The following is a 72,089-nucleotide window of genomic DNA, read 5'->3' on the forward strand; positions in this document are numbered from 1 at the left end:
TGTGGCGACATTTGTGAGAAATCCGGGATGCTAAGTGACCGCCACAGGGTGTGTCGCAAATGCTGCACCACTACCTGCTCGGCCACTACCTGCTGCCGCTTGGTGTGACTGAGGGCTCGGCTTGTGCCGGGCCGGGCAGCTGCCGAGGGACACTCACACTTCTCCAGTGCAGCCAAGTTACATTATTTCAGAATTTTTATGGGCAATGAAGAGTAGTCTTAGTCAAATTAGAAATCGGAGCTGGTTTTGCCCCCACAATATGTCAACCATTAGTTGCAGCACAGTTATGCGTAAGACCTGTTTCATTGGAATTTTTGTTCTGATTAATCTTACATAGCGCATAATTTTCGCTCAACCTCATACTTAACGATGTATTTTACAGAAACTATAGAAGCCGAAAATGTTTTCCATCTTTCAACCCCTCACCCAAAATTTGATATGATAGGAGTGGCAACCTTTTGCCATATATTAAGAGGAGCCAACTAAAGAATTTGGTGCCCAGTAGAAACTTTTTCTTTAATACTTTCAAAATAAACCTCAATTTTTCCGTACCACGCAGGGAAGTGTACTGAGGTCTAATGTGAGTCCTGCTAGCAGCTAGCGTTAAGGAATGCAATTTATGTATTGAAACAAGATGTATTCATCGTCCACTCAAACAGACATTGTTTCTAAAATTCTCTACACAAAAATACTGATTGTGATTGTTAGAAAAGTTATGACTTTTCAGACTTCATTAGTGATTCTTTTACAATTTGCAAGAGACATTTAGCCGACTTTGTGTCGTTTCCAGGGAACACCACGAGGAGGTAGTCTCTCTTCCTCCCGCATTATATTTATTTACAATATTTACAGGATGATTATTTATTTACAATTTTTACAATAGGGCTATCGGCGTGAACTGAACCCATTTCCAATATTTACAAGTGTTGCTGTAGCTTCAGCTTTTCATTGTAATTTCTGTACATAAGCCACGCAAGTCAGAAATGATTTTATGTTGCCGTCATCTTGGGGTCTTGTAAGGGTCTTAGAAACTATCTCATCTTCCTCTTTTCCCACCTAGTCGGTGCCCATGATATTCTGCGTCTTATCTGAGAATTTTTACTAAGGAGTAAAAGTTTGGATGAATCTTCGAAATTAATGTATTTATCCTCAGATTCCATCCTTCTGAAACATCGTTGGTGCGGTGACGCCTTCCTGCGCAGTTCCATATATCTCTTGGCATGTCTTCATTATCCAGCCATTGTTCAACAAAATAGTCGTAAAAATCCTGCAGTTTTTCATTATCTGGCTTGCTTTCCTGGATGCATAGCCACCTATCATCTAATATGCCCAGGGCAATGTGAGCCAAAGCGGAACACAATCTTATGTGAAAACGAATTTTTCGTTCTCCTTGTAGGCGGCAACAAGGGCGCAATTCTGCACTTGCCTCCACAAGCACTGATTGAAATGGTAGTTGCAGCCATTAATCTTTGCATCAGGAAACAAATGTGTTACTGACTGGATGATTGCAGCTTCAAAATCCATCATGATAGCTGTAGGATTCCATCCAGGTACGTTGCTCTCAACAGCTGTGAAAAAGCGATCGTACGTTTCTCGCTTTTTGTTGGGTAGCAAGGCGTATGCGGTTGGAACTGTGTTTGTCTTCTCCTCAGAACTAGAAATGTCGGCATGAACAATAAATAACTGTCCAAACTGCTTGCTGGAGCTTTTGAACGTTCCATCGACAAAGAACGAATTGCAGTCTGTTAAACAGGATTTTCCCCTCTCGCTGGCGAACACCAATATCCTATCATTTGGTCCTCTGTCGTTATCTGCAAGTAAAAATTTGACCCCATCATTCATTAGCAAATGATGTTCTTGTAGAAATATTCCTGCAGCGTCAGTAGGATCTTGTGTAGATCCCATGCCTTTTACCTGATGGGTTGCAGCGATCGTTTTGCACTCCTGTGTGACGGCAGTGATGTGACGATGCAGTACTGAACTGCGGTGTGCTACCTGTTTGGTGCCACTGTAGGCCGCCCGCTACCTGTTCGGCCGGGTCTCCTCACAAATGTCGCTCCTCACAAGTGTCGCAACCCCTTGCAGTCAACATTCTGGAGGTTAAATCGATTATTATAGTATCAGCATTTCACACTTGCAGTGGCGTATCTCGCGCTTACTTTAACCTGCGATCTTCCACTGTTAATCACTTAAGTATGCTGCCGAGACAAACGCATTCGCGAAATATCATGATTTCATTAATTACCTTTTGGTATTGCGATTTTCTCCGTCAGTCTATTTACAAAACAAACGTGGAAGAATCAGTAACCGTAACTGGCTAGCGTTGAGACACTGACAGCCCTTCACTCAAAGGCCACCACTAGCAACAGTCACCACCATGAGCCGCCCGGCCTCGACCAGTCCCAGGAACCGAGTGAAATTTTTTTATCTCAGGTGACACGATTTCTCCTCTGCAAGCTTTCCTAAAGAAAGCCACATAGGTACCAACCCTTCGATTAATGCTGCTTGCCCCTCTCGTCAGCGCCTCAACTTATATTCAAAAACCAAATATACAAAGCTTACATTCTTTGCAATTTGATGGTATTTTGAAACGTTGATAGCTAAGTGCAATAGCTCCCATTACATTAATAGAAAAGAAAGACCAACGAAAAAAATACCTTCGACGTACAAATGTTAGGCACTTCCTCTTTTTGAAGTGTAGGGAGGTTTAATACACGCCGACCTCTGAAATGAGGTGTCCCAATATTCGACCGACCCGTTTCATAATTAAAAACGTGCGTTTCCGCAATATAAACCTTATTTAAGCTTTCCCTTTGAGTACAAAGACTGGCGACAACGTTATTCCGAATCATCCTCATGTGACTGGAGTGAAATTTTAATAAACACCGTCTCTCAGATGCAGGAACACGCCTGCCAACTTCCGTTAATGTGGCACAACTCTTTCTTGGTGTTGCTTTTTTCCGTCAGTGTACATTTCAATAGCGCCTTGAGATAATTTTCAGTGTCTCCCCATTTTAATGTACCTATGTCCGCCCCTGGTAGGTGAGTCGTCATCGCGTGGGAATGTCATACCTAACGGCCCGGGTTCGATTCCCGGCTTGGTCGGAGATTTTCTCCGCTCAGAGATTGCGTGCTGTGTTTTCCTTATCATCATCATCATCATTTATACCCATCGACACGCAAGTCGCCGAAGTGGCGTCAAATCGTAAGACTTGCACCAGGCGAACGGTCTACCCGACGGGAGGCCCTAGCCACACGACATTTCCTTTTCCAATGGACCTATCCAATTTAACCGAGACTTTGTGAACTCCTAAATGTGGCACCAGGCAATTTTCGAATGTTCTGTACCTTTAAGTAGCTTGCCACAATGTTTCCTCCGTCCTAGACGGATCCATCAAATTAGAGGAGAAGTAGCCAGGGCGTGATAAAATAAGGAAGTTACCTTAGAGAAGGCAAATCTCAGTCAGATTGATTGGAATATCCTAAAATAATTTAAGTCATTTACAGTGGGATGGCCTTGAGTGAAGTATTCTCACACACAGTAATGCTTTGACAATAGGGGTACTTACAAAATTCGTTTTAACAATTTTCGGGTAAAATGTATAACGCTATAACCCGTCCAGGTAGGATTAATAGAGGAGAAAATAAAGGGAGAAGAGCTGCGTGTTTTCGTCGAACTCCATGCACAAAACCTAAAAGAGAAACGTTATACACCATGGAGAGACGTCAAAATTCGAAGAGAGTGCAATCTGGAAAGGAATCAACGAATGTATCGTCACGTGCTTACGCGTAAGTCCCATTAATTTACCATGTCACGAAAATTAGAGAAAGCAATGCGTTACATAGACTTGTTCTCACACATGCCATATGCTTATGGGACATGAGAGAGCAAAATTCTTATTAGATCCAATGCATCCCCGCCGTAAGTCGTCAGGTAGCTAACAATATAGACGCAGAAGTGAGGTAATAGCACGGCTGTCCTATGGCAGGCTTTGAAAATTTTATCGTTAAATGAATAACTGAAATGGCACTAAGGTGGCGATGATGTATTAGCAAATTAACATTTTTCAGAGTTTCAAAATGATGGAGAACAGCAGTCAGTCGTTCAATGCCTTCAGGCTTTTTTACAGAAAATCTGGATATCGTCTAATAACTAGACATTTTCAATGCTAAAAATACAAGAAGTCCACAGTCAGGCGAAAGTATAAAAAGTTACAACTCGTTTCATAATTTTTATACAGGGTTACCCGGAAAGTTATGGGCCGCATTTTTTTTTTCTCAGCCGAAAACAATGCTAAAATTCGAAAAGTTAGGTACCTATTATTTTAAGTCTCCTGAGTGAGCGAGCCAAGTTTCCGTCACTTCCGACTGATAGTGTAGCTGCAGGACAATTTGAAAATGGCGTCTGTAAGTGATGCACGTCACAAGCAACGTGCCGTTATTGAATTTCTGACTGCAAAGAGAGAATATATGGGGAATATTGACAAACGCTTGTGCAAAGTGTATGGAGCATCTGCTGTCGACAGGAGTACAGTTAGTCGCTGAGCGGTTCGGCGGAGAGCCACGATTTGCAGCGGTTGGGGAGACCACCCAAGGTTGTCACACCTGACATGACCACCTGTTAGGGTGGAGGACATTTTGAGCACGATGAGGATTCACACTATGAAGCACTGGCTCAGACATCGGGACAAGGATTGGCAGCGATAGGTTACATACGCTGGAGGAAGGCCATATAACAGGATGGAGATTACGTGGAAAAATAGGGTGTGTAGATAAAACACCATTATTTCATGTGTGTAATTCTCATTATGTTCAATAAAGAATTGTTGAAGAAAAAAAAATATGGTGCGTTACTTTCTGGGCAACCCTTCTATATTAGATCACATACCAGTATTTCAGAATTTTATTACATGCCCTAGTGCGTCAATCCCCTGTTGTTCGGGCTCCTGTCGCAGTTCATTCAAAACTATTGTATAAGGAAGACAGGCTCTGCTCGGGGCCAACGAGATACACGGGCCCTGCAACGAACTTGTGACGTCACACTAGTAGGCTTGTCCGCCACAATTCGAGAAAGCTCGGCTCCGTGCAGTGCCCACGAAAAGTCAATATTTAATTGAAAAGGTATCCACTAAAGCTCTTAATTTTGTCGAGATCTTGCAGAGATTTAAACACGCAGTCAATAACTATTAAACTCGTCTGAAAACAGTTACTCGCTCCCCACCGGAGATGGCTGCTGGCATTCGTAAGACCTGCAGTGTCACGTGCTGTGACGTACACGCGACGGCCTGTATTTCTCGTGGGCCTCGGCTTTGCTGAAAATACATCGGTTGACTGTATGGCGCTCTCCATATGAAATACTTAATACATATCATTCTTAGTAAAGCAGCTATGATCTGTATTAAAAACTTAAAATCTGAATCATAATAAGACAAAATAAAATACAAGTAAAATTATGTACGTTGATGTCTCCCTTACTGTCGCATTTAACAGTAGATATTAGCCAATTGTTTTGTTGTTCTTTAAAAACACGTACGTAACGTTAGATAAAAAAAATTAAAAATATTTACAAAACACTTGGAAGAACATGACCTATGCTGCGACTATCACAATTGATTTGACTTAATACTTTAACTTACGTGCTATTTTTTTTTTTTTTTTAATCATCGCGACAAGGTAAGTGGTTTCTCTTACTTACTGAATAGTTCGTACGTGGAGCGAAATATCAGCAAGATAGATAACTGAAGTGATTTGCCATTCCGTAACGGATGTAGAGTGTACTGATCTCTGTGGCACTTCAAACAGATACAATGAAATTAACACAATGAACTGCTCTTATTAACAGTTTAGATGCATGTAAATCAATGTAACACGGAATAAGTTCTGTAAGTTCAGCATTGTAACCATCGTACTCGTACCGTATTACGTTAATCGCTGCTACGTATTGGCAAGACGGCAGGCCCTATTTCGTTTCCCCTAAGTCGCATCCTTCACAGCATTCCAGCAAGCAGTCCTCACAACAAGATGATCACCAATCAGGCTGCAGCCAATACTTTTCCGATGGCAAAAGTTTTCCAGCTCCTCGAGTAGGTCAAGCGACCCGCCCTTCTCACACCAACGCAGCAGCCTCACTCCAGACGTCAAAGTCGGCAACCCGCGCCCTGCTGTAAGCAAGGAAAGCTGATTGCTGTTCTCCAATATTTAAAAGTCATGTCAAAGACTGTGAGTGGATTCCACATTTATAGTGGAAGGTAACTTGATTTTTCAGTGTTCCTAAGCAACAGGAAGTAAAGAAGGAAGAACGTGGTTTAACATAACGTTAACAACGTCATTAGAGAAATACATCAGTACAGTGCACTAAAATACTACTGAGATTCAGGTGAGCAATTTTTGTCGATTTTTTTCAAGAATACTGCACATGTCTGAATGTTGCACAAGGCTGAGTTACGGCATACGTGATAGTACTAGCAGTATGGTCTGTTGTAATATTTCTTAGTTTATTTGTCTCATCTGGAAACATTGAAACACAATGTTTTTAAAGTAACAACATACTTTGTAAAATATTCTAACGTCAAAAAACGCATGAAAATAAGGATTTTTGTGGCATTTAATCCACGCCTGTGGAGAATTTTGTTTTTGTCCCATAATGTTGTAGACACCATCAAAGGCTCTGAGGACTTAAGTAGCGGTTTCAAAGGTAAACAAGATGAATAAGCAGAACTGTTCATACGTAACAGTGTAACGGTCGCGTAGTGACGTCATCACACCGTCGCATGCGTCGACGTATGTCATCGAGGGAACAGTTGGTGCTCTTTGCTTTATTTAGCACTGAGACCCAAACCCTGTCTAGTTTAATACCTTCTTCTGTACTGTTTATGTTGTTTTTGTGATTTAGAATTTTTCTCTATACATCTTACCTTAAGAAGGGTTGGATCTGGACAGAACTTTAGTATCAGTACCCGACTGTTGCACTGATAGGTATAGAAGAGTGCCCGGTGCTGAGTACCACTCGGACACCCTCTGAAAACTTTAGTTTCACACAGTGGGATGTGCGGCTCATGGTCACAGGCCGCTGGAAACACTGTTGACAGTAAAGAACACCTGTATTTAATTAAAGTACATGACGTGTCACGCTAATTCAATTCTTCACCGTGGCTTTCCCACATCTTCTTACCAATTTTTTCTAAAATCTGGGTATGGGCAACACAGCATAAACAGTTCGGCTTGCTGAGTTTGTTTATGTCTGAAACAGCTGAGCTTTTGTAGTTTCTGATGATGCCCCTATCTTTAGGAGAGGAAACGTTAGGAATAGAAAAATACCTTAGACCACGGCTTCGTGGCCATAAAACCAAATTCAACAAGCACCCAAAGAACGGCCGTGAAATCCTGCACTGTGTAACCAGTCCACACCTGTGTCGTGGCGCTTGACTCGCAGGTAGCCAGTTCGAATTCTGGTGCGGAAATAAATTTTCATTGCTTGTATTTTGACCACACAGGGAGTAGATGGGGTGGAGTCCAATTCTGATCACCAGATTGCGCACCACAATCCTCTGCATTGTCTCATGAAGTGAGGGCACATGACGCTGTTGATGGTGACTCATTCTTTGCATGGTGCTATACGAAAGCAGAAAGCTCTGAGCCAGCACCTGTTTCAACACTTACACTCTTTCATCATCACACAACAGATATGCACCACCTCACGATACACAAAACCACTACAGTTGCCTACACTCAATAGATTCATATACGACATACAATTCGCGAACGAAACATACTCGAAGGAAAAAAAATCCTCTCCAATTTGCCGGCTGTACCTACCATCTCGAAGTATCCCAGCAAACCATACCAGACGCTCCAAGAAGAGTCATGTCTTCTATCTTTAGAGTGGAACACTACGTATTAACGTATTTAGAATATCAACAAGCTTTTATCCATGAAAACTGGAATTAGATTCAGATAAAAACAATTTCATTGTAACACTGTCAACGCTAACAGTCATAACAAAGAAGACAACTACAGAACAAGGAGGTATTAGATTGTTCAATACTGGGATGGAGAAGCGGTCATGAACGTTGTCGTTTAGCGAACAAAGAATATTTTTATATTAGAAAGTTCGAATACCATGCTGTAGTTGCAGTGGGATGTTATTCGTGATACCATGTAGTAGTGGGACAAAGTTCGTTTCAGCACATTATCGTAAATAATGCAGTACACTGATGTGCAGAGACGCAAATAAATCTGGGTCAGACATGCTGCATAACGCAATGTTCAGTACTGTAGTCTGGGTGTCTTAACCTAACGTTCAGCCATTTGACGGAACTTAACCTATCGTTTTGTTAAGTGGTTTTCCATGTGACCCCCATTTCCTTAAACTATTGTAACTCTTTTGATACCAAATTAAGTAATTAGTTATGTCCTCTCACAATATTCTGGTACACTTTTCGAATTTCACATTCTTTTGAAACCCATTTCTTTGTCACCCACCCCCTTAAACTATTGCACTGCGTTTTACATAAAAATTATTCAAATTGACCTAGTGTTCTGCACTTAACCTGCTGTTCTGCTCCATGTCATCCACTCACGCACACCCTCCCCTTAACTACTGTGCTGCTAACACCACGTTGATTTAAAAAATTTATGCAAATTTATTAAATCGATATTCTTCACATATAATGGGTAGTTTTTTTTTATTTGCAGCATGCTATTAGTTGGTGAAATAGATGGAATATAGTTCAGACAAAAGATTGCTAGTAAAAAACACATTCCACCATCCCCTGTCCACTGGACCGCACAGGACGCTACCGCACACGCTCCCAAGAGTCAGGATTCACTGGCGGCCCCCACAAAATGACGACTCGGCAAACAGCTGCCGAACCAAGCACAGGCGTTGGTTCAGGCCCCGCAAGGATGAGGCAGTGGCATGCTTTTCATACTTGACACCCAAGCAATTCCTGTCGAAATTCGTGTTCACCTAGGCATCGTTGCTGGCGCGAAGACACAGAGCTGTGAGTCCAACGCTATAGAAATCTATTCCAATGCTTCCCAGAATAGCACAAGGTGCATTGTTCCTAGCGATCCTTATGGGACATGCGAGCTGCATCTAGTCATGCATGCGTGTTTACCTGCCAAGTCTCAGAAACATTAAACGTTCTCACCCGTAAAAGCCTTCATCATGTCTGTGCACACTCGCAAAAACACCATTAATCATAAAAGCATTCTTGTTGTTTGGAAAGAGAGCACTGTCTAAGCACAGACAGGGGGAAATCAGAACAATTATGCAAACAGAATTCGAAGCACTACCAGAAGAGAAAAATGGGGGGAATTTTTTGTATCTTACAACTATTGGTCTGGAGATGTCCTAATGCCACATTGGCAGATGGGTGATGGCATCCCCTCCAGAGATGGATGGTCTGCTTCAACTTGTCTTTCAACACTTGCTTTCTCATAACGTTCCGTATATACCTTGCCTCCATCTTGTTCGAATCAGTTTGTAGACACTCCTATGCCCCAGCACAAAGGACATCTTTTGAACGAATGGAGCATTCTGATTGACCCTTATAGAATTTACCCTCCAGATTACTGATGCTGCCGGTGTGGAAGCACTGTCTGCCTTTTTTTTTCTTTCTGCAGATGAGACTTTCAGTGGCAAAAACTATTTTGTGCAGATTACCACATTGCACCAACAACTAAACCCTGGAAAGTGGCCTAAGGATCGTCAAATATGGAAAGACGTTTACTCAATTACACCGCTCTGCCACTAAGGGTGGAAGATTGAATATTAGAGCGTGAAACCGATCCCCAATCTGGCAATATATATCACTGCATACTGTGTCGATGTAGTAAACATACAATTTCTGTTCTGCGCCATACATAACGACCCCTTTTACATCATTTGTATAGCTATCAACCATCAGACACTCATACATGTATGGCAAAGACAGACCGCACCATATATACTCCTCGCAACACTAGACATCTTCCCACAGCCAATGGTCATAAGTCATCCACTCCCGATGCATGACCAGAGTGCACTCAGTGGGCTGAAGTCACTCTCAGAACTGTTCTAAAAATTCGGGGTCAGCTCCCTTGGCACAAAAGCGTTACTGTTTCTGAACTCGACCTGCTTGCTTGCTTGCTTTTTTACACACCTGTCCAGACAAAAAAATGGTTCAAATGGCTCTGAGCACTATGCAACTTAACTTCTGAGGTCATCAGTCGCCTAGAACTTAGAACTAATTAAACCTAACTAACATAAGGACATCACACACATCCATGCCCGAGGCAGGATTCGAATTTGCAACCGGAGCAGTCACTCGGCTCCAGACTGTAGCGCCTAGAACCGCACGGCCACTCCGGCCGGCACATGTCCACACACTGGGATTACAAGAACACATGTATTTTCACACAGTTTGCAATAATATTACACCATTTACGCGATACTTCTCGATATCAAGCACATAGCAGTACCCTACCGATCGCTCACACAACATAGTTCCGTAGACTTAGACTAGAAATTATTTCTCTACAAACCCGAAACTTCAGAAAGGTGGAGCGTGCTATAAACCACTGTGCAACTAGAAACTTATCCCCTCTTGCGAAGGCCTTTACGTGAGAACTCGAAAAAAATAGAGGAAGCTGATTTTTCCACTCACAAATACCGACGTGGGGACGTAACAGATTCCAAATCATTCCTATAATTTACAAAGTCAACTAAGTTCTTTCTCATTTCTAGAGAACCAGAAAACGTGTCTTACACCCGTCTTTCACCTGCTAGTTGCACACACCACAATCGATGTTCCCTCAATTAAATAAAGGCACGAAATGTGCAAAAGCATTCAACCAAACAATTTTCATGGGAGGGAATAACGGTCTAGCGCAAACACACGCCCATATTGAACCTTCGCAATTTTCCACATGATGACGAAAGTTATCCAAGACATACTAAGTATTAGTTCTTCAGAAGCGACCGTCAGCGAACGGCGTCCGATAAGCAATACTCTGGCAACAAGCGGCAGCATCAGTCGATACGCTTGGGTGTCCAGAGTGCGAGCAACGATCTCTCCTTAGACGGTGGCGACTGGAACCGACCGCTTTTTCTATAAAATGGTGCCCCTAAACCGTAGAATATTGTAGCTCGAGAGTAAGGCAGCAAAATTTTCTTTAGGAAAATAAGGCGTTAAAGGAGCGCTGTGCATGAAAATTACGGAAGAAGGAATCTTCACAGAGAATTTCATAACTGATATCGTCAGCTACGAAGCTCACCAGACAAATTCTTCGAATATACGTGGATGAGCAGAGAGACGTTCAACTGTACCATCAGTAAATGAAAGACGAATGTTTCTCATATGACCAAGAGCCTTCAAAAGCCGATAAGTGCGGAAGAATGGCTGACTACCATAAATACGGAAGAATTAGAGGTGCTCCATAGCACGTAACGTAGTGGTGTAACGGTAGCGTCTTAGGCTAATATTGAAGATCGCTGTTTGGTCCTGTGTTGGTCCCTGATTACTTTTTCTATTTTAGCTGACTTGGCTACAATACTGTCACCAACTCCGTATACTAAGGTTTATCTACACTGCTGACACTGCCTCTCAAAGTATATTTTCAAGATCTTGCCCAAAAACTCGTTCTTTAAGCGTATACACACCTATACCAACATACCACGCGCATCAAATTCCTAATAAAACACAAAGAATAGCCATGAAATTTTACAGATATTTGATACTTGGGAACGTAATTCGTCAGCAATCGATGTTAAGGCCAAGAGTTTTAGTTAATCTAAATAGTCTGCATAAATAAAGGATACAAAAATTTTTAAAAGTAAGTCAAACGTTTTGTGAAATGATTCGTCTGAAAGCAATAAATAATAGCTAGCCCCTAAGGAGTTGATCTATCTGACACGTCATTTGTTTTTGAAATATTCAATTTTTCCCCTAATCACGAATTAAGTTTTCCTTCATTACCCTGATTACTTTCAAGCAATTAAATATTTTCTTGCAGACCTCACGCTAGTCAATTTTGATACCCCATTTGCTCAATTCTCACTCTTTGTTTGGCTATGAAAATTCGGACAAAAATCATTGTGTAATTTATAGGGAGTCATGTCTTCGCTCCGCTCAGACATTTGACACAAACATAATGAGTGTCAACCAAACAACATAATACGTCCTTTTTGCTTGCTGTCATTCCCAAAAACTCTCGATTCGGTATCTTGAGCTGTTTATGAAATAACGACGATTTCTTCTACCACCTGATTAGAGAACCGCATTTGGAGCTGAATGACGAACGATTTTACAGCCGCCAACAAACATTGCGCGTAATGTTCAAATGGTTCAAATTGCTCTGAGCACTATGGGACTTAACGTCTAAGGTCATCAGTCCTCTAGAACTTAGGACTACCTAAACCTAACTAACCTAAGGACATCACACACATCCATGCCTGAGGTAGGATTCGAATCTGCGACCGAAGCGGTCGTGCGGTTCCAGACTGTAGCACCCAGAACCGCTCGGCCACTTCGGCCGGCCTGCTCGTAAGGGCCACGAAGATAAGACAAGAGAAATTAGAGCTCATACAGAGGCTTATTGATAGTTTTTCCCTCGCTTTATTTGTGAGTGAAAAAGGAAGGGAAATTACAAGTAGTGGTACAGGGAAGCCACAACCACACAGCGTACTGTGGTTTGCGGAGTATCTACGTAGACCCATCCACGGATATAACAACCAATACCTCGAGACCGAAAAGAGATATCACTCCGCTCTCCAGTTTCGATACAACTTCGATATATTGGCTACATTTTGTACTCAGTAATGTATAGCCTTAAAATAACTACACGCGAAGTCTACGCAATGCGATTTTACCTCTGAAAACTCTAACAATTTCGTGCAATCATTTACTTACTTTCGTGCAGCACACTAACTGTGCCGAATAATAAAAATAAAGTAACTGATAGGCCGAAAATATTACGCTGTAGGATGCAGAAGAATGAAATTTTTCCACCGAATAGTTTTCTTAAAACTGGATGATAAGTATTTCATAGCACCCGGCGCGTCCGCTAAAATGCTTTGGCGAGAAGACTCGTAGCTCTCTCTCTCACTGCCGCGGGTGCCACAGCGACGAGATTCAAACACTTCTGAATTCAAACGTCGCAAGTTGGGTAGCAGAGGACAGGCACCGTCGCGGACTTCACTCACACGAGACAATTCCGTAACTCTACCTGCGGCTGTGTTTTGCCTTCTGAAGCTGTATTACACTGTCGGTCGCTTCTGTCGTTTAGGTAGCACTCGGCGCCTGTGTGTTCAGTTATCCCCTTCCGGAGCCCGAGAGGACGCCACACACTACGTGGACTGAGTACCTCGGCTTAGCCGCCTGCGTAACGATATAGCCGCCTGAGATAGTGATCGTTACAAGAGAATGCCTGGCTGAGAGGTAGTCAGTCTGAAATGGACCACGTCAGGAGAACAGGCAGCAATCCAGAATATAAACGGCTCACCAAGGCGACCGGGACAACGATAAGTGGACATCTTACTTAACCTAGCTGCTCTTGCAATCGCCACTGCATGTTTGAATCAACCTTTATAAAGGCACATTTGCATGCCGTGCGTGAGTTTCCTCGGAAACGCGAAATCTTAATTAAATAATTAATCTCTGACAAATAAATAAAGCCTATGGCACAGAACTGCAGCGCTATGTCGCTGATAAAACAAAAAACACAATTACGATACTCTTATGTTTCATTAAGAAGGAGAGGTCTTGGACAAGTGGTGCGGGAAGCACGTATATTTCATTGACTGGCACACCGCCATATTTGATGTTATATAAGAACACTGCGAGTTGCAATCTTACTAGGCACTCGATTCTGCAAAGAATTTATATTTATGAAAGTAAGTAGAATTATTTAACTGTAGGCTTATTGGTTGAATATATCTGATTTAACTAACTGTGTAAACTTTTTATGTTTAGTAGACAGTCACCTCTGTACGACGTATTGACATGGCTGGCAAAATTACTCTAATATTGAGAATTTAGATTTGAGTCCGCACCTACCGCAGCAGTCTTTGGAACGATTTAAATACGAAGTCCGATTATTTGAGTCTTATTTCACGGTCAACTACGAATAACATTGCATTTACGAAAAAGCCATTGTCAAGCGTCTGATACCAAATAATTAAACGTCCACGTTCCAGATAAGCAAATATTAATTACAACCAATCACTATCATACAGATAGAAAAATTAATATTTTATTTTATTTTATTTATTTTATATTGGCGACTGCGTGTCGGACTTGTTATTTTGTCATTTGTTACATTGTTCTCTTTGTTTCATGTGAAAAATCAACTTTCTGGACCTGGACTTGACTATATGAGAAATAACGAAAATCTGAAGAGATTTGCCAACTATAAAATTTTGCGGGAAGACGCAATGAAGCTTCCAGCAAAATAAGGTAAGACGCAGCATCTTTGCATTGGCAGGCTTGACCAGACGCATAATTCAGTGTATTAGCTCTTCAGTAGATTCTGTAGTATTTCTTTCGCGCGTAGCAGTTTACAGTGATAAATTTCATTCTCAGTACTTTTCCTTAAACAATAACTTCTGCAACAATACCAATACACGAGTGTACAATATGGCCGACTTCTGTACGATACGTTGTGACACGGACAGCAGCCATTAACAATAATCCCATATTCAGTTTACATTTCTAAATTAACAAACAGCCATTCTTGCTACGAGCGATTCATGCTCAACTGCATTTTATTTTAAAACCAGTGTCAAACATTATTTTCTTGAAACATATATCACGTGTGGCATGGTCATAACTAGAAAACAATACGCAAAGATGGAACACCAAAGACATACTATTCAGACGCAATCCGACTCGGACGAGAGACAAGTGTTAGAAAATGACTTTACGACAAAGGAACACCAAAGACATACTATTCAGACGCAATCCGACTCGGACGAGAGACAAGTGTTAGAAAATGACTTTACGACAGCAACCGGTAGTGACGATTCATCAGATATTGACGCAAGTGTTAACGGAAATTTTGACAATAGGCCGTCCACCACAAAAATTTCAAAGTCTCAGTCAGAGCCCATGTTAATACATGACGTCACGTCTAATGACGCGGCGGGGGCAGAGACCTGGCAAACAGTAAACATTGCCAACATGTTACAAATGCTAATGAAACAGAACGCGGAAAACATGGCAACCTTAAAGACACAGTTAAAGACACAAAATGACGAAATTAAATCTGATCTCATAACAATCAAGACAGGTAATGACACTTTATGTAAACGTGCAGAACTTATAGACGCCACACTGACCAAACAGATGACTGAGCTCAGTACGAAATTTTCCAAGCTTAATACGATACAAGAAAAGACTACAAATGACGTAGCACTTTTACAGACACAATTAAAAAACCTTAATGTCACGTGTGAAGCTCTTACTGAACAAATTCAAACATATCCTTCAGTACACGACAACCTTGAAAAACGAATTACTGACGTGCAGAATAAATTTGACGATGTTGAACAACACCTGACAAACATCTTACAATCTGATGCCACAGCTCATTTTCAAAATATTAATAAAGAATTTCATGATTGGGTAGAGAACAAAGACAAACATTTTGATAGATGCATACGTGAAAATTTACCAACAATTGTGCACGACTCCGTAGCGGAATACATCACTAATAACAAACAGCTGATTAGTGACGCAGTACAATCCGTCACTGCACCCATGAGACAATTCACCGATCAACCACAGTCTGAATGTAACGAAGATATCAGTCAAAATGTACAGTTCAGAAACCAATATACATTCGAGTATGACGCACACATACCGCACACGACAAACACACAAGAACAAAACACACCACGACTACAACACATACCACGACGTGCAACCACAAACACGAGCTATTATCATGGTAAGCCACAGCAACATTATCGTAATTACTCGCCAGCTGAACATTGCAGTAATTACAGTGGAAGAAATCCATATCATAATGCAAAGGAAGAAGAAAGCTTAATAAAACACAGGCAATTTCAGGCTTTTATCCCAGAAAAACGAACCATTCATCCGGTGATTTTTCTTAAATCTTTTAGTAACGCATTTCCACGCACTTGGAGTGACCGGAGAAAGATTTCATATATTATCGGTTACATCCAAGGCGATGCAGCTGTCTGGGCATACAGTCAAGCTGACGTATGTACCACGTACAGTGAGTTTGAGGGTGCCTTTTTGAACAAATTCTGGTCGCAATCCGTCCAGGAGTGACTCAGGAGACAAATTTTAGAACCTGAAACTTTTAACAGTAAAAATGGTAACTTACGCAGATATTTTGAAAAATACTTGAACATGGGACATTTTTTAGACGAACCAGTCGCAACACGTGATATACTCCGTGCGTTGAAGGCCAAATTGCCTTTCAACATTAAAGAAAAACTCTTACATATTCCGGATGACGATCCAGATTATTTTTTAACAGCTTTAGATTCGGTCGACATGTTACTAGAAGATCAGCGCTTCGCGCGGCAAAACAGCAGCCACAATGTTTATACTAGCGGTATGCAAAACATGCAGGCTTGCCAACTCAATTCTGGCGCGCCCACAGTTGGATACGTGGTACAGCAAAAACAGCAAACTCACATGCCGTCTCAATACGGAAATCAAAATCAACACGCGTATTCCAGTACGAACAACAGTTACAACAGTAATAACACTCCATGCGGCAATCCATACAAAAGGCACCGCGGTAATAACAACAACGGTAACAACGGATACAAATGTAACAACAAAAACACAAACAGAAATAGAAATAATAATAACTACGAGTCAAGACAGCATCAAGGCTGGACTCGTAGCGATCAATACTTTCATTCAAACACTGCTTTACCACAGCAGCCACCAGGACAAAATTGGAGCAAACCTTACGACCGACAGGTAAGTTATAATGCGCAACAGCAACAACAACCGCAAAAGTTTGGAGATCACAACAGGCAATATCCGAATGTGAATATAATAAAAATGACACCTGATACACAACCTCAATCTGTGTCAGTACCTAATACAAATGCTAATCCAACAAACTAGAAACAGTCGCTTCTATGCCCCGGGTCGTGGCTGAAGAATTCTTGGGGGGGCGACTTCAATGTTAATCAGTTATTTGACACCACAATTGAACAACAAAATATTGATATGCCTAATAATTCTAAACAAAAACTACCTGTTTTATTTATAAGATACAACCACAATGACAATATATCAGATGAACTTTTGCAAGACAGTACACAATGTCGTTCAAACACAAATGAAATTGTTTTAGCATCTACTACTGGTGTAGTAGGTGGGATTCCAACTACTATTATCTTATATACAGGTGCAGCTGTGAGTGTTTTGTCTTTTAATTTCTATAAAAAGATGTGTGAATTGGAGCCTGTGCCTGAGTTTCCTGCCCAAAACTGTAAAATAACTACTCCTCTAGGTAATAAGTCATGTAGGGTTACGAAGCAAGTTTTTGTAAACATTAAAATAGGGAATGGAACCGTACAATAGCCATTCCTGGTTGTACAAAACCTTGTGACAAATTGCATATTAGGAATAGATATTGTGAGCGAGAAGGACTGCATTATAGACTTCTCCAAAGGTAAATACATTTTAAATGATAAAGGCAGTGTAATTATTATTGATTTGGACAGGAGAACTCTAAAGCATGACAAACACTGTACAGGGTACAAGGTTCAGTTAGTACTTGACAATGACATTCAAGACACGCACACACACTCATCTGACACAGAGCTAATGGACTTGAAAACATTGCTTGATCATAAGATAAATGAAGCTACAGCTCTCAGTGTACATGAACGTATAAAACTACAGGAAGTGTTATCCAAATATTTACAAGTTTTTACCAAACGATTAGGTGTTATCAACACGTATGTGTACAAGATTGAAGTTATGCCTCACAAGATCTTCTACCACAAGACATATAACGTACCGTTATCTCAACGACCTGCTGTGTGGCAAGAATTAAAACAAATGTTAGACTGGAAGGTCATTGAACCATCCACCTCACCCTACTGTAGTCCTCTACTTGATGTCAAAAAATCAAATGGTAGCATTAGGCTAGTGTTAGACGTACGAGCAATTAATGAAATAATTTTACCGGTTCACACAAAACCCGAAAATTTAGAAGTGCAATTACACAAATTTCTAGATGCAAAATATTTTCCCACAATAGATCTCGCTAATTCATTTTGGCAAGTAGGTATCACTCCTGATTCTCGGAAATATACTGCATTTATGTTCGGGGGGCGAACCTATCAGTTTTGTGTTCTACCCTTCGGATTGAATGTCAGTTCTGGGGTATTCATTACAGCCCTGGATACCGTGCTTGGCGATGATTTAGTTGAGACAGTCACACACTATGTAGATGATATACTGATAGCTACACAGTCTTGGAATGAACACGTTGACACACTTCAAAAAATTTTAGGAAAATTTGCACAAGCTGGAGTCACAGCCAATCTTAGAAAATCAAAATCTGGTTGCAGTGAGATAAAATATTTAGGACATATCATTAATTCACAGGGCATACGTCCTGATCCCAGTAAATTAGATGCTATCCGAAACTTTCCTAGCCCTCGAACTAAAAAGCAGTTAAAATCATTCCTTGGGCTATGTTCATTTTTCAGACGTTTTTTACCACAACCACTTTTGAACAGTAAACATCTGCTAAATCTACTCAGAAAGAATCAAGTTTGTATCTGGTCGGAACAGTGCCAGAATGACTTTAATACAATTAAACATGCATTTAGTGAATGCAAACATATTGAGCCATCCAGATTTCAATTTAGATTTTTGTATGACTTGTGACGCTTCACGTACTGGCTTGGGCTGTTGCTTATTTCAAGTTGTAAAGAATAAAGAAAAGGAACAGATAAGAATTACTGGGTTTGCAAGTCGTACTCTAACTGAATGTGAGCGTACATACTCCACTACTGAGTTAGAAACACTTTCCATAGTCTGGGCATTGTAACGTTCCCTGGCAAACTCACATTATTAAAGAACAAGAGTTTATTTGTACCATATACGCCGCTCTGGGCAAGTTGTATATATCGTAATTATTGAACAAAAATATTACTGAATGTGGTGTAAAAGACATTTGTTATTCTCCTTATATTTTTTGGTTGTAATATTTCTCTGTATTTAGGATAGGAATTTTTCTGTATTTATTATGTGATTGTAAAAGGTGTCAGTATTTGCGATAGCAGAGATATATAAAATGTTGTCAGAAGAGAATAATATCGTCAATTTGCAAAGAAATGTTAATAGTCTGCAATACTATTTAAGCACAATGCATTACGTATTCTTTGGTCTTCTCTGTTCAGAAGTCATTGCGGTAGGACACTGTGAAAGAGTTTTTTTACGAATGGGTAGACTTCTTTTGTCTCTGTCTGGACTTAGCCGCCATTAGACGATGCGTTACGAATTAATGTGAGTTGTATTGTTGTTTGATCTAAATATATTAGAGTTTATCAAAAGTGTGAATTATTTATGTAAATTAGCTTGCCCACGTCATCTATAAAATTTCTTTAAGAATTTTTCGGCATTTTTTAGCGGTGTTGCTGGGCTGTGCCGCGACCAACAATAGGCGGCACATTTAAAAAATTATCAAACCCGTAAATCGGGAACAGAAGCATAAAAATCAATAGTGAACTAAGAAATTGTTCTTCTTTTTCAGTGATCCTGTGGCTGATAAAATTTGAATTAATTATACGTTTGTGCATTCGTAGGCAGATAGCTAATGTTAGTTAACATTGAATTTAAACAGTTTGGTTCTTCCAAAATATCTTAAATGTGTAATGAAGTAGGTTTGATCAGTGATAAATGTCGGCTTGGCAATAATTAAAACATTTTCTGCTAATAGAGGTAATCTTGTGTTCTATGGCTAGTGCCGGGATAAAATTCAGTAAAAATATTTAACAAAAAAACCCACTGCATCTGGAAAGTGTATGAGAAGGCCGAATGATTTAAATGACTCAATTCTCAACCTAATATTCTTAACCAGTTCATATGAGTTCACGTAAATATTATTTTTTCTTTAAATGTACGTAATTCTTAAGAAAGTAAAAATTTTTATTACCACACGAAAATAAGAGAGTGGTTCTACAACAAAGTTCGCACGAAAGAAAATTAACTTAAAAGCAAAAGATAAAATTTATTATTCTTCTTTAACGAAATTTCAAATCAATTCCATTCATTTCGACGATTTCGTTAAATTGGCGCCCAACGTGGGGCACGAATATGCAGTGGCCACTAAATACCCGTGAGATAACTAGGGAATTAATATAGTCGAACTTTGTTGCAGAACATTTAATTATTTTTCTATGTATTGTATGAATTGCATAACCAATATTGTGTGGTAATACCTGTGTATGATTTTTTGCATATGAACACTATGTACCCAGAGGCAAGCTAAAGAAGAGAGCTCAATATTTCGAAAAATTAATTACCTACCACAATATCAGGGGGCAGCTGCACCCAAGATAGATCACCAAAAGGTAAAGCTACAGTGTAGTTGTCCTGTGGGTAGTAAAGTAGCCTCAGTGCAGTGTTCTCGGATCATTAGTGGTGTGCTTGTTGTTAGTACTTTGTTTTAAAATAACAGGACATTTAGGTAGTTAGTCATTGTAGTATATAGTAAGTGTGTATTAGTTAATGTCCATTTCTTGTGTGATTATGTCAGTGAAACCTGAGTGTTAGGATATTTAGTTCAGATTTTAATTCTTTTGTTTACTATGGTTAGATTGCGTAGTCAGAAAGATATCAACATGGATAATGAGCAACAGTCAGTAAGTAGTGATACCGAGTTGGAAAGTGGGACACAAAGTAATGTTAGTGACGTAGTTCAGGAAGTACAATGTGAAAATCTGGGGGCGGAAGGGCAAGAAATGTTGCCATTGCCACCCAGTGATTCAGTTGATAGCGGAAATACTGTGCCATCCGCAAGCACTGGACACGGACCAGAGAGTGGTGAGGTGTCAGAAGTGCAATCATTAAGAGTTATGTTCGAGCGCATGCTCAATTTCCAAGCTGAATTTGTACGCGTGCAAGCAGAGCGTGATAGAGAACGTGATGCTGAACAAGCAGAGCGTGACCAGAGATTGGTAGCTGAATTTGCATGTATGCAAGCAGAACGCGATAAAGAACGTGATGCTAAACAAGCAGAGCGCGATAAAGAACGTGATGCCAAACAAGCAGAGCGCGATAGAGAACGTGATGCTAAACAAGCAGAGCGTGACCGACGCCTGCATGAGAGGGACTTGCAGTTGATGCAAACTTTAGAAGTTATGCAAAGTGAGATTGTTAGTTTGAAACAAAAACATGAAACCATACCCAAAACGGTGCAAGAATTAAGCGAAAGAGTAGATAGTGTTCAAGTGGCTAACGCCAATATCGTAGAGGAAATCAGTGTCCTGACTAATAGGGTCGAACAACTAGAAATTGACACAACTCAAGTAATTGAGAACAAAGTGATCGAACAAGTGCACAAAGTAGAAAATGAAGTCATAAAAGAAATAGATCAGAAAGTGCACGCCGCAATTGAGGCCAGAGATGTGGGCTCAAGTGCGGATGTGCAGGATCTAAAAAAGATAGTGCACAAGGACATTTCGCTGTGGCAGCGGAGTGTGGACCGTCGTCTTGCCGAGATGGAGCTTAGCTTGCGGCATGACGAGGCACGGGCGTATGTCACGCCAGCCAGGTCCAACAATGATAGGCATATAAATACTGCAGTAAAAAATTGCGACTGCGAGACAGAACAGGCAACCAATGTAAGCGAAACAAATAAATGTCATTCCAAAGTAGTGATTGAAGAAAGCTTGATTAGGAACCGACAGTTTCAGATCTTTACAACGGAGAAGAAATCTGTTCACCCTGTAGTGTTTATCAAGGGATTTAGAAACATTTTGCCTAGCGTTTGGAGTCATACCCAGAAAATACAGTTCGTTATGTCCTACATACAAGGAGATGCTGCATTATGGGCAACCGAAGCAGCTGACAGTTGTGATACGTATGAGCAATTTGAAAAAGCATTCTTGGCCAAATATTGGTCAACATGTATCCAGGAGAGATTACGGAAGGAGGTATATAATCCAGAGCCGTATTCTCCACGACTAGGCAATTTGCGAAAATATTTCGAGAAGTACATTAATAAGACCCGTTACTGGGACGAACAGATTTCATCCCGGGATTTGATCAGACTTTTGAAATCACACTTGCCGATACATGTAAAGGAAAAACTTATACACGTGCCTGAAAATGATAAGGAACATTTCTTGTCTGTTCTGGACTCAATTGACCTGATTCAGGAGGATGTTAAGGCAGCCTCTGAACAGGCTAGAAGTAACGGAAACGGTTATAGAAATGGTCGAAATAACACGCCTCCACCAAGTAATGGAAACGGCGGAGGTAATAATAGGAGACAAGAGTATGCACAAAACGGAAATAGAGGTAGAGACCGGAACGGCAATAGTCCGCCGGTGAATAATGACCGGAAAAGGAGGTTCGATGACCGGTATGAGACAGGCCCACCAAGCAATAATAGATGGAAAAATGCCAGGGGGCCGAGCAACACTAATACTTATAATGATGCAAACCGAACTTTGCCGCAGAACCAGAGGCCCAGTCCGGACCGGCAAAACAGTGATAGATATGACAATAACCGACCGCCACCACAAAATGCGCCAATTGCGCAACCGTGGCGGCCGACGCAACACAACGTGCACATAGTGGAGGTCAGTGACACAGAGCAGCCACGCCCATCCACTAGCAATAATTCAACAAACTAGATGCAGCCGAGATACGCTCTCCATCGTCGGCTGAGGTTTGGAGTGAGAGCAGCCCGACACAGAACAAAACACCGAACAACATCTGTATCCTTAGGTATAATGACGGGGTACAGATGGGAGATGAATTAATAACTGAACCATCCACGTGCATAAAGGAGCACAAAGACAAAGTACAAGCGATAATAGGGGTCAAAATTAACAATATTGATGTGCAAGCGGTCGTAGATACAGGTGCTACTGTCAGTGTTATGAGTATGGACTTATTCAAAGTACTGGGGAAGGAAAGGCGTATGCTGACTTTTCCCGTGAATAATTGTACAGTCACTGGAGCCATAAGTGCACAGCGACAAATAATTAAACTCCAAGTGCGGGTAGAGATGTATTTAGGGGATGAAGCCATAGCGTGCTCATTCCTGGTAGTAAAGGGTTTAAAAGTAGCCTGCATTTTGGGGGTAGATTTTTTAAGAGAAAGGGACGCAATAATCGACCTTTCTCGGGGAAAATTAAGTTTGATGAATGCTGGTAGGAGAATAGAATTGTCCATGCTCAGATCTGAAGAGGTACCTGTACCTAATTGTAATGCTATTAACATAAAGTGTAGGAATCAGTCGATACTACATTTAGACAATCATTGTCTAGGACAGAATCTCTATTATCCTGACGTACAAGGTGATCAATTAAAAGCAAATGTGGACGCACTTGTGAACAAAGTATCACAGTCCGAAAATTTGAACTCTATGCAACAGCAGGATTTGCTACAGTTATTATCTAATTATGCAGATGTATTTTCAGAACGACCAGGAATTGTTAAGGGATATCAGTACAATATCGAGGTGAAGCCTCACAAAACTTACTGTCGAGCCTCGTACTCCATTCCTTGGCCCAAGAAAGAAAAAGTTTTTTTACGAACATTTGGAGAGTTAAATAAATTGTTCAGGTTATACATTGTATATAAGCACAGAAGATAAGAATAGCAGGGTGCAACCTTACCAGGTGCGCTCAGAAAAGGAAAGAAAAATATAATCGACATGTGACGAATAACCAAAAAATTTAGTGTTGGGGACTTGGTACTCTTACGCAATCATCTTAAGTCCTCGGCATCTTTGAAACAGAATAGCAAGTGGCAATTGGTGTACAATGGACCTTTTAGAGTAGTAAGTGTGCCACATGAGTGTAGCTATCTCTTAGCAGATCCCCACTCAGGGAGAGTACGGGGACTGTATCCGCGTAAGGATGTAAAAGCATTCCTACAGTAAAAGACTAATAGTCCTATGTGGACACCATTCTTTTGTAAATAATGAACATTAATGATGTGTGATCTTTAGAGATAATGTACTAGTGTAGAAGTGTTTAGTTATAAGAATATGATTGACTTTCCCATGTGTATGGATATTTGCGTAATGTGCTCTTTTAATTTGTGTTATCTAGAACATGCTCTAAATGTTTGCACAGATAATCTGATTAGTGCAATTATTTGTAGTGTTAAGCTGTGACAGAGTTAAATCAAAAAGAACATTTTAGTAATGATTAGTTAGTGTACTACATAATTTTCTATGTGCCCAAATTTGAAATATTTCTTGGCACAATCTTTTCTATTATGTGTATGTATGTAGATATGTGTAGCTGTCAGATTGACAGATTCGAACCCAGAATAATTTCAATAATATGAGGCCCTGAGAACTTTATTATCTCACCAATGTTATTAGAGAAAATAATGCACCCAGTAGTGACCGAGGGCACCACGGGAGGCAAACTTGTAGCAAATTTAAATAGTGCAAAGTTATGCACAAAGAAGCTTCAATTGAAGCATGTGCAGATTCAAACAGTAAAAAAGAGCTAGCCAGATACAGTCCAAGTCAATTTTTGCCTACAGAGACTACACTGTAGTTACGTAGGACGTTGATAGTAAAGTGTGACATGAGTTCAAAGGAGTTATTGAACAATATGACTGAATCCGGCTGGAATGCACAAATAAAATCTACTCGAACACGAATATAGATGGCTTTTGGGCAAACTAATACCAAATTTTAATATTTTGTTACCATGTACGCAAATATCACACCTTGGTAAAGAGTTACGAATGTGCTATTACAAAAAAAAAAAAAAAAAAAAAAAAAAAAAAATTTGCACAGCGGACATTGTAAATAAAAATAAAGGAACTTAAACAAAAGTGCAGTATTGTGCGGCAGAGACAGACAGTTACTGTTAAACCTGCAGCAATACGTCACGGAGTAGTTGAGTATAAGTAATAAAAAACTGTATCATCGCCGTGTGTGCAAGTGGACAAGGAACTAGCACGACACGAACAGTGAACCGATAACGGGCGGTGGATCAAGCTAGTGTCAAACTTTAACTCTTTGTGTGTCAAGGGACGCTAGGAAAGCGCATTGACTACAGAGATACATTTTGTCCAAAGGTGAAAACTTGCGTCTGACTAATGACAAGTCATGACATGGTGAAAAATATTGTATGCCCATAAAACGTGTTACCTTGACAACGAAACATTGTGCAGACCAGACTAGTGAAGGCTTACTGAGTAATAACTGCCACTAACTGTGTGCGTTCTTTCCCACAGCAGGAAAAATGCCTATAAGGATAGTATACTGTTTCTGAACTTGTTGCATGTTTCCTGGAGCACTGCAAGAAGACGTCGCACGGGCGAGCGGATATCCAACGCGCATCCGGCTACATCAGCTATGCAGCGGCCGCAGCAGCCCGTAGCAGACCAGACAGACAGCCACATCCCTCCGCGCCGTAGCTGTCAACGCCGGGGGCGGTGACCTATACGGAGTCAGCGCGCCGCGCCGAGCGCCGCTTAACAATCACTCCGCACCGCTCACCAAATACAGCATTATTGATTTTTTTTTATGTTCACATAAACTGAATAACATGTCAATGACTTCATTTCGATAAACAGTGAACATTTACTACGTAGGACAAGTGACCTTGTAGTGTATCACAAGAATAATAGTATCACACACAAAAAACTTCAGTCGAACTGTATGTGACTGTGATATTGTGTAATTGTGTAACCGTTTGTGATGAACTGCTAATTTAATTCAAATGAATAACTGTTAAAGAGACAATATTGACCATGAACCAACTGGGATGGCTGGGCTCCGGCACAGTTTTGCCCAGGTTTTCTGTTTGCCTACGCCCAAATGGGGGAGCCATGAACTTATATAACCCTGGGACTAAATAAAAGACCCATTCCGTAAAATATACAAGTGTAAAGAACGTTACTGGCACCATTGTGTCAAAGTGTAAAAACTCATTGCCAAATGCTGCCAGGGGGCAATGTAACGTTCCCTGGCAAACTCACATTATTAAAGAACAAGAGTTTATTTGTACCATATACGCCGCTCTGGGCAAGTTGTATATATCGTAATTACTGAACAAAAATATTACTGAATGTGGTGTAAAAGACATTTGATATTCTCCTTATATTTTATGGTTGTAATATTTCTCTGTATTTAGGATAGGAATTTTTCTGTATTTATTATGTGATTGTAAAAGGTGTCAGTATTTGCGATAGCAGAGATATATATAAAATATTGTCAGAAGAGAATAATATCGTCAATCTGCATAAAAATGTTAATAGTCAGCAATACTATTTAAGCACAATGCATTATGTATTCTTTGGTCTTCTCTGTTCAGAAGTCATTGCGGTAGGACACTGTGAAAGAGTTTTTTACGAATGGGTAGACTTCTTTTGTCTCTGTCTGGACTTAGCCGCCATTAGACGATGCGTTACGAATTAATGTGAGTTGTATTGTTGTTTGACCTAAATATATTAGAGTTTATCAAAAGTGTGAATTATTTATGTAAATTAGCTTGCCCACGTCATGTATAAAATTTCTTTAAGAATTTTTCAGCATTTTTCAGCGGTGTTGCTGGGCTGTGCCGCGACCAACAATAGGCGGCACATTTAAAAAATTATCAAACCCGTAAATCGGGAACAGAAGCATAAAAATCAATAGTGAACTAAGAAATTGTTCTTCTTTTTCAGTGATCCTGTGGCTGATAAAATTTGAATTAATTATACGTTTGTGGTTTCGTAGGCGGATAGCTAATGTTAGTTAACATTGAAATTTAAACAGTTTGGTTCTTTCAAAATATCTTAAATGTGTAATGAAGTAGGTTTGATCAGTGATAAATGTCGGCTTGGCAATAATTAAAACATTTTCTGCTAATAGAGGTAATCTTGTGTTCTATGGCTAGTGCCGGGATAAAATTCAGTAAAAATATTTAACAAAAAAACCCACTGCATCTGGAAAGTGTATGCCAAGGCCGAATGATTTAAAGGACTCAATTCTCAACCTAATATTCTTAACCAGTTCATATGAGTTCACGTAAATATTATTTTTTCTTTAAATGTACGTAATTCTTAAGAAAGTAAAAATTTTTATTACCACACGAAAATAAGAGAGTGGTTCTACAACAAAGTTCGCACGAAAGAAAATTAACTTAAAAGCAAAAGACAAAATTTATTATTCTTCTTTAACGAAATTTCAAATCAATTCCATTCATTTCGACGATTTCGTTAAATGGCCCCACGTTGGGCGCCAATTTAACGAATAACTCCTTTGAACTCATGTCACACTTTACTATCAACGTCCTACGTAACTACAGTGTAGTCTCTATAGGCAAAAATTGACTTGGACTGTATCTGGCTAGCACTTTTTTACTGTTTGAATCTGCACATGCTTCAATTGAAGCTTCTTTGTGCATAACTTTGCACTATTTAAATTTGCTACAAGTTTGCCTCCCGTGGTGCCCTCGGTCACTACTGGGAGCATTATTTTCTCTAATAACATTGGTGAGATAATAAAGTTCTCAGGGCCTCATATTATTGAAATTATTCTGGGTTCGAATCTGTCAATCTGACAGCTACACATATCTACATACATACACATAATAGAAAAGATTGTGCCAAGAAATATTTCAAATTTGGGCACATAGAAAATTATGTAGTACACTAACTAATCATTACTAAAATGTTCTTTTTGATTGAACTCTGTCACAGCTTAACACTACAAATAATTGCACTAATCAGATTATCTGTGCAAACATTTAGAGCATGTTCTAGATAACACAAATTAAAAGAGCACATTACGCAAATATCCATACACATGGGAAAGTCAATCATATTCTTATAACTGAACACTTCTACACTAGTACATTATCTCTAAAGATCACACATCATTAATGTTCATTATTTACAAAAGAATGGTGTCCACATAGGACTATTAGTCTTTTACTGTAGGAATGCTTTTACATCCTTACGCGGATACAGTCCCCGTACTCTCCCTGAGTGGGGATCTGCTAAGAGATAGCTACACTCATGTGGCACACTTACTACTCTAAAAGGTCCATTGTACACCAATTGCCACTTGCTATTCTGTTTCAAAGATGCCGAGGACTTAGGATGATTGCGTAAGAGTACCTAGTCCCCAACACTAAATTTTTTGGTTATTCGTCACATGTCGATTATATTTTTCTTTCCTTTTCTGAGCGCACCTGGTAAGGTTGCACCCTGCTATTCTTATCTTCTGTGCTTATATACAATGTATAACCTGAACAATTTATTTAACTCTCCAAATGTTCGTAAAAAAACTTTTTCTTTCTTGGGCCAAGGAATGGAGTACGAGGCTCGACAGTAAGTTTTGTGAGGCTTCACCTCGATATTGTACTGATATCCCTTAACAATTCCTGGTCGTTCTGAAAATACATCTGCATAATTAGATAATAACTGTAGCAAATCCTGCTGTTGCATAGAGTTCAAATTTTCGGACTGTGATACTTTGTTCACAAGTGCGTCCACATTTGCTTTTAATTGATCACCTTGTACGTCAGGATAATAGAGATTCTGTCCTAGACAATGATTGTCTAAATGTAGTATCGACTGATTCCTACACTTTATGTTAATAGCATTACAATTAGGTACAGGTACCTCTTCAGATCTGAGCATGGACAATTCTATTCTCCTACCAGCATTCATCAAACTTAATTTTCCCCGAGAAAGGTCGATTATTGCGTCCCTTTCTCTTAAAAAATCTACCCCTAAAATGCAGGCTACTTTTAAACCCTTTACTACCAGGAATGAGCACGCTATGGCTTCATCCCCTAAATACATCTCTACCCGCACTTGGAGTTTAATTATTTGTCGCTGTGCACTTATGGCTCCAGTGACTGTACAATTATTCACGGGAAAAGTCAGCATACGCCTTTCCTTCCCCAGTACTTTGAATAAGTCCATACTCATAACACTGACAGTAGCACCTGTATCTACGACCGCTTGCACATCAATATTGTTAATTTTGACCCCTATTATCGCTTGTACTTTGTCTTTGTGCTCCTTTATGCACGTGGATGGTTCAGTTATTAATTCATCTCCCATCTGTACCCCGTCATTATACCTAAGGATACAGATGTTGTTCGGTGTTTTGTTCTGTGTCGGGCTGCTCTCACTCCAAACCTCAGCCGACGATGGAGAGCGTATCTCGGCTGAATCTAGTTTGTTGAATTATTGCTAGTGGATGGGCGTAGCTGCTCTGTGTCACTGACCTCCACTATGTGCACGTTGTGTTGCGTCGGCCGCCACGGTTGCGCAATTGGCGCATTTTGTGGTGGCGGTCGGTTATTGTCATATCTATCACTGTTTTGCCGGTCCGGACTGGGCCTCTGGTTCTGCGGCAAAGTTCGGTTTGCATCATTATAAGTATTAGTGTTGCTCGGCCCCCTGGCATTTTTCCATCTATTATTGCTTGGTGGGCCTGTCTCATACCGGTCATCGAACCTCCTTTTCCGGTCATTATTCACCGGCGGACTATTGCCGTTCCGGTCTCTACCTCTATTTTCGTTTTGTGCATACTCCTGTCTCCTATTATTACCTCCGCCGTTTCCATTACTTGGTGGAGGCGTGTTATTTCGACCATTTCTATAACCGTTTCCGTTACTTCTAGCCTGTTCAGAGGCTGCCTTAACATCCTCCTGAATCAGGTCAATTGAGTCCAGAACAGACAAGAAATGTTCCATATCATTTTCAGGCACGTGTATAAGTTTTTCCTTTACATGTATCGGCAAGTGTGATTTCAAAAGTCTGATCAAATCCCGGGATGAAATCTGTTCGTCCCAGTAACGGGTCTTATTAATGTACTTCTCGAAATATTTTCGCAAATTGCCTAGTCGTGGAGAATACGGCTCTGGATTATATACCTCCTTCCGTAATCTCTCCTGGATACATGTTGACCAATATTTGGCCAAGAATGCTTTTTCAAATTGCTCATATGTATCACAACTGTCAGCTGCTTCGGTTGCCCATAATGCAGCATCTCCTTGTATGTAGGACATAACGAACTGTATTTTCTGGGTATGACTCCAAACGCTAGGCAAAATGTTTCTAAATCCCTTGATAAACACTACAGGGTGAACAGATTTCTTCTCCGTTGTAAAGATCTGAAACTGTCGGTTCCTAATCAAGCTTTCTTCAATCACTACTTTGGAATGACATTTATTTGTTTCGCTTACATTGGTTGCCTGTTCTGTCTCGCAGTCGCAATTTTTTACTGCAGTATTTATATGCCTATCATTGTTGGACCTGGCTGGCGTGACATACGCCCGTGCCTCGTCATGCCGCAAGCTAAGCTCCATCTCGGCAAGACGACGGTCAACACTCCGCTGCCACAGCGAAATGTCCTTGTGCACTATCTTTTTTAGATCCTGCACATCCGCACTTGAGCCCACATCTCTGGCCTCAATTGCGGCGTGCACTTTCTGATCTATTTCTTTTATGACTTCATTTTCTACTTTGTGCACTTGTTCGATCACTTTGTTCTCAATTACTTGAGTTGCGTCAATTTCTAGTTGTTCGACCCTATTAGTCAGGACACTGATTTCCTCTACGATATTGGCGTTAGCCACTTGAACACTATCTACTCTTTCGCTTAATTCTTGCACCGTTTTGGGTATGGTTTCATATTTTTGTTTCAAACTAACAATCTCACTTTGCATAACTTCTAAAGTTTGCATCAACTGCAAGTCCCTCTCATGCAGGCGTCGGTCACGCTCTGCTTGTTTAGCATCACGTTCTCTATCGCGCTCTGCTTGTTTGGCATCACGTTCTTTATCGCGCTCTGCTTGTTTAGCATCACGTTCTTTATCGCGTTCTGCTTGCATACATGCAAATTCAGCTACCAATCTCTGGTCACGCTCTGCTTGTTCAGCATCACGTTCTCTATCACGCTCTGCTTGCACGCGTACAAATTCAGCTTGGAAATTGAGCATGCGCTCGAACATAACTCTTAATGATTGCACTTCTGACACCTCACCACTCTCTGGTCCGTGTCCAGTGCTTGCGGATGGCACAGTATTTCCGCTATCAACTGAATCACTGGGTGGCAATGGCAACATTTCTTGCCCTTCCGCCCCCAGATTTTCACATTGTACTTCCTGAACTACGTCACTAACATTACTTTGTGTCCCACTTTCCAACTCGGTATCACTACTTACTGACTGTTGCTCATTATCCATGTTGATATCTTTCTGACTACGCAATCTAACCATAGTAAACAAAAGAAATAAAATCTGAACTAAATATCCTAATACTCAGGTTTCACTGACATAATCACACAAGAAATGGACATTAACTAATACACACTTACTATATACTACAATGACTAACTACTTAAATGTCCTGTTATTTTAAAACAAAGTACTAACAACAAGCACACCACTAATGATCCGAGAACACTGCACTGAGGCTACTTTACTACCCACAGGACAACTACACTGTAGCTTTACCTTTTGGTGATCTATCTTGGGTGCAGCTGCCCCCTGATATTGTGGTAGGTAATTAATTTTTCGAAATATTGAGCTCTCTTCTTCAGCTTGCCTCTGGGTACATAGTGTTCATATGCAAAAAATCATACACAGGTATTACCACACAATATTGATTATGCAATACATACAATACATAGAATAATTATTAAATGTTCTGCAACAAAGTTCGACTATATTAATTCCCTAGTTATCTCACGGGTATTTAGTGGCCACTGCATATTCGTGCAACACGTTGGGCGCCAATTTAACGAAATCGTTGAAATGATTGGAATTGATTTGAAATTTCGTTAAAGAAGAATAATAAATTTTATCTTTTGCTTTTAAGTTAATTTTCTTTCGTGCGAACTTTGTTGTAGAACCACTCTCTTATTTTCGTGTGATAATAAAAATTTTTACTTTCTTAAGAATTACGTACATTTAAAGAAAAAATAATATTTACGTGAACTCATATGAACTGGTTAAGAATATTAGGTTGAGAATTGAGTCCTTTAAATCATTCGGCCTTGGCATACACTTTCCAGATGCAGTGGGGTTTTTTTTTTTAATATTTTTACTGAATTTTATCCCGGCACTAGCCATAGAACACAAGATTACCTCTATTAGCAGAAAATGTTTTAATTATTGCCAAGCCGACATTTATCACTGATCAAACCTACTTCATTACACATTTAAGATATTTTGAAAGAACCAAACTGTTTAAATTTCAATGTTAACTAACATTAGCTATCTGCCTACGAATGCACAAACGTATAATTAATTCAAATTTTATCAGCCACAGGATCACTGAAAAAGAAGAACAACTTCTTAATTCACTATTGATTTTTATGCTTCTGTTCCCGATTTACGGGTTTGATAATTTTTTAAATGTGCCGCCTATTGTTGGTCGCGGCACAGCCCTGCAACACCGCTAAAAAATGCCGAAAAATTCTTAAAGAAATTTTATAGATGACGTGGGCAAGCTAATTTACATAAATAATTCACACTTTTGATAAACTCTAATATATTTAGATCAAGCAACAATACAACTCACATTAATTCGTAACGCATCGTCTAATGGCGGCTAAGTCCAGACAGAGACAAAAGAAGTCTACCCATTCGTAAAAAACTCTTTCACAGTGTCCTACCGCAATGACTTCTGAACAGAGAAGACCAAAGAATACATAATGCATTGTGCTTAAATAGTATTGCTGACTATTAACATTTTTATGCAGATTGACGATATTATTCTCTTCTGACAATATTTTATATATATCTCTGCTATCGCAAATACTGACACATTTTACAATCACATAATAAATACAGAAAAATTCCTATCCTAAATACAGAGAAATATTACAACAAAAAATATAAGGAGAATATCAAATGTCTTTTACACCACATTCAGTAATATTTTTGTTCAGTAATTACGATATATACAACTTGCCCAGAGCGGCGTATATGGTACAAATAAACTCTTGTTCTTTAATAATGTGAGTTTGCCAGGGAACGTTACATTGCCCCCTGGCAGCATTTGGCAATGAGTTTTTACACTTTGACACAATGGTGCCAGTAACGTTCTTTACACTTGTATATTTTACGGAATGGGTCTTTTATTTAGTCCCAGGGTTATATAAGTTCATGGCTCCCCCATTTGGGCGTAGGCAAACAGAAAACCTGGGCAAAACTGTGCCGGAGCCCAGCCATCCCAGTTGGTTCATGGTCAATATTGTCTCTTTAACAGTTATTCATTTGAATTAAATTAGCAGTTCATCACAAACGGTTACACAATTACACAATATCACAGTCACATACAGTTCGACTGAAGTTTTTTGTGTGTGATACTATTATTCTTGTGATACACTACAAGGTCACTTGTCCTACGTAGTAAATGTTCAATGTTTATCGAAATGAAGTCATTGACATGTTATTCAGTTTATGTGAACATAAAAAAAATCAATAATGCTGTATTTGGTGAGCGGTGCAGAGTGATTGTTGAGCGGCGCTCGGCGCGGCGCGCTGACTCCGTATAGGTCACCGCCCCCGGCGTTGACAGCTACGGCGCGGAGGGACGTGGCTGTCTGTCTGGTCTGCTACGGGCTGCTGCGGCCGCTGCATAGCTGATGTAGCCGGATGCGCGTTGGATATCCGCTCGATCGTGCGACGTCTTCTTGCAGTGCTCCAGGAAACATGCAACAAGTTCAGAAACAGTGTACTATCCTTATAGGCATTTTTCCTGCTGTGGGAAAGAACGCACACAGTTAGTGGCAGTTATTACTCAGTAAGCCTTCACTAGTCTGGTCTGCACAATGTTTCGTTGTCAAGGTAACACGTTTTATGGGCATACAATATTTTTCACCATGTCATGACTTGTCATTAGTCAGACGCAAGTTTTCACCTTTGGACAAAATGTATCTCTGTAGTCAATGCGCTTTCCTAGCGTCCCTTGACACACAAAGAGTTAAAGTTTGACACTAGCTTGATCCACCGCCCGTTATCGGTTCACTGTTCGTGTCGTGCTAGTTCCTTGTCCACTTGCACACACGGCGATGATACAGTTTTTTATTACTTATACTCAACTACTCCGTGACGTATTGCTGCAGGTTTAACAGTAACTGTCTGTCTCTGCCGCACAATACTGCACTTTTGTTTAAGTTCCTTTATTTTTATTTACAATGTCCGCTGTGCAAATTTTTTTTTTTTTTTTTTTATAAACTCTAATATATTTTCGCAAATTGCCTAGTCGTGGAAAATACGGCTCTGGATTATATACCTCCTTCCGTAATCTCTCCTGGATACATGTTGACCAATATTTGGCCAAGAATGCTTTTTCAAATTGCTCATATGTATCACAACTGTCAGCTGCTTCGGCTGCCCATAATGCAGCATCTCCTTGTATGTAGGACATAACGAACTGTATTTTCTGGGTATGACTCCAAACGCTAGGCAAAATGTTTCTAAATCCCTTGATAAACACTACAGGGTGAACAGATTTCTTCTCCGTTGTAAAGATCTGAAACTGTCGGTTCCTAATCAAGCTTTCTTCAATCACTACTTTGGAATGACATTTATTTGTTTCGCTTACATTGGTTGCCTGTTCTGTCTCGCAGTCGCAATTTTTTACTGCAGTATTTATATGCCTATCATTGTTGGACCTGGCTGGCGTGACATACGCCCGTGCCTCGTCATGCCGCAAGCTAAGCTCCATCTCGGCAAGACGACGGTCAACACTCCGCTGCCACAGCGAAATGTCCTTGTGCACTATCTTTTTTAGATCCTGCACATCTGCACTTGAGCCCACATCTCTGGCCTCAATTGCGGCGTGCACTTTCTGATCTATTTCTTTTATGACTTCATTTTCTACTTTGTGCACTTGTTCGATCACTTTGTTCTCAATTACTTGAGTTGCGTCAATTTCTAGTTGTTCGACCCTATTAGTCAGGACACTGATTTCCTCTACGATATTGGCGTTAGCCACTTGAACACTATCTACTCTTTCGCTTAATTCTTGCACCGTTTTGGGTATGGTTTCATATTTTTGTTTCAAACTAACAATCTCACTTTGCATAACTTCTAAAGTTTGCATCAACTGCAAGTCCCTCTCATGCAGGCGTCGGTCACGCTCTGCTTGTTTAGCATCACGTTCTCTATCGCGCTCTGCTTGTTTGGCATCACGTTCTTTATCGCGCTCTGCTTGTTTAGCATCACGTTCTTTATCGCGTTCTGCTTGCATACATGCAAATTCAGCTACCAATCTCTGGTCACGCTCTGCTTGTTCAGCATCACGTTCTCTATCACGCTCTGCTTGCACGCGTACAAATTCAGCTTGGAAATTGAGCATGCGCTCGAACATAACTCTTAATGATTGCACTTCTGACACCTCACCACTCTCTGGTCCGTGTCCAGTGCTTGCGGATGGCACAGTATTTCCGCTATCAACTGAATCACTGGGTGGCAATGGCAACATTTCTTGCCCTTCCGCCCCCAGATTTTCACATTGTACTTCCTGAACTACGTCACTAACATTACTTTGTGTCCCACTTTCCAACTCGGTATCACTACTTACTGACTGTTGCTCATTATCCATGTTGATATCTTTCTGACTACGCAATCTAACCATAGTAAACAAAAGAAATAAAATCTGAACTAAATATCCTAATACTCAGGTTTCACTGACATAATCACACAAGAAATGGACATTAACTAATACACACTTACTATATACTACAATGACTAACTACCTAAATGTCCTGTTATTTTAAAACAAAGTACTAACAACAAGCACACCACTAATGATCCGAGAACACTGCACTGAGGCTACTTTACTACCCACAGGACAACTACACTGTAGCTTTACCTTTTGGTGATCTATCTTGGGTGCAGCTGCCCCCTGATATTGTGGTAGGTAATTAATTTTTCGAAATATTGAGCTCTCTTCTTCAGCTTGCCTCTGGGTACATAGTGTTCATATGCAAAAAATCATACACAGGTATTACCACACAATATTGATTATGCAATACATACAATACATAGAATAATTATTAAATGTTCTGGGACAAAGTTCGACTATATTAATTCCCTAGTTATCTCACGGGTATTTAGTGGCCACTGCATATTCGTGCAACACGTTGGGCGCCAATTTAACGAAATCGTTGAAATGATTGGAATTGATTTGAAATTTCGTTAAAGAAGAATAATAAATTTTATCTTTTGCTTTTAAGTTAATTTTCTTTCGTGCGAACTTTGTTGTAGAACCACTCTCTTATTTTCGTGTGGTAATAAAAATTTTTACTTTCTTAAGAATTACGTACATTTAAAGAAAAAATAATATTTACGTGAACTCATATGAACTGGTTAAGAATATTAGGTTGAGAATTGAGTCATTTAAATCATTCGGCCTTCTCATACACTTTCCAGATGCAGTGGGTTTTTTTGTTAAATATTTTTACTGAATTTTATCCCGGCACTAGCCATAGAACACAAGATTACCTCTATTAGCAGAAAATGTTTTAATTATTGCCAAGCCGACATTTATCACTGATCAAACCTACTTCATTACACATTTAAGATATTTTGGAAGAACCAAACTGTTTAAATTCAATGTTAACTAACATTAGCTATCTGCCTACGAATGCACAAACGTATAATTAATTCAAATTTTATCAGCCACAGGATCACTGAAAAAGAAGAACAATTTCTTAGTTCACTATTGATTTTTATGCTTCTGTTCCCGATTTACGGGTTTGATAATTTTTTAAATGTGCCGCCTATTGTTGGTCGCGGCACAGCCCAGCAACACCGCTAAAAAATGCCGAAAAATTCTTAAAGAAATTTTATAGATGACGTGGGCAAGCTAATTTACATAAATAATTCACACTTTTGATAAACTCTAATATATTTAGATCAAACAACAATACAACTCACATTAATTCGTAACGCATCGTCTAATGGCGGCTAAGTCCAGACAGAGACAAAAGAAGTCTACCCATTCGTAAAAAACTCTTTCACAGTGTCCTACCGCAATGACTTCTGAACAGAGAAGACCAAAGAATACATAATACATTGTGCTTAAATAGTATTGCTGACTATTAACATTTCTATGCAAATTGACGATATTGTTCTCTTCTGACAATATTTTATATATATCTCTGCTATCGCAAATACTGACACATTTTACAATCACATAATAAATACAGAAAAATTCCTATCCTAAATACAGAGAAATATTACAACAAAAAATATAAGGAGAATATCAAATGTCTTTTACACCACATTCAGTAATATTTTTGTTCAGTAATTACGATATATACAACTTGCCCAGAGCGGCGTATATGGTACAAATAAACTCTTGTTCTTTAATAATGTGAGTTTGCCAGGGAACGTTACATTGCCCCCTGGCAGCATTTGGCAATGAGTTTTTACACTTTGACACAATGGTGCCAGTAACGTTCTTTACACTTGTATATTTTACGGAATGGGTCTTTTATTTAGTCCCAGGGTTATATAAGTTCATGGCTCCCCCATTTGGGCGTAGGCAAACAGAAAACCTGGGCAAAACTGTGCCGGAGCCCAGCCATCCCAGTTGGTTCGTGGTCAATATTGTCTCTTTAACAGTTATTCATTTGAATTAAATTAGCAGTTCATCACAAACGGTTACACAAGTACACAATATCACAGTCACATACAGTTTGACTGAAGTTTTTTGTGTGTGATACTATTATTCTTGTGATACACTACAAGGTCACTTGTCCTACGTAGTAAATGTTCAATGTTTATCGAAATGAAGTCATTGACATGTTATTCAGTTTATGTGAACATAAAAAAAATCAATAATGCTGTATTTGGTGAGCGGTGCGGAGTGATTGTTGAGCGGCGCTCGGCGCGGCGCGCTGACTCCGTATAGGTCACCGCCCCCGGCGTTGACAGCTACGGCGCGGAGGGACGTGGCTGTCTGTCTGGTCTGCTACGGGCTGCTGCGGCCGCTGCATAGCTGATGTAGCCGGATGCGCGTTGGATATCCGCTCGCCCGTGCGACGTCTTCTTGCAGTGCTCCAGGAAACATGCAACAAGTTCAGAAACAGTGTACTATCCTTATAGGCATTTTTCCTGCTGTGGGAAAGAACGCACACAGTTAGTGGCAGTTATTACTCAGTAAGCCTTCACTAGTCTGGTCTGCAAAATGTTTCGTTGTCAAGGTAACACGTTTTATGGGCATACAATATTTTTCACCATGTCATGACTTGTCATTAGTCAGACGCAAGTTTTCACCTTTGGACAAAATGTATCTCTGTAGTCAATGCGCTTTCCTAGCGTCCCTTGACACACAAAGAGTTAAAGTTTGACACTAGCTTGATCCACCGCCCGTTATCGGTTCACTGTTCGTGTCGTGCTAGTTCCTTGTCCACTTGCACACACGGCGATGATACAGTTTTTTATTACTTATACTCAACTACTCCGTGACGTATTGCTGCAGGTTTAACAGTAACTGTCTGTCTCTGCCGCACAATACTGTACTTTTGTTTAAGTTCCTTTATTTTTATTTACAATGTCCGCTGTGCAAATTTTTTTTTTTTTTTTATAAACTCTAATATATTTTCGCAAATTGCCTAGTCGTGGAAAATACGGCTCTGGATTATATACCTCCTTCCGTAATCTCTCCTGGATACATGTTGACCAATATTTGGCCAAGAATGCTTTTTCAAATTGCTCATATGTATCACAACTGTCAGCTGCTTCGGTTGCCCATAATGCAGCATCTCCTTGTATGTAGGACATAACGAACTGTATTTTCTGGGTATGACTCCAAACGCTAGGCAAAATGTTTCTAAATCCCTGTAAATTAGATGCTACCCGAAACTTTCCTAGCCCTCGAACTAAAAAGCAGTTAAAATCATTCCTTGGGCTATGTTCATTTTTCAGACGTTTTTTACCACAACCACTTTTGAACAGTAAACATCTGCTAAATCTACTCAGAAAGAATCAAGTTTGGATCTGGTCGGAACAGTGCCAGAATGACTTTAATACAATTAAACATGCATTTAGTGAATGCAAACATATTGAGCCATCCAGATTTCAATTTAGATTTTTGTATGACTTGTGACGCTTCACGTACTGGCTTGGGCTGTTGCTTATTTCAAGTTGTAAAGAATAAAGAAAAGGAACAGATAAGAATTATTGGGTTTGCAAGTCGTACTCTAACTGAATGTGAGCGTACATACTCCACTACTGAGTTAGAAACACTTTCCATAGTCTGGGCATTCAAGAAAATCAATTATTGTTTATGTGGAAAACTTACAGTAATTTATACCGATCACCAGGCCCTGACATTTTTGTTAACTTGTAAACTTGTACATCCTAGACTATCACGATGGGCAGTTGCACTTCAGAACTACTCTTTTGAAATTAAGTACATAAAAGGTAAGGACAACACCATTGCCGACGCTTTGTCTAGACTTCCACAAGATATGAATGAAACCAACAGTGACTTAGAAAATATAAATGACGACAGGATTCTCTTAATGCAAAACAAGCAGTATCACCAATATTATATTGATATGTGCAGAAACATGGCTAAATTACAAAATTCTGATCCTCACTGGTATAAGATAATAACATTACTGGTAGAAAAACACAATCATCCTTTGACTAGGTATTACAAGTTACACAATGATGTGTTATTTTATCGCCGACATCCAAATGCTACTAACTGGTGTGTATGCATTCCCAAAGAGTCTGAACGTAATCTGATTTGGCACACACACTTAGTTTGGGGTCATTATGGGACGAAAAAGTGTTTGGCAAAGCTCAGCACATACTGTTATTTTAGCAATATGAGAAGAAAAATTTACAGGGAACTGAAAACATGTGTCATACGTCAAAAATCAAAACCTCAGAATTGATCCACAAAAACAGATTTACATTCTATTTTACCGAGTAAACCCCTGGAAATTCTATGTACTGACATCAGTGGAGCGCATCCAGCAAGCTCTGGAGGTGTCAAATATATCTTAGCTTTTTACGATATATTTTCTAAACATGTAAAACTTTATGCTTTAAAATCCGCCACTGCAAATGCTATAATACGAAGATTCTCAAGTGATTACCTGACGCACGTGGGAAAACCTAAAGCAATTCTGTCAGATAATGCAGCATACTACTCTGGGTACAAATGGAGAAATTTCTTGAAGGACAATAACATTAAAAGTATATTTATTTCAAAGTTTAGTCCACAATGTAACGCGACTGAAAGACTTTTCCGAGAACTAAACCGATTCATGAGGACCTATATTTCATCAAAACATACTAATTGGGTGTCCTACCTAAGTCTTTTCGAAGACGTACACAATAACTTAAATATTTACAATACAAATTACACACCTAACGAGATCATGTTCAGTTGCAAACAGAACGATCAATGGATAGAACCATTACCTAAGTTGTCAGACAAGGAAATCACACCTGAACAGAAAATAAAAGAAGTATTAACTACACTGGCACATCACGCACAGATACGAAACAAACATCACACAAACATAATAAAAAGAAAACAAAAATTCAAGGTAGGAATTCTTGTACTACTCCGTACTCATCATAAATCTGTAGCACTCAAACGACGCAATGCTAAGTGGCGTCTGCTATATGAAGGACCTTACATAATTGTTAAGATACCGCATCCTGGTGCGTATCTGTTACAACATCCTAGAACTAACAAAATTATTGGGCTATACGCACACCGATATCTTAGAGCATTTCATGCAAAATAATGTCAAAGTCATACCCATGAAAACATTGCTAAGCAACTCGCAAAACTCTGTTTGCTACAACACAGATAATAAGTAGTATAGAAATTTTCATTTCAGCGGTTCCAGTGACGCAGCTGAAGACAGAAGAACTTTTCTTTCAACGCCGCGGCACCACCGAGAAGACTGAATATTAAAGTAAAATTTATGATTACGTAGCAGTGAAGGATATATTAATTTTTCACGGAACATTTGTGACTGTAGGTACCACTGACTTGGTATGACACCTGACGAACCGACAGACGTCATCTGTGAAGCGATCTTTTATTTCGAGAAATAGATTAGACGCACATCTCTCAGCAAGAAAAGCATCTACCAGTAGCCAAGGCCACACAGACACTATACACACACGCACAAAACGCGAGGAATCTAACAGCTTTCCGTCTCTTATTATTTTGAATATTTATTGAGTAGTGAAAACGCCTGGTCTTGCCTACTGATGTAGTGAATGTTGTGTCTAACCTATCTTAATTTCAGATGACAACACAAAAAAAAAATCGATAAAATCCCAGCAAAACCGTTAAAGAGGACGTAAATATCTGCAATTCATGTAATCAAATGTGACCCAATGTAATAATTTATAGTTATGTAATGATGATGTAAACATGTTTATGTGTAACTGTATTATGTTTATGCTAAGAAAATATGTGATGTGTATGTGTATGATTACTTATGTTTTTTTTTTAACTGATGTATAATGTAACTGTTACTATGTGAAAATTTGAACAATAACGAGTGCCAAAATGTAAAAAAAAAAAAAAAAACTTAAAAAAAAATGCGTAGTGAACCACTGTTCACGGACATTAACGTACATTATTAAGTCTGCAATTACGCAGAAACCTATGTAAAAGAAACTGTTAATGACATTCATGATGCATCGTACCTTTGTAAACGCGATCAACGATTTCTTCGATAAGTAACTACGAACATTTAGGTGAGCTATATTTAAAAAAAAAAAAACTGAAAATGTGGAGTGCGTAATTGGTGCATCGTCTAGTGACATTACTACAGTATCTAACTTCAAGATGTTAACTGGATTAAATGGTCACAACGTGCCTGTCCAGAAAACAACACGACGAGTGGAAGAATTTTGGTTGGAACTTCAGGGAATGGAATGTTCTCGAAATGTGACGGACACACTTACCTGGACTATCCAAGGATCGACGCCAGCTATGTGCCGTCCAAGGTTCTGCAACCAAGCTTCCACGGAATATCGAAAACGAACTGCATATGGACCAATTACTCGACGGGTCACGTCTGACCTGTAATAAACAATGCCTTTTGTCACGACGAACTGCATCACAACGACTATAATGAAAATAGGAAATGGACATGCTTATGTATCAATCACGTTGTTATACAGCGATGTTACTGTGATCAAAAAACTTTACCACTACGACACTAACCTGTGAAAAATTATTGTGCAGCAGATGAATATAAACTGTAATAACGACACGATGTGTATAGGTCAACGCACCTGAAACATAAAGACATTTTTCTTTGAAGCATTTCAATGCAATACTATGTAACTAAGAACATTCAACAATCTAAAGTTGTACTGTATTATAACAAACATTGTAATTTTAAAACTAAGTTACCTGTCATAGAATGTAGTCTTCATATGTAATCTTGGTGGAATATTTTCTTTGTGCAACGACTAAGAAATGCGCGCGCACACGAACAATATGAACTGCAATACTGTGCCGCGTGATCTAAATTTAGGATATAACGGCAGTGCCGGATGCATACTGACGCTTCTGCGCATGCGCGCCCTCTATTTTGCCAACATAAGAACTTTTACGGCGCACGCGCGTCATTCAAATTTTGTATATAATATACTGTATAATGTATGTCATGTAAATAGTTGTAGATAACTTAGATTTTCTTGTGCCTTTAGGTGAATTACTCGCCTGCAGGTGTGTCCTTTCGCCTCGCAATTCAGGGGGCAATATAAAGGCACATTTGCATGCCGTGCGTGAGTTTCCTCGGAAACGCGAAATCTTAATTAAATAATTAATCTCTGACAAATAAATAAAGCCTATGGCACAGAACTGCAGCGCTATGTCGCTGATAAAACAAAAAACACAATTACGATACTCTTATGTTTCATTAAGAAGGAGAGGTCTTGGATAAGTGGTGCGGGAAGCACGTATATTTCATTGACTGGCACACCGCCATATTTGATGTTATATAAGAACACTGCGAGTTGCAATCTTACTAGGCACTCGATTCTGTAAAGAATTTATATTTATGAAAGTAAGTAGAATTATTTAACTGTAGGCTTATTGGTTGAATATATCTGATTTAACTAACTGTGTAAACTTTTTATGTTTAGTAGACAGTCACCTCTGTACGACGTATTGACATGGCTGGCAAAATTACTCTAATATTGAGAATTTAGATTTGAGTCCGCACCTACCGCAGCAGTCTTTGCAACGATTTAAATACGAAGTCCGATTATTTGAGTCTTATTTCACGGTCAACTACGAATAACATTGCATTTACGAAAAAGCCATTGTCAAGCGTCTGATACCAAATAATTAAACGTCCACGTTCCAGATAAGCAAATATTAATTACAACCAATCACTATCATACAGATAGAAAAATTAATATTTTATTTTATTTTATTTTATTTATTTTATACCTTTAACAAATCAACCACAAACACGACAAGAAGCTAAATGAGATTTACTTACTCAGAGCAATATTTCAGTATCTTGATGTAATGTGAATTCTTGATGCAATAATTCCTGCTCACGAGAACGTGTCAACACAACAGATTAAGGCACTAATAACGAGGACGGCAAGGCCTGAAGGACGTTTGGAGGATCCATAAAGATACAATGAGATACTGTGCGAAATTCCACCTAGGTCCTATGCGGCTGTTGCCAGTACAATTTCTGGGAGTGTACCTGCAGAGGCTGTCGCTTAAAATCCAATGTTGACCATACTTACACTATGTGATCAAACGGATTCGGACACCTGGCTGAAAATGACTTACAAGTTCGTGACGCCGTCCATCGGTAATGCTGGAATTCACTATACTTTTGGTCCACCCTTAGCCTTGATGACAGCTTCCACTCTGGCAGGCATACGTTCAATCATGTTCTGGAAGGTTTCTTGCGGATTGGAAACCCATTGTTCACGGAGTGCTGCACTGAGGAGAGGTATCGATGTCGGTTCGAGAGGCCTGGCACGAAGTCGGCATTCCAAAATACCCCAATGGTGTTCTATAGGATTCAGGTCAGGACTCTGTGCAGACCAGTCCATTACAGGGCTGTGATTGTCGTCTATCCATTCCACCACAGGCCGTGCATTATGAACAGGTCCTCGATCGTGTTGAAAGAAGCAACCACCATCCCCGAAATGCTCTTCAACAGTGGAAACCATGAAGGTGCTTAAAATATCAATGTAGACCTGTGCTGTGACACTGCCACTCAAAACAAAAAGGAGTGATAGCCACCTCCATGAAAAATGTCACCATTCCATAACACCACCTCCAAATTTTACTGTTGGCACTACACACGCTGGTAGATGACGTTCACCGGGCATTCGCCATACCCACATCCTGCCATCATATCGCCACATTGTGTAGCGTGATTCGGCAATCCACACAACGTTTTTCCACTGTGCAGTACTCTATGTTTAGCCTTCTTACACCAAGCGAGGCGTCGTTTGGCATTTACCGGTGTGATGTGTGTCTTATGAGCAGCCGCTCGACCATGAAATCCAATTTTTCTCGCCTCCCACCTAACTGTCATAGTACTTGCAGTGGATCCACATGCAGTTTAGAATTTCTGTGTGATGGTCTGAATAGATGTCTGCCTATTACACATTATGACCCTCTTCAGTTGTCAGCGGTTTCTGTCAGTCAACAGACAAAGTCGGCCTGTACGCTTTTGTGCTGTACGTGTCCCTCCACGTTTCCACTTCACTATGACATCGGGAACAGTAGAATTTGGGATGTTTAGGAGTGTGGAAATCTCACGTACAGATGTATGACGCAGGTGACACCCAATCACCTGACAACGTTCGAAGTCTGTGAGTTCAGCGGAGAGCCCCATTCTGCTCTCTCACGATGTCTAACGACAACTGAGGTCGCTGATATGGAGTACCTGGCAATATGTGAAAGCACAATGCTCCAAATATGAAAAATGTATGTTTGGGGGGGGTTTCTGAATACTTTTGGCGATATAGTGTATCAAACAAGTTCCGCGGAGCTCCCATTCTGGTCTCTCACGATGTCTAATGACTATTGAGGTCGCTGACATGGAGTACATGACTGTAGGTGACATCACAATGCACCTAATATGAAAAACGTTTGTTTTTGCGGGTGTCCGGATACTTTTGTTGCCGGCCGATGTGTCCGACCGGTTCTAGTTGCTTCAGTCCGGAACCACGCTGCTGCTACGTTCGCAGGTTCAAATCCTGGCTCGGGCATGGATGTGTCTGATGTCCTTAGGTTAGTTAGGTTTAAGTAGTTCCAAGTCTAGGGGACTGATGACCTCAGATGTGAAGTCCCATAGCGCTTAGAGCCATTTGAACCATTTTGATACTTTTGATGACATAGTGTATCCAACACATAGACAGCAATGGTATCAAAGGCAACTGATCCAAGAAAAGAGATGCCAAGAATCGATATCATATGTATGCACAATATTGCCTTTGTTTTTGAAGTGCTTACACCAGAAGACTCTGCAGAGATAGCCGCGCGGGATTAGGCGAGCGGTCATAGACTGTGCGGCTGGTTCCGGCGGAGTTTCGAGTCATCCGTCGGGCATGGGTGTGTGTGTTTGTCTTTAGGATAGTTTGAGTTAAGTAGTGTGTAAGCTTAGGGACTTATGACCTTAGCAGTTAAGTCTCATAAGATTTCACACACATTTGAACATTTGATCTGCAGAGATAGTAAATAACACATCTCCGATAGCTGAATATAACAGTGGAACTCCGCGGAAAAGCGTATTCTGTGCATTGGCGTTCTGTTCTGTCGTGAAGACGCACTAGAGGCAGTATACAGCCATAATTTTGCAGAAGGTCGAGAAAGCAGTTTTTAAGGACTTGAGGTTGCAGTACGAGAGAGCTTTTAAAGACAGACAAGTAGTTCACCATGCGTTTTAGATGTCCCCAGAGCTCATAAGAAAATTATTCCAGACAGCTAGGCTGTACGTTCCGTTTAGTTCAGCTGCAGTGACAGAGTTCTCGGTTTGGCCTCGCTGTAATATTGCGACTTAAGCAACATGTGAAAATTATAACCAGTTCTGATCAGACCGCCAATAACAGTCACCAAATGTTAGTTGAATTTCTTTATTGCAGTACGCGTTTCTGGCCTTGCGCATCATCACTTGATGTGTCCAAAAATATAAGCACGTTTTAGCCCTGATCAAAAAGCGATACAGTAATATATGTCACACATTACAATGTAGGTAATACAAATGATATGTACGAACTAACAAAGTTAATCACATAACTTTAAACAAATTCAGTGGTCATGTGCAATATCACAACTGTAAGCTACTAGTATTATGTGAACAAAGTCTATGTCAGCACACATTTGGAAGAAATACTGCCTCAAAAAATTAAGTTTGACAACTGCACACATCAGTTGGCGTGCTCATCAGTGGCGCTGCATAAGCCGACGGGAAAAATCGTTATTTTTATTTAGATTTAGTCGATTTATTTTATTGCAGAATGGCATGATTTATTACAGAGAAACCAAGGACACAACGTACAAGCGCGAGTGACAAACAACACGACAGAAAAGTAACTGAAATTGTAAAAACACTGATGAATAAGGCATCATAAGAATGTGTGAAAACCTAATAACCAAGGGTAAAATATAACATTATTTCTGTAAAATATATTACAAAATGAAACAAAATAAGGAAATCCATAAAAACATGAACCAGCTGAAATATTAATGAACGCAATCATGCCTTACCTCCAATATTCACAGAGATACGCCTCACCTAAACAGCTGATGCATCGTACACATTCACAATAACAGAAACAATAGCAGTTGATGCAAATACCTGACAGAATAGAATATTAATAACAACACATGCATTAAATTACCTTCCAAAATAGAAAAATTGGGTAGACATTTTTATTAAACTTATACAATAGTAATAAAAATATTATTTTATTTGTAATAGAAGGGAGAGGAATAAGAATAAAATAAAATGGTTCTTTGCTGATAAATATGAAATAAGTAAGGGCGAAAGGAAACAGATTAATGAACCAGCACGTTGTCAAAAATATTAAAGAAACCAGTACCTAATGGTGACAACCTCTGCATCGAATTGGCGATGCACATAAATTTCCAGTTCTTCGATAATGTCGAGGTCGCTACCCTTAGGTTCAAAATGCAAAATGTCCAAACCATCATTCTTAAATGACAACTGAGCGCACTATTATTTATGTAGGTATGCTTACTAATTCGTGTCACAAAATCGCTCCCCGCCTGGCCCATGTAGGTACCATCACAACAACCACACCTCTCTAAACACCTGAGTTTTTGACGTTATCAGTGCTGTCATAGACGTTACCCCACTACACAAGCCCGAGTTTCTCCCATGTACACAAACCCACCTGAACCTTCGCTCTTCCGAAGGCATACGTAATATTTTTGTCACAAGACGTGGAAATGTGTGTATACGTATCTTTTAAAGATGATTGCTGATGTTGCATTTTGTCCATAATTTCAGTACTCATCCCTCGCATTAACTTTTCTGAATAGCCTGTATTAGAATATTTATTTTCTTATGGACAGCATCACTATCCACACCTAATTTCGCTAACCTGCGAAACATTGATGAAAGGTGTACACGCTCGTGCGCTGGCGGAGTTGACTATAGTTGTCAGCAGTAACTATGTCAGTAGCGGTAGAATGGCGAAAAGCATCCGTGACCAACGTAGAGCCTACTATAGAGAACTTTAAATCAAGAAAATTTAGAAAACCATCAGTTTCAAACTCCAGTGTAACCTGCATTTTATCGTGCATTAGGCTAAGAACCTATGCAAGCTCTGTGGCGTCATCTCCGTTACCCTGAAAGTGAATGAAGACATTATCGACGTATCTGAGCTAAACGTTTTCTCCTTAATAGTTCATGTAATTGAAAAAGACAGCCACATGAGCTGAACAAACTCAGTTGCCTCGTTTTTACCTATTTCACCACACCTCAGGAGATGCCTCATAATGATTTCCAGGGTCGCGTCAGTGGGAATATTAATATCGTCAGCCCCCCAGCGCAGAAGTGTGCACACTTTTGATCGATGGTGTTGGACAATGATGCTGTCGATACATTACAATACAGGTAAGACAAGCCAATGGCTATTCAGAAAAGTTAATACGAGGCATAGGTAGTAACCATCTCTACAAAAAGCTACGTCAGCAATCAACTTTAAAAGATAAATTTAGGCACTTTTCCATGTCTTATTTTGGCCCTCGCTGCAGTAAGATTACTCACGCTTTCAGAAAAGCGAAGGTTCAGGTGTGTTTCATGTTATGGGAAAAGCAAAGGTTCAGATGGATTCCTAACACGGAAGAAACTCGGGCTTGCTTCACAGCGTAATCTCGAATACAATGGTGATATGTTTAAAAACTAAAGTATCTACAGAATCAGGAGTGGTTCTTCTGGTGGTATCTATGTGGCAGGACAGAACGGGATTTTGTGACACGATTTAGTGTGCACATTTCCAAATACAGTAGTGCACCCGATTGTCATCTGGTAGGGCATCGTCATCTGTTGCCCCACATCAATGATGGTTTGGCCGTTTCGCATGTTGAACCTAATGGTAGGGGCAACGACATTCTCGCAGAACTGAATATTTATGTGTATCGCCAAACCGATCTGGAGTTGGCATCAATAAGTAAATGACAAATAGAAAATACTGGTTTCTTAATGTTTTTGACGGTGTGTTGTTTCATTAATCTCTCTCCTTTTGCCCTTACTTATTTCATATCTATCAGCAAATAAGTGCTTTATTTCATTCTCATTCATCTCCTTTCTATTACAAACAAAGTAACATTTTTATTACTGCTGTATAAGTTTTAATAAAGATACTACCCATTTTTTTTCTATTTTAGTTGGTAGAGCACTTGCCCGCGAAAGGCAAAGGTCCCGAGTTCGAGTCCGGCACACAGTTTTAATCTGCCAGGAAGTTTCATGACTGTCTTCGTTTATATTTTATCTGATTTATGTCGTTTTATTGGTTTCGTTATTTCTTATCACTTTGAAATATATTTTACACGAATAATTCTACATTTTACACCTTCTTATTAGGTTTTCATGACATCCGTGATGGATTGCTAAACAGTGTTTTCACAATTTTAGTTACTCTTCTTATCTATTTGTTGTATTCCATTCACCCTTCTATGGCTGACTCCCGGGTTCGTCTGTAATAAATCGTGGAATTTTGCAATTAAATGTAACGAATAAATCTAAATAAAAATAAAACTTTCTTCCGCAGGCTTATTCACTACCACTGGCCCCCAAAGTCACATGGTGCTTGCAGTTGACAGTCTTAAAATTTCGATGCAGTATTTGTTTCAAATGAGCATTGACGTTGTTCTTGTTCACTTGTCACTGTTAGCTTACAATTGTGGTTTTGTAGGTGACACACTGAATATGTTTAAAATTATTTTATCAACATCATTACTTGGTATGTATCACTTGTACTATCTAAATTATATTGTGTGACACGTATTTCTGTATCATTTCTTGATCTAGATTACCATGCGCTTACGAATGTTTTGCAAAATGTTTTGACAGGTCAGCTGATGACAGGTACGGCCGAAACCCATAATTTGATAAAGAAATACAGCTAACATTTCTTGACTCATATTAGCGACGTATCAACATTGGTTATAATTTTCACGTGTTTCAACATGGAAGCAAACCTCGTGCATTACTTTCTGTTATAGATGAACAAACAGAGTCTATTTTGTAAAATCTGTATGGTCCCATTGTGGCGAAGTCTCACATATGAGGAAGAATTACCCCGCAAACAGAGAAAACCGGTGTTCATATCGTGTAGGTACGAGGACAAAACAGTGTCAAACATGAGCAGTAGACCCTCAAACTCATAAAATGTTTGTAAATACACTAAACCAAAAAAACTGATAATTTATTTGCAAAACCGAAGCGTGGGTTCCGTAGTAAGGTCCGCAGGGATACTATGAAAGGATAATTAATGAGATCCGCTCATTATGGAAGTGCGTCAAGTGTAGATACTGAGTGAAGCGACACATTTGATGATTTATTTTCCCTTGGGACAATTTTTGCTGCAATGGGAACTCTATATGAGAGGGAACAAGAAAAAAACTGTTTATTCGTCTTAAAAATTAAGATGATAGCACTGTTTTAAGGCACAGAAATTTGGAAACTGATTTTCTGAATTATGCATTGAAACATGTGTTTGTAACTCTATTTTCAAAACAATCACAAAATCGCAGATTATGGTCGCTTCTCGCTCCAGCATGGTGTAGCTTCGTGCTGTGTAGTCTCACTTCACCATGTACCCTTATTTAACAATACTCAATGAGTACAGCTTTTTTTCAGTTAATGACTTTGATTATCAACGGGAGGACTATTTGGACCATGTTTATTAAGCTGAAGGAAGACATCATTCCTTATGTCCTGCGAAGCTGAGGCAACTAATTTCTTACAAGGATTTTTCACATTAAAAATGGAAATTTGTCTAGTACTTTCTGGCCTGTTATGCACAGATAAACATGATCATTGGATATAATAGATAAGCCACCTCTGTTTTTTCTGTTCAAGATACTGGTGCTAGAAATTTTAAAACATGGTGAAATTTGTGAAATGTAGCTATCCAGATTTTTGTTCAGTTTCCTAGCCAAATACAAAGTGTCATTATTTATTACGAGTACAATGGTAGAGCAACTAGAGCTAGAAGATGTACTAGTCTGAAAATGTACCAAAAACTCCTTCGAAGCGGCTTCAGACTGTTGGATTGATATTCTACTCAGGAGACACTTTTATCATAAACTGGCAATCTTTTACTTATTTTAAATACCTGAATGAGTGGCAAAAGTCATGAAATATGATCTCATATGTAGCGTAAAAATCGGACCTTGTTGTAAATGGATTTCATTTCTTATAAAAGCATAACAAAACATTTGACACATTTGTTAAGGAATCGTCAGAAAAATAATGTTGCCTCCCAAACTGAGATTTTGTGTTCCATTCTTGTGAAAATGGTGCACTATAAGACTCACAGTGCAACAAAACAAGTTATTCACAGAAAAACTGTAATTTTGTTGCTTGTAGACAGAGATGTCAGTACGATTCCCCTCGCCACATGTAAAAACGACAATCATCGCATTGCTATTAGGAATTTCGTTAAAATAAGATTAACTGCACTACTACACGTGTAATTGCAATAAGGCTAATTGTTTTCTTATTAAAATCAATGCTTCATTTCAACTATAAAGGGGAAAAATTGTGTCAACTCCACTCCACATAGTGCGTAATAATAGAAACTCGGTGTCCTGTCCCAAATCACATGCCTTAGATGTTGGTTTCAGTGTAATAACGTCAAGCGCAATCTATGTTATGTGAGGTCTATGCATTCGTTTATGTATTCCAGTTATCTATGGCGTGGTAGTATAATCTTTGTTATGTTCTTGTTGTGTGTGCATATCTGTGTTTTTGTTTTATTACGACTAACCCGAATGGAACTGCATGATTTCAATAAAGTTATCTACAAAAATTTTATGTTTTAGATCCGTTTGATCATCTAATATTTTATCAGGCTCTGTCTGTGATACAGATTTCGATTCCTTCCAAAATGTTCATTTTAAATCCCTTTGATGTTATATGTAGGATTTTCATTTTTTTTTGTTATATGATCAGCTTCATGACTTTCCGGTTTTTTAAATGAATGAAGAATGTGGATTGGTTTTTGTCGCCAATTCTAGTGTATTTTTTGTACCTAATTTCAAAGTCTGCCTGTCTGTCCCATATATAATATATCAATTGTCCATGTAGTTTGGGTGTTTTTGGTTTCATGTTTATATGCGCTCTTTTTTCAAAATTAGTTAAGAGTGTCACAGCTTTTTATTACGTTTCTAGTTTCTTTTGCGAATTTGTTTGTAGGGTTCCTATTCAGTTTTTAATGGGATTTTCAGTAAAAAAGTCCTGTACTTTATTAATATACTCATTTTTGTCTATTATCACTAGGTTATTACCATTGTCTGATTTTATTGCTATTGCATTGTGCGTAATCAGCTTATGGTTCATGTTACTACCGGCAGCGTGCTCTTTCTAAACTATTTTGTTATATATGATCGTTTTCGGGTTAGAGCTTTTTCTATTACGAATATATGTGATGTTTGTAGGCCAATTTAGTAGTTGTTATTAGGTTCTTCATTATTTTGATATTTGGTTTTGGTTGTATTTTGTACTTTATATCTTTGTCTAGTAACATTTGTTCCTCATGTGTGAATATCCTGATTCTCATATATGTCAGGATGACCCTGTTCTTGACACACAGTTTGTTATATTTTATACTGTCAATTAATTTTGTGATACTGATATATTATATATTGGACTGAAAGGCAGATACTTTGAAATTAGGTGCAGAGAACACACAAGAATTGGCACACAAACCAATCCACGTTCTTCATCCATTTAAAAACAGAAAATGATGAAGCTGATCATATAACAACTGCGATGAAAATCTTACGTATAACACCAAAGGGATTTAAAGTGAACATTTTGGAAGAAACCGAAATCAACATACGCTCATGGACAGACCCTGATAAAATATTAATCGAAAAAGTTAGCTAAAATATAAATTTTTTTAGATAACTTTACTGAAATCACGCAGTTCGCTTCGGGTTAGTCGTAATAAAATTAAACACAGATATGTACACACAACAAAAACATAACAAAGATTGCTATACCACGCCATAGTTAACTGGGATACATACATGAAGTTAATCGGTCTATGTGGAGATCCAGAATGAAGATATCAAAACAGTTTCATTGCAGAGGAAAGAACATGTCTCTTAGAGACATATAGAAGAAATATATTAATATATGAAGGCAAAAATCAGTGACGTTAGAAGGGCAAGCTGGAAAAGGTTCATAGGAGAAAATTTTCTATTTAGACCCATGGAGTATGTCATATGAGTTTACTCTTGAGAAAGTTCGAGCTCCCAAGCTTTTCTCCACACTAAGTGGGCAAAAACAGGGATTATGATACCACGTTTGGTAGAGTGTTGTCAATATCTTACTCAGTGTCCTCTTACCGGATGGTGAATCGTCTGTAAACATTACAGAACGGGAACAGGTAAATTGGGATTCAGGAACACTATAATAATTTACAGGTAGCTAAATGAAGTAACTGAGTTTTAGACGAAATGAAGCATCTGGCCAGGACAGTGTAAAAGTCGATACGTTACAATATTTAACATATCGGTACTCACGAAATGGTATAACCCCTATAGTGACAGGGCGGTCGCCTTCCACAGTGGTAATCAAAATTTTCTCCAAGTCTGTCTCAGACAAACGGAAAAACACTGTTGCAAATATTGAATGCTGTGGTTGTTGTCTCCTGATACAACCTTGCTGCCCGCCGCCGGTTGTCATTTGCCTTTCCGTAAGTAAACACCACGCCGGCAAGCTCTCGATTCGAATATGGAACAATTGCGTTCAGCACTGCACCACATCCACTACAAGGTGAGTCAGCGATAGAAGTGAATCTGGCGCAACATTACCAAGTACTGTGGCGGGAGAGGGGGTGAGGGCATAACTTATGAGGACCAGTACCTCCCTCAAGGAGGAAAGCATGCATAATGTAACTTTGGCTACGTGGTACGAAGCGTATTAGAACGCAGTCTATGTAACGAAGTGTGATTGAATAAATGGTCTCTAGCACGGAAACCACACATTTCCGGACTAAGTCCATTAGACGTTTTTTGTTCCATATCCTCTCATCGAGCAGTCTCTAGAGTTTGTACACGGTGAAAAAAAATTGCTATATGTACGCGTTCTGAAATTTGGCTCAGCGGCAGAAACCAGAGGCATAGCCGCACAGTCGGCCTGATAATCGTCAAAGCGGCGTCTGTCCCTTCCCAATGGCACTCGGCTTAAAGGCGCTCTGTGCGGACTAGGGTGGCAGCAAAGCCGCCGATCGATGGCGGAGTGGAGGCAGTGAACGGCTAGGGCCACAGTGGCAGCCGCGTCTGTCCATGCAGTTAGCTGTCAGCAGCCCCTCCCTGACACACCGACAGCTGCCCTCAGTCAACCAGAGCCCTCCGACTCAAGTCTTCTAGGCTGTAAGTCGGCGCGCGATCTTCCAGCAGGGAGGGCCTTGCCTGCTAGCTATGACTGCCAGAGACCTAATTCTGATCACTGCTGCTTCGTGACAGTACGCTCCTACTGGAAAGAAGTGTTTCGAAACACAGATCGTTTCAAAAAATTCGTCTCATTTCACAAGGCTCCAACCTCTCGAATGAAGATATCAACTTGGGTTGGAAAATAGTTAACTTTGGTGCGAGGTGTAAGTTGTCGATTCATGTGGCTAGCAGTCGGGATCTCCCTGGTGCAGCTTCTCTCGCTCGTTCATTCATTACCCAGTGTGCGGTCCAGACTAAATGAAGGAAACATACCACCAAAGAGTTAGGTGTAATTTGGAGGTGTGATTTTCCAAACAATGAAATGCCGCAATGATGGATTGGTCGCAAGTGGAGTACGGACTCCATATTCAACCATTGGCTGGAAAGCTTGGCTGATCTTACAGTGCATGAAACTTTTTTGTGAGGGGTCGTGAAAGACTCCGTTCTACTTTAGGTGAACTGCTACGCCACATACCAACAACGGTGGATGCAGTAACTACGTACATGCTCGCAAAAGTATGGTACGAATTGTTCTATCACCAGGATGTTTGTTGTACTTCCAGTATAGAGTTGTAAGACTACCGTAAACTACTTAGGCTATCACAAGCAAGCGTAACTACAGTAGTTTTCCTAGTAGCTATGATCAGTTACGGTCGTACGCATGTTTCCTGTGCATTAGGTGTGTTGCATAACTGTTGCGTGTTAGCTCACAACGATCGCTTTACGTACACAGTGTCTTACTAGATTTCCCTGAAAACTAGAAGCGGTAAACCGTCTAGAAACTGATTGAGGCTACATAAAAGGCCGTATGACCTATGGAACATTTTGTTCTACATAGTTGTCCTCTTGACTCTTACTTCAAAATGAACAATATATGTAGCAAAATTAAAGTTGTGAATGTTTAATTCAGGTTTTATTTGGAAGTTTTTGATTTGTAATTGAAACAGCTGGAGATTTAGTAAAAATAAAGAAAACAATATATATTTATCACACAGAGCTAGAAAACGTAATTTATTCAATAAAAAGGTAAAAATTAAAAAACAGCAAACAAAAATATTTCATATATCTTTTCCATACTTTATCGAACTTATATAGAAAGTCTTTCTGCCCTTCATAAAAAAAATTCACATTTACCAGTAACATCAAGAAACTTTTGCCTTGGATGATGATTATGAAAGTTCTACTGAGTACGAAATAAAAACAATATTTCTACATTATTTTTTTTTTACTTTTGTGTATGTAAGCTACACTTGAGTCAAAAGTAAGTGTAGAAGTACGAGAGAAACTTACTTATATAATGTATTTTATATTCTGTAATGATAGAAAAGACACAATAGACTAACACTGAATGATGTGCTGCTCTAATTATGTGCAAAACAAACAACCAAAGCACAAGAGAAAAAGTCAGCTCCCCGTTATCCTTTTACAAATTCATTTATGTTTCTTTTCATCCTCATTCTACCAGTACTACCGGTAATGCTACCATCTGCTATGTCATTTGTGGAGTGTACCAAAACTACTGAACAGTAATTTTGGTAGAGAGGAAGTCTAGTCCTGTAAACGGCATGTTGCACAATTCTGAGTGGTAAATGAAGACGTTGATCCCAAACATTATTGTAAAACGTACACCGAGGCGCATATTCAATAGCTATAGTCTTGTAAAACTGGATGGTTGTTTTGAAACTAAGAACTCTCTACTCATAAGCGTAAATTAAAATGTACCAGAAGTTTCTGACATTCGTGTAGATGATATAATCTTTTGCAGTAGGATATATCGTTTTGAACTCCCTGTAAAACTTTGATCCATTGCCGTAGTCCTGAACGAGAATACTTGTCCAAAGGAGAAATCCCATGATGATGCAACTTGAGTGTTGTATTGAGAGGTCGCAAGCCTCATATGACATGTCTCCTCTGATTCTGATCAATTTTTTAAAAAATTTGATATCGTTTTTTAATGTGTCTCGAGGAGGGGAGGGGAGGGGAGGGGCAAAATGGTCTTAGCTGTAAATGAAACCGGCAATCAGGAATCTGATTTTTATTTGTGATATTTCAAATGTTGTTGGGACATTACTTGCTCCTCTCTCCTTCTTGTGTGTGGCAGAAAAACGTGAGGTCAGCCCAGCCTGGCTTTTCTGTAAGTAAGAGTGGGAGTGGACAATAGCGTGTGGTGGCTCCTGAGGGCTGGCTACCTGCTACGGCTCTTGGCCACTGTATTCGGTAGGAAGCGACGGCGAGCGCGACTTTCTGGAGCCAGCGTTTAACGTCTTACTGATGTCTGGCCGATATTGTGTTCGTTTTTGGTGACGGTTTTCATGGCTGCTTACGCGCATCCTGAAAAATTCGGGGAGTTGATTGGGCAACTTAAGAAGACGCGATATGACATCAGAGAGCCCTACTGAAAATTGGTGCCAATGACCACGATGGGTACAAAAAAATGTGGAGCGCACTGAACACAGATGTTTGGCCTCCTACGATTGGAAACATTCGAGTGTGGACGGGTCACGAGACACTAGTTTTCAGTGTCGGTACGCTGTGCACGAGATAGGCAGTCTCCTATGGACCGCCAGGGAAACTGGTGTGTTGGTAGTGTATCCTCTTGCAGATACTCTTGCACAGACTTAGGAGTAGGACTGTGTTGGTGATCCAGAGAGACGCTCAGATTCTTTCCCGAATCTATCCACGGTCATCGGTCATCAGAGAGCGCAACAGAACAGACGCCAGCAGGTGCACCATCCGACTGCTGTTTGATGTCCACACACTGCCTGAGATCTTGGTGGCAAAGTATTTGCAGTACCGGCGTAATAGGGTCCTGTAATTCTTCTCTGATGCCCTCAGCAATGTATGCTCTCGTTTTGATGCTACAGTACCCATGATTTTGCATGTGGATTTTCACAACGTTCTCATTTAAGTTGAGCTTTCTGTCATGCAATCGTGGTTTACCATGATCTCAAATGATTCACCCTCTCATAATAGACAACCATGTTCAGTATTTCAGAGTAGGTGCCCGTTGAAGAAACTTATCAACTACTTGTTATCAACGCCAATACTTTGCGCCCTTGTTCTATTAAAGCGATGTTCAGTGAGCGCATATTTCTATCTTCTTTAGATAAAACAAATCTCTTTGTAATACTTAATTTATCTTTTAGTAGTCAGATGAAAAATTTCATTTTCTACCCATTTTTATACCTGTTGGGATAGAGACTGATTATTAACTTTATTAAATTATAGCGTGTGTGCTGCTCTTTTTACTACTCGCCTACACGGTCATTTTATTAACCCTCGTAGCGTTCATTACTGCACTGTACATAGATTAAGATGGTAATTAAAGGAAGACAGAGTGTATGAAAAACTCTCATGCATATTCAGTTTTAACCCAAGAGTGACATACTTCTCCATCCTGGCACCTTGTAGTAGATCAGGGCACCAGAACAGAGTTGGCAACGCACATCGATACCACGGTATTACTTACGTCTCCCTGCAATCACCAACGACGAAAGGGAAAGGGTGAGGGAGAGATGCTGTCTCAACACAGCAGCGCCCTCTTATACGTACATACACTAACACACACACATAAACAGAGAGAGAGCGAGAGACGATATAGCAATAACATCTTGCTATCGGAAATCCCTTATTAGTTGCAAATGGTAAATTGAACGGAAATACACTACTGACCATTAAAATTGCACACCAAGAAGAAATGCAGATGATAAACGGATATTCATTGGACAAATACATTACACTAGAACTGACATGTGATTACATTTTCACACAATTTGGGTGCATAGATCCTGAGAAATCAGTACCCAGAACAACTACCTCTGGCCGTAATAACGGCATTGATACGCCTGGGCATTGAGTCAAACAGAGCTCGGATGGCGTGTACAGGTACAGCTGCCCATGCAGCTTCAACACGATACCACAGTTCATCAAGAGTAGTGACTGGCGTATTATGACGAACCAGTTGCTCGGCCACCATTGACCAGACGTTTTCAATTGGTGAGGGATCTGGAGAGTGTGCTGGCCAGGGCAGCAGTCGAACATGTTCTGTGTCCAGAAAGGCCCGTACAGGACCTGCAACGTGCGGTCGTGCATCATCCTGCTGAAATGTAGGGTTTCACAGGGATCGAATGAAGGGTAGAGCCACGAGTCGTAACACATCTGAAATGTATCGTCCACTGTTCAAAGAACCGTCAGTGCGAACGAGAGGTGATGGAGACGTGTAACCAGTGGCACCCCATAATATCACGCCGGATGATGCGCCAGTATGGCGATGACGAATACACGCTTCCCATGTGGGTTCACCGCGATGTCGCCAAACACGGATGCGGCCATCATGATGCTGTAAACAGAACCTGGAGTCATCCGAAACAATGACGTTTTGTCATTCGTGCACACAGGTTCGTCGTTGAGTACACCATCGCAGGCGCTCCTGTCTGTGATACAGCGTCAAGTGTAACCGCAGCTATGGTGTCCGAGACGATAGTCCATGCTGCTGCAAACGTCGTCGAACTGTTCGTGCAGATGGTTGTTGTCTTGCAAACGTCCCCATTTGTTGACTCAGGGATCGAGACATGGCTGCACGATCCGTTACAACCATGCAGATAAGATGCCTGTCATCTCGATTGCTAGTGATACGAGGCCGTTGGGATCCAGCACAGTGTTCCGTATTACCCTCCAGAACCCACCGATTCCATATTCTGCTAACAGTCATTGGCTCTAGACCAACGCGAGCAGCAATGTCTTGATACGATAAACCGCAATCGCGATAGGCTATAATCCGACCTTTATCAAAGTCGGAAATGTGATTGTACGGATTTCTCCTCCTTATACGAGGAATCACAACAACTTTTCACCAGGCAACGCCGGTAAACTGCTGTTTGTGTATGAGACATCGGTTGGAAACTTTCCACGTGTAAGCGAGTTGTAGGTGTCGCCACCAGCGCCAACCTTGTGTGAATGCTCTGAAAAGCTAATCATTTGCATTTCACAGCATCTTCTTCTTGTCGTTTAAATTTCGCGTCTGTAGCAAGTTATCTTCGTCGTGTAGCAATTTTAATGGCCAGCAGTGTATTAACTGTACTGCGGCAGACAGACAGGGAAATAAACAAAAACTGCATGGCAAACGCACGCTTCGTGCACAGGAGACGGTGAGACCACAGTAAATAATGTACAGATTTACCCCTGCGTATTATGTCATTTATCGACTAATTTCGCTCAACAGACTCAAGCACCGTCAGAGGCTCATTGTCCTGATGACAACGCTTTTGACGTATAAAGCAGCGTTCTGCATTATCGTCAGTACAAAGTGGTGTCATTGACTCTAGCACCACTTTGTGTGGACAACGGTATCTAGTGGTGCTTTTAACATCAAACGCGTTGCCATCAGGGCAATGAGTGTCAGCCAGTGTTACAGTCTGTTGAACGAAATTAGTCGATATATCACATACCTATGACGGTTCACACGGATACTAACAGAATGAGCCCTTGAACTAAGCGTCCTTATTGGAAACTTTCTGTGAATATGGTTACCAGAATTTCAAAATTCACCTACTATCTCCCTATATTAACATATTATTTGTCAGTAATATAAAGGTAAACCCACCGAACAAATATTGGGTGGCCGAACTACGTACGATAGAAGAGAGGAAAACAAGAAATTGTGCTGACAGTTTTCGGTTCTTCAACATGTTACAAACACATTAGGCGGTACATATTTCCTGAAGAGAATGACATTATTGCACTTACTCACCCACAGTGCACTTTTATTACAGTTATTACCCACAGTAATCGAACGAAGCTCTATGTTTACCAAGACTAAGTAATTTAAACATGTTTTGCACAGAAACAACAGCAAAACCTATTGAAATCTGACTGTAATATCAGTGCTACAGAAAACGAAAAGAATAATTTCAGGAAAGAAGGGGATGTATGGACGCCTAAAGCAGTGATGTCAAACATTGCATGGGGGCTTAATTATTATGTAATGAAAATAATTTTTAATTTTTGGTAGCTGTGTGTCCGATTACGCTGTGTCTCGTAAACGGTTGGCCCTGACTAGTATTATTACGCAATCTGACTGCATAGAACAACAACAAAGAATGAAATGAAAATTTTCGTTAACACAATTAATTAATTAAGTCCCCAGCAACTATAAAACCTACAAACCCAAGGCACAAGTATAACTGTTCTGTGTGTGGAAGTATGACTCAACGTACACATCTGGCACGGTTCTTCTTCAACAAGACAAGAAATTTTAAATACCATTTATACTGCAGTAATTAAAAAAAATAGAAATACTATAATTGCGCAAGAAAACCAGAATTACACTCTGATACAAGAACACAAGCCAGATGCTTTGTTGACTGAACCTGTAATGACACATTATTTAAGACATTGAGATAATAAAAAGAAAAGGAAAAAAATTTTTTTCTTATACCTTCATATATTGACGAAAAGCACTCTAATCATTACAATATTCCCACACCGACTCGTTACTATCACATCTCAACAAGAACTTTTCAGTATCACATCTCAGCAAGCACTGCCTACTACGAGTTCTCCCCAAGCACAGACTACTACGAGTTCTCTACAAGCACTGACTACTACGAGTTCTCGACTAGCACTTTTCACTAGCACTTCTCAACAAGCACTGACTCCCACGAGTTCTCAACAAGCACTGACTACTACGAGTTCTCCCCAACCACTTTTCACTAGCACATCTCAACAAGCACTCACTACCACGAGTTCTCCCCAAGCACTACCTGTGGAGGCGGCTGAATAATACTCTTTGGCGCAATCTCTGGCGCAGTGGCTCAGTGTAGCCACCTTTCAACATGCGATCAGAATCTATCATTCGTGCGGTTCGCAGTTCTCAAACGTATTATACAATAATATGCAATTAGCAACGAACAGTCGGATCCAAAAACCGCCTTCATAACTTAGTTTCCCTATTCTGTAACAAAGAACGTTATGTAATATCCACGCCTATGTTTTATTCAAAATAATATTTACGACAGCATTGTTTGTGGAATGTGACTGAGCTTTGATCCTATTCTCGCAACAGTAGTAGAAAGGACTTCATCGTTAGTATAATTAAAAATAATTACTGTCAGTGACATATTTTAATATTCTGTGAGAAACAGAATATCAGACAATACTCATGTAAAAAAATACCTTATGTTATCTATGATTTTGTAGAGAAACCCTTTTTTCTTGTTCGAACTGTTGTACTCACAGGATGTGACCGATGTCTCGTAACACAGAGGTCTGTAAAAAACTGTACTAAAATATTATATTGCTAACCAATATTTGGGAATAGAGTTTATGTGTTATTTAAATGAAGCTTCTTCGTTTGGAGTTGTATTTCATTGTAAATCTCGTCCTATAGAAATGTTAAGTTTTCTGCTCAGCTACCGAAGAGCGTATCCATTCCCGCTGTTGATGTACAGTCCAGTTTATTGGTAAACGATGAATATTAATGTGTCTTGTAACATTGAGAAATATTTACAAATGTTAATGCATATAGTGAATTTGAGAAAAGATTTAATATATATTATTTATTACCAGTAAAACACAGCCTGAAGCAGAATCGGTTAGTGATTGTCTATTGTTAGCCGCCATCTTAGTGAAATATTGCAGCGGCAGTCTTAAATTGATTTTCTATACAGACTTAAATGTTATTGGTTATAATTGCAATAACAGTTGTGTTCTTGTGACCGAGGACCCACTCAGAAGTAATAAATTCCAGTTAGACTCTGAATACATCGAACTTCTACTCTATGTGATCAAATTATCCAGATATCCCCAAAAGCATACGTTTTTCATATTAGGTGCATTGTGCTGCCACCTGCTGCCAGGTTCTCCGTATCAACGACCTCAGTAGTCATTAGACTTCGTGAGAGAGCAGAATGGGGCGCTCCGGGAAACTCAGGGACATCGAACGTGGTCAGGAGATTGGGTGTCAATTGCGTCATATGTCGGTACGCGAGATTTCCACACTCCTTTACATCCCTAGGTCTACTTTTTCCGATGTGAATTGAAGTGGACACTTGAAGTGACACGTACAACATAAAAGAGTACAGACCGACCTCGTCCGTTGACTGAAAGAGACGGCCGACAGTTGAAGAGGCTCATAATGTGTAATAGGCAGACATTTATCCAGACCATCACACAGATATTCCAAACTGCATCAGGATCCACTGCAAGTACTATGACAGTTAAGCGAGAGGGGAGAAAACTTGGATTTCATGTTCGAGCGGCTGCTCATAAGCCACACATCACGCCGGTAAATGCCAAACGGCGCCTCGCTAGGCGTAAGAAGCGTAAACATTCGACGATTGAACAGAGGAAAGACGTTGTGTGGATTGACGAATCATGGTACACAATGTGGCCGATGGCAGGGTGTGGGTATGGCGAATGCCCGGTGAACGTCATCTGCCAGCGTATGTAATACCAACATTAAAATTCGGAGGCGCTGGTGTAATGGTGCGGTCGTTTTTTCAATGGAAGGGGCTTACAACCCTTGTTGTTTTGCGTGGCACTATCACAGAAAAGGTCTACATTCGTGTTTTAAGCACCTTCTTGCTTCCCACTGTTGAGCAATTCGGGGATGGCGATTGCATCTTTCAACACGATCGAGCACCTGTTTACAATGCACGGCCAATTTCTGAGTGGTTACACGACAATAACATCCCCGTAATGGACTGGCCTACACAGAGCTCCGACCTGAATCCTATAGAACACCTCTGGGATGTTTTGGAACGCCGACTTCGTGCCAATCCTCGCCGAACCGACATCGATACCTCTCCTCAGTACAGCACTCCGTGAAGAATGGGCTGCCACTCCGCAAGTAAGCTTCCAGCACCTGACTGAACGTCTGCCCGTGAGAGTGGAAGCTGTCATGACGACTAATGGCAGGCCAACACCATATTAAATTCCAGTGTTACCGATGGAGAATGCCACGAACTTGTCATTTTCAGCCAGGTCGTCGGATACTTTTGATTACATAGTGTATGAAACAGCATCTTACGTCATATAAATTATTATCTGCTGATGTATGAAGCCTGATAATGTCTTATCAACTTTTATGAAATATTTTGACAGGAAAATATATTGTGTGACCAAACTGTTCATTTTGACTAATAGTCCAGTAGAAGTAGCATTTAAATCGGAAATACTAGCTACAAAAGGTTTTACTGTTTTAATGGATTCTGTTTTGTCCCGTTATGACTATCCTAGGTTTTCCCCCTCGGCGGAGTTGTGGAAAAGTGGTGGGGGGCAAAAATGTACCTGAGAAACGGGTACTTTTTCGGTTTTGTGATTATATCTCGTAAATGACACACAAAATCGGAAACATAATGCAATTAAAATTTGTAGGGCAAGAATTCTGCATTGAATGAGGCCATTCGCATATTTTTTGGGCCACCCATTTCCATACTAGTGCCATTTAAAATTGGCCAAATTCTACGTGTTCATGAAAAATTTTCGTTTTAACCTCTGTTTTTTGGTTATATCGTTTAAACTAACCCACCTATCAATAATGTCGTTCACATATAAGATATGGAGAGATACATTCTGCATTCGATGAAGCCAAAAGTGAATTTATTGGACTACCCGTTTGTGTACAGCTCCTCATTAAAGTTGGACCATCTCTCATCATCAATGAAAACAAACGAACTTCTTCAGTAATTCTTATGTACACTCTTTTAAATACAGAACTATAGCAACCCATTGTCTTGTACTTATTTAATATAGTAATAGAATAAAATATTAAAATTTTGTAAAATTTGAAAAATAATATTAAAAAAGTTTTTCATACATCGAGGGTTAAGAACTGAGACTCGTATCTCACAGATTTCAGAAAAAGTCCTGGCTCAAAAAAACTTGTAACTGAAAAAATATATGTTAATCCAAAATGATGCAAAAAAGAAAATGCACAACCTGAGAGTAATAAATGATTATGTTCTAAACAAAAAAATCAAAGCAATCAAAATTTTTATAAAAAATTCATGTTTTTTAGCTCCCCTGCAAAATTTGTCTTTTGTCAGACACGTGATCTCCGTTCTTAACCCCCGATATAATACAGTGATACCCATTCAACTGATATGAAGGAGGCAGGAAGATAGATACACTCCTTGAAATTAAGTAGTGGTTATTATAGTTCGTAATTACAAAATTTTATTTATATGTATGAAATGAAAAGTGTAAAAGTAGGTATGTGCACAAATTTCACATACGTCGACGCTTGACTATCATTGCATCACTCGGCTCCTCAAAGTCTGTAATTTCCGCATCCGACGCACCGCCACTCGGCTCCTCAAAGTCAGTAATTTTCGTCACTTCATATACAGGGTGTTCCAAAAAGGTACGGCCAAACTTTCAGGAAACATTCCTGACACACAAAGAAAAATAAAATATTTTACGTGGACATGTGTCCGGAAACGCTTACTTTCCATGTCGGAGCTCATTTTATTGCTTCTCTTCAAATCACATTAATCATGGAATGGAAACACACAGCAACAGAACGTACCAGCGTGACTTCAAACACTTTGTTGCAGGAAATGTTCAAAATGTACTCCGTTAGCGAAGATACGTGTATCCACCCTCCGTCGCATGGAATCCCTGATGCACTGATGCAGCCCTAGAGAATTGCGTATTGTATCGCAGCCGTCCACAATAGGAGCACGAAGAGTCTCTACATTTGGTATCGGGGTTGCGTAGACAAGAGCTTTCAGATGCCCCCATAAATGAAAGTCAAGAGGGTTGAGCTCAGGAGAGCGTGGAGGCCATGGAATTGGTCCGCCTCTACCAATCCATCGGTCACCGAATCTGTTGCTGAGAAGCGTACGAACACTTCGACTGAAATGTGCAGGAGCACCATCGAGCATGAACCACATGTCGTGTCGTACTTGTAAAGGCACATATTCTAGCAGCATAGGTATAGTATCCCGTATGAAATCATGATAACGTGCTCCATTGAGCGTAGGTGGAAGAACATGGGGCCCAATCAAGACATCACCAACAATGCCAGCCCAAACGTTCACAGAAAATCTGTGTTGATGACGTGATTGCACAATTGCGTACGGATTCTCGTCAGCCCACACATGTTGATTGTGAAAATTTACAATTTGATCACGTTGGAACGAAGCCTCATCCGTAAAGAGAACATTTGCACTGAAATGAGGATTGACACATTTCTGGATGAACCATCCGCAGAAGTGTACCCGTGGAGGCCAATTAGCTGCTGATAGTGCCTGCACACGCTGTACATGGTACGAAAACAACTGGTTCTCCTGTAGCAGTCTCCATACAGTGACGTGGTCAACGTTACCTTGTACAGCAGCAACATCTCTGACGCTGACATTAGGGTTATAGTCAACTGCACGAAGAATTGCCTCGTCCATTGCAGGTGTCCTCGTCGTTCTAGGTCTTCCCCAGTCGCGAGTCATAGGCTGGAATGTTCCGTGCTCCCTAAGACGCCGACCTTGTACAGCAGCAACATCTCTGACGCTGACATTAGGGTTATAGTCAACTGCACGAAGAATTGCCTCGTCCATTGCAGGTGTCCTCGTCGTTCTAGGTCTTCCCCAGTCGCGAGTCATAGGCTGGAATGTTCCGTGCTCCCTAAGACGCCGATCAATTGCTTCGAACGTCTTCCTGTCGGGACACCTTCGTTCTGGAAATCTGTCTCGATACGAAAGTGCCGCGCCACGGCTATTGCCCCGTGCTAATCCATACATCAAATGGGCATCTGCCAACTCCCCATTTGTAAACATTGCACTGACTGCAAAACCCACGTTCGTGATGAACACTAACCTGTTGATGCTACATACTGATGTGCTTGATGCTAGTACTGTAGAGCAATGAGTCGCATGTCAACACAAGCACCGAAGTCAACATTACCTTCCTTCAATTGGGCCAACTGGCGGTGAATCGTGGAAGTACAATACATACTGACGAAACTAAAATGAGCTCTGACATGGAAATTAAACGTTTCCGGACACATGTCCACATAACATCTTTTCTTTATTTGTGTGTGAGGAATGTTCCCTGAAAGTTTGGCTGTACCTTTTTGTAACACCCTGTATACAGTGCAGGTCTTCATCAACATCTGGTTCGTCAGTTGCATCTGGTTGGAGAGAGTTAGTGCATGGGTTCCCCTTGCAGGTGACACAAATTAATAAGCACTTAATATCAGCCTTCCCAAACCTACGACTACCTGCACAGCCCTTGTTGCATTTGGAGGAAATTGTTGAGAGAAGAGACTGTGGAGCTGGTTCTTTGGAGGTAGGAATGGGGCCAAGACCAAACTCTGAAGCCTGCCATCCCCAGAGGAGCGGATCCATCTGGTGTCCTATCCACATTTGTACTTGTAAGTAGGTCCTCAAGCAATGTTGGCAAGCTGCTTCCGACGTTGGTGGTAGGGATAGGTGAATCTGGATTTCACAATCGCTTTGGAAAACAGGTCGAATCGCAATTTGTCTAAAATGTCTCCTGCCGTACCTCCATAGAGGGTTGTTAGAAATCGGAGGCCAGCTTCGACAATAGCTTCAGCTTGAGTGTCATGTTCTAAAAAAGATTTGATATCTTCCAGAACACATTTATTTTTGACCAGTAGATTGACCACCTTCTTCTTGCCCTGACCGAAGAGTGCTGAAGTTGCGTCACATCCACTTATGGCGTGGAGAAATATGAGTGGCTTTCTGATGTTGTTTGAAACTGCTGGAACCAAATACTTTTAATGAGGTCTTTCCTCTTCCAGGTTTCAAGAAATATATATTTGCTGATTGTGTGGCTAGGGCATTGAGCATGATGAGAAGGTCCGTATCCTCACCAACAACCACAACCTTCTCATGTTCCTGTGATACCTCAAGCGCCGTGGCAACAATTGGGTGGTCTGCGTCTTCATTAGCTTGCTTTACTGACAAGCCTTCATCTTCAAGCCTCGAAGTAAGCAAGCTAATGAGACGTGCCTTATTTCTGTCATTGGAAAGAAATTGCTCCTGAGTCATAGTCACTATCATTAACTCGGTAAATATGATCTCAGGAGTAGTGTGTCTTTTACTTCAGCGGAGCGTTCAGCATATTTGATGCTCTTGGTGGGCAGGTCTTCTGGGTAGCCATCGAACACCACACTTGTCGCACCTCCGCTGTAGTGTCTTTTGAAATATTCAACGTATTTGGTTAGCATTAACTGGAATGTTTCACCGTTCTTCCACACAACCTGGTGGAGAAGAAATCCACCATCTATGGCAAATGCTGCTTCTTCCAGGTTTACATCATTCAGTGGTGTGAATAAGTCATATAACACTGACTTGGGACTCCTCCTCGTTCCAGATGCATCGAACAGAGAGAGAGAGGGAGAGAGGATAGGGTGCCAGCTCATATCGGTAGAATTCTTTAAGCTGTTTGTCAGATTTCTTGAGAAGTGCTATCCGGTGGAATATGGTTTCAGGGTTCATTGGTACATGCTCCCCACGAATGGATTTAAATCCCTGTATATTCATCACTCTTTTCTTTCGGACAAACTATCAAAGATTTGACCAGCTAGGGCGTGCATTGAGGATTTGCCCATTCCAAAGCCTCTGTGACAGTTTATTGAGTCATCTCCGACGATTCTTGTGCTGATGGACATAACAACTTTAGTAAAAGGAAAAGGATCATGGGATTGAAATTACTCAATAAATTTCTGAAGGTCTGCATTGTCACGCTGAACTCTAGCATTCCTCGCATCAACACGTTGCTCTGAGGTAGTGAGTGATACCCCACAAAAGTCTTCAACCTGCTGGTCACTGTAATAGGGTTCAGATTTTTTGAAGTTAACTTTTTGGACGATTACCTTAGGAATTACAAAAGATACACTTTTGCCATTATTACACTGGCAGAGATAACTTTAGGAAGAGAGTAACTGGCTGAGAAACCCCTGAGCTCAGCCTACCCCCCCTGGATTTTTCCTCTGGGGTTATGTAAAGTCCTTTATGTACTCAACGCCAGGAGGATAGTACCTAAGCTCACTGAGCTCATCTTTAATGCGTTTGACACCATGACAGGATATCTCACGGCTAATCAGGTAAAATATGTTTCGTCGTTTCACATTATGTAACAAAGCTGATGTTCGTCACATTGAACATATACTACACAATAATGAAGCAACAGATTCGGTTTACAGTGTTTGATTGTATTCTACTGGCAATAAGCGTTTTCCAGACAATGGTAATCTGGTGTTTCCTTTAGCCTACCCAACATGTGCATAGCTCTAAGAATTTTATTTCACATTTACGACTATGGGTTCCTGATCAAACCGTTGAAAATTTCATCGTCTACAATGTTCCAAAGTTTTAAAACGTCGTTTTATACTGCGTACTAGAATTATGCGATCACTTTTTTGGAACCCTGTAATTTCCACCCTCTCAGATGCTCAAGTTTGAAATTCGGCTCAAAGGTGCATACAACCTTCTTATCTAATGGTGCCGCAGGGGGTAGCATAAAGGCTGTCAGTGAAACCACCCCTTTCCCTGGGTCGTTGATTCCCACACATTTCGCGTTCGAAAACGATAGTTCTGCCTGTACAGGCACATTTTTAAAATTCTCGACAAAGGTGGGTGGTTGCCAAAGAGTGTTTTGCCAAAATGCAGAGTCTTAAAGGGCTCCTTTGCCACTTTAGATTTATTCGGATAGGTTTGAACGGCCGCTAGTGGTTATAGTCTCCAAAAAAGGGCAAAAACTGCAGTCGCCCTATCCTCCAAACGGGTGCGATCGCGTTCGATGAGGATACAGCTCCACGATGTCCGTAGTATCAAAGGTTGCGAAGAACGTCTTCCCGCCGGAATGCGAACTGTCATTTTCGACCGCGAAATGTGTGTCAGTCAACGCCCAGGGAGAGGGATGTTTTCATTGACGCCATTAATGCCACACACTGGTGGCTTTTCGCGACGATTCTGACTAGCGCTGTGCCTATAATGTTTTCCTCGACCACTTGTAAGAAAACGGCGCGATTTCAACGCTCGGCGCCAAAATATTAGGTTAAAATGTGAGTAAGAGGGATTATGACGACTTTCCGATCGTGTGACACGTCCACCGGCATTGTGCAGAAGTTGTGATGTTTGGTGTCAATGCGACATCAAGCCACCTTGTATGTATGTATTAAAATGGGGACCTAGAAACGACGGAGAGACTTCGTCCCGCCTTAGCCCTCAGTGGTTCACAACCCCACAACACGCTACAGCAGCCCACGCACCCCACCGCCGTCCCACACAGAACCCAGGGTTATTGTGCGGTTCGGCCCACGGTGGACCCCCCCAGGCAACGTCTCACACCAGACAAGTGTAAACCCCATGTTTGCGTGGTAGAGTAATGGTGGTGTACAAGTACGTGGAGAACTTGTTCGCGCAGCAATCGCCAACATAATGTAACTGAGGCGGAATAAGAGGAACCAGCCCGCATTCGCCGAGGCAGATGGAAAACCGCCTTCAAAATCATTCACGGGCTGGTCGGCACACCGGACCTCGACACTAGTCCACGGCACGGCTTCCCACTCGGAAAGCGGCACGTTAGACCGCGCTGCTAGCCGGGCGGGCTTCAGGCTGCCTTACGCGTCACATTTACTTCTTAGCTGTGGCCTTTTTTTCCGCAAGTGTCGACAGCCTGCTGTTTGTAGCGTCGTCGTCCGCGAGGCTACGCTTTTTCACTATAACAGAAGAAGATTGTGCGCACCTTTGAGTCAAATTTCAATCTACATCATCGCAATGAGTAGGAATTACGGAGTTTCGAGAAAGTGATCCTTTAATTCTGTTGCGCCGCGTATAACAACGTGTATACATAGTTATTTAGCTGTTCACCTCCGATATTTCTTAACCGTTTAAGATGTCGTAATTGTGTTTTCACCCAAATTAACTGCGAAAAAGTCCACATTTAACTGCGTATAGTCTCTTTCACAGTTACTTAAATTACAGAGATATCGGAATCAATGTCGCTTGTTCGAACAGCACTATAGTAATTTCTTATGCCAGTATTGTAATTCTAAAAGAGACGAAATCAACGATGTTTCAGTCTTCAAAACCCCATTAGTAGTTTCGGAGAAATTATAATACTTAGAACATCGGATTAATCTGTTTTGAAAATGAGGTCGATCGCAGTTTTACGCGCAACTTAGTGTTGTCAGAGTAATGGTGCGCTCCAGTTAGACACAACTTACACTCTGCTTCCAGAGCCGGAATAGTGGACATAAGTTTAATTTAAAATAGAGATTTTATATCTTGAGATATAAGTAGAATGAAGCAATACGTTGGTTGACTCTCCTAGAACTGTACGCCCTCGGAACTTTAACAGTAGACTACACCGTGATGCAGTGTCTGCCACTGTGAGACATAGCAAGGTGGGTGGAATCACTCCATCTGTTACGGAAAAAAACACACTTCGTACGCCGCAATGCCAATGTAGACACTTCTATTGTTCCAAGATGACCGGTTTCAACGGTCTCCTGCTGCCATCACCTGATTTCATGGAACTTGTTATAAAGTAGCCGTGTTACATTACATGAAGTCAAAGCATAAAAGGCCCTCCTCACGTATACATGTCTTTATCAACAGAATTGTTATCAAGACATGTAAACGTCAGGTGCGCCGTTTATGCTTTGACTTCATACGATGCAACAGTGCAGTTCTATAACATGTTCCATAAGCTCAGATGATGGCAGGATACGACTGTTGGAATCAGCCATCTTGGATCAATAAAAGTGTCTACGCTGGGATCGCGACGTAAGAATTGTGTTCATTTCCAACCGTACAGATCGCCCCACTGATAATAATTAATTTTTCCCTTTGCTTAATTCTCAATTTCCTTTCATTTTCTAATGAATATGGATGTGATATGTGTTCAGATATTTCAAGATAACAACTAAGCTTTTCTCCATTCAGAGTCATTATTGAAGGTAATGTTTTAAATTTGCTCGTTCTAATGCTGCATTTAGTTTTATTGGAAAACTCATTAATAAGAAGATATAACCGGAAATATTACTACAGTTCATCGTGAGACATTTCTAGTCGGCTAATCCGCCAATTTAGGTAAATTAACAGACAACATTAGAAAGATTGGGACTCCAGATTTTCAGGAACATATTTCAGTTTATCACAAGTGATGAACTTACGAAATAATTAATATTAAATGTCACGAGCATCCTAAATTTCGTTGAATATTTACCCATAGGAATTGTTAGACTCCAACGTAGACCACTATACTTCAGTAGTTCTAATTTTTACGAACCAGATGACACTCTCCAGTAACTGATCAAGCCATTAATTAAGATTTTTGGTTAATTTACAACAATTTTCAATATTGTGTTGTACGCGTAAATGGGGTACCTCAAAGCGGATACATAAAACGATTCCATAATCTTTTCGAAGCTCCTAGAGCAACACATATGTCAAAAACCAAATTTTTATCATTTCATATAGCACGTCCTGGATTGAGAAATCTAATTTCTCAACTGACTGCACAGTTCCTGTAATAGCAGTTTGTTCGTACGCCAGTCTTTAAATAGCCAAACGCCACCCAAACTAGTCACTATGCGATCGGCAAGCAACCGTGTTACATACATGTTCAATTCATTCGTGAAGGTATACATTCAAGTTTATGACCAATTGGCCATGAAGGTGGAAGACAATACGGGAATTGTTGGAGCCAGTCTCTGGGGTGCATGCCGTTTGGAGAATTTCGAAAAACCTTAAACTTCCGAACTGTAAGAAGATGTTTGTG

General features: G+C 40.2%; 2 protein-coding genes across 2 annotated transcripts; one reads left to right on the forward strand and one right to left on the reverse strand.

Moving 5' to 3' along the window:
• The first annotated feature begins 20,836 nt into the window (after positions 1-20,836).
• LOC124795856 (E3 ubiquitin-protein ligase BRE1A-like) lies at positions 20,837-23,878 on the forward strand. The gene is made up of 2 exons (XM_047259938.1): positions 20,837-21,632; positions 23,793-23,878. Exons 1-2 carry the CDS (start codon positions 20,837-20,839, stop codon positions 23,876-23,878), a joined length of 882 nt encoding a protein of 293 aa, XP_047115894.1.
• Positions 23,879-28,345: 4,467 nt separating this feature from the next.
• Positions 28,346-35,759, reverse strand: LOC124795857 (E3 ubiquitin-protein ligase BRE1A-like). The gene is made up of 3 exons (XM_047259939.1): positions 34,846-35,759; positions 30,862-31,412; positions 28,346-28,431 (listed from the first exon to the last, which is right to left on the reverse strand). The coding sequence occupies exons 1-3, from the start codon at positions 35,757-35,759 to the stop codon at positions 28,346-28,348; spliced, it is 1,551 nt and encodes a 516-aa protein (XP_047115895.1).
• Positions 35,760-72,089: the final 36,330 nt, after the last annotated feature.

The sequence above is a fragment of the Schistocerca piceifrons genome, chromosome 4 (assembly GCF_021461385.2).
Source record: "Schistocerca piceifrons isolate TAMUIC-IGC-003096 chromosome 4, iqSchPice1.1, whole genome shotgun sequence".
Lineage (NCBI taxonomy): Eukaryota > Metazoa > Arthropoda > Insecta > Orthoptera > Acrididae > Schistocerca > Schistocerca piceifrons.

Coding starts and splice junctions, on each gene's coding strand:
- LOC124795857 (XM_047259939.1), bottom strand. CDS start 35,759: ATGGATAATGAGCAACAGTCAGTAAGTAGTGATACCGAGTTGGAAAGT. Junction 31,413..34,845: donor CGGCATGACGAGGCACGGGC/GTATGTCACGCC, acceptor TACTATGGTTAG/ATTGCGTAGTCAGAAAGATA. Junction 28,432..30,861: donor AACTTTAGAAGTTATGCAAA/GTGAGATTGTTA, acceptor TAAATTGTTCAG/GTTATACATTGTATATAAGC.
- LOC124795856 (XM_047259938.1), top strand. CDS start 20,837: ATGGATAATGAGCAACAGTCAGTAAGTAGTGATACCGAGTTGGAAAGT. Junction 21,633..23,792: donor GGCCAGAGATGTGGGCTCAA/GTGCGGATGTGC, acceptor TAAATTGTTCAG/GTTATACATTGTATATAAGC.